Here is a 72,089-nt window from a genome sequence, read left to right as displayed (position 1 = left end):
TTGTAAAAGCATTTGAGTTCCATTAGGTTTTGAAGTGATTTAGAAATTCAAATTATTTTAAAAAATTAGATGTCAGGGTGGTGGATAATTAGTAAATACCAAGTTGAAGTTGCAAATTTATACTGAGTAGTGAAATTGAACAGAAACATTGGATGTTGTTGAACTACAAACATAGAGCTGAGAAAACACTATTAAAACAACTTGTTCTTTGGCATGTGCAATAGAAAATATTTAAGCATTTAAACACATTTTGTCCTTTTTAGTAAGACAATAATTAAATGAATACTGTTCTTTTAAAAAGGCAGAAAAGGTGATAGGTATTTTACTTGTATGTCTACATATGGAAGCTGCTAATTACTTTCAATAAATAATTTTGTCACTAAATTATTAAAACTATGTCTGACATAAAAAATAAATAAATGCATAAAATAAGATCTCAGGTTTTAAGACCTCAGTACGTTTTAAAAATTAATTAATGGTAATAGAATTTTGAATTAATATTAAGATGAAAACTCAGTGTTTCCTAAATCAACAGCAAAGAACATAATAAGACTGGAATTCATTTTATTGTTGTTTTTTTAAAATCTTTTATACAATCCATATATATTTCCTGGGCTGCTACTATGAAGCCAGCATTCTTTTAGACTCTAAAGATATAATGCAAGAAAAACAGGCATGATTTCTGTTGGAAAATGGAAATTAATATCAAGTAGTTACCTTTGGCAAATGCCATGAAAGAAACATTTAAGAAATAATTTAAAAAGCAATTCTAAACAAACTCTTGCAGAAATCACAGATAGAATACTTTCCAACACAATTCTATGAGGCCAGAATTTAACCTGATACCAAAACAAGACAAAGATATCATAAGAAAACTAGAGAATAAATGTCTCTCAACAACATAGATACAAAAATTTTAAAAACCTTAACAAATTGAATTCAATAATACACTAAATTGATACTATATCCCAAGTAAATGAGGATTATTCTAGGAATGCAAGGGTGGTTTGCCATTCAAAAAATAAAAATGGGAAACCACATAGTCATTTCACTAGAGACAGAAAAAACAATTGACAGAAAAGAAATCCATTTAAAAAAAATCTCAGCAATCTGGGAAAAAAAAAATCTGTCTCATAGAGTATCTATGAAAAACCCATACCTAATACCATATTTAACTGTGAAAGAATGAACGTTTTCCACTTGTGATTAAGAAAAAATACCCTAAGATAAGTAAGGTCTGAGGATCTAATGTAAAACATGATGACAATAGTTGATAACACTGTATCATATATGTGAAGTTTGCTAAGAGAGTAGAACTTAAATGTTTTCACCAAAAAAAAAAAAAAAAAGAAAAGAAAAAGAAAAAATAGGAAAAAGGAAATAAAAAGATAATTATGTGAGCTGATGGATATGTCAATTAACTATTAATTAGATGGGGGGAAATCCTTTCACAATGTACTCATATATTAAATAGCCATGATGTACACTTTAAATATCTTACAATTTTGTATGTCAATTTTACTTCAATAAAACTGAAATAAATTAAAGCCACTTAGATTGGGTAAAAAGAGTAAAGTTATCTTTATTCTCAGAAAGTCATCTATATGGAAATCCTATGGAATCAACAAAAAAGCTGCTAAAATAATAGGTATTTTAGTATCACCAGTAGTATAAACTAATACTTTTATAGGGTAAAAGATTCATATACTCCCAATAAATTGTTTTTATGTACTAACAGTGTACACTGGGAAATTGAAATAAAAATTCAATAAAATTTACATCAACATCAAAAATATGAAATACTTTAGGATAAACATGATTTAAAACCATGCAAAATTATACGTTGAAATGTGCAAAATACTTCTGTGATATATAAAAGAATAAATAAATGGAGATGTATAATGTATTCATGGATCAGAAGATTCAATGTTGCTAAACTGTTAATTTTCTCCAAGCTAATGTTTAGACTCATAGCTATCTAAATCAAAATCCTATCAGGCATTTTTGTAGAAACTGACAAACTGATTCTAATATTCATATAGAAATACAAGGATCTAGAACAGCTCAAACAACTTTGAAAAAAATAACAAAGTTGGAGGACTTAATTAACTGATTTCAAGATTCATCATAAGGCAATCACGCTTAAGACAAAGTTATGCAGAATTCTATTTAATCCACAGGTGGCTATAAAAATTGCTTTTGTAATCCATATCTCAATCAAAAGCCAAGGCTTTGCTAACTAACGTAACAAATGTTAGAAATAGACTTTCACTTATTAAATGAATGGTATCCTACATATCTGGGTGCCTGAAGTATCTTAGAGACAGCCCCCAACTATTACATGAAAGAGTCAGCTCTGCTAGGTAAATAGCATATATCTTTAAGGATGATATTCTAAACTACTTTCCCAAATAAATTTGTTTGGCTGAGAATATTGAAGACGCTGGATGCGTAATGTCAACTATAAATGTAACAGAGTCCTACTTCCAGAGCATGGGCTGGTAAGACTTAAATAAACCTTTTATGCAAGGTAGTGTCCAAAACAACTAAAATGACCAAAAGCTGACTTCATTTGTTTTAAAGAATAAGATACATTATGTTCTGTACTTTCTTGTTAATATTGTTTGACAAATGTTTGTATGGTAAAAATAGTTGTGGCAAAGTTTGGTCTAAAGTGTGTTCTAGTTATAATTTGGCAGCAAAGTGTTGGTGGGCGTAAGTCATCTTTACTTGCCTTAAATTTTTCATTGACAGCTACAGCCTACCCGAAAGCCTAAGAATTGTATTTAACCCAATTCATCCTCAAATGAGCGAATATCACCTTTTAAAACATTCTAATATATTGAAATCTTCAGCACTCTTCATTTAAAATTTTGCAGCTTTCATCACCTCTATTTAATACTTCCAGACAGCTTTTCATTTTGAAACTTCAAGTTTCTTAGATATCGGTATGGAAGAGTCCCAATATAGCAGGGTATCTTCATTGTTGTTGTGGTTGGTATTATTATTATCTTTAAACATGTTCAGGAATAGCAGTAAATATATGAAAGAAAATAAAGTTGCCACTTTGCTGTACACCTGAAACTAACACAACATTGTAAATCAACTATACTTCAATATAAATTTTAAAAAAATAAAGTTGCAAGCAGCTTCTGCTTTCTATGACTGGGTTTTTAAATTTAACTTTGGAGCTAATTGTCTCTCTGTTCTTTGAAAAACCTTTGAGTGATCATTTAAATTAAGTGCATCTAAAACTTAAGAACAAAGAATCTTCTTAAAAAATCCTGTTTAGTAATATAATTAGTTATATTTTTAAAGTAATTTGACCTCCATGAATTATGTTCCTGGTATATATTTTTGTTTTAAAATATGGAGTCACACCTCTCCTCTCCACAGTGCCATGATTATATGTGAACACATGTCTATTCAGTGTTCTGTGTGCTGTTACTTGAGCCATCAAAAGGAGAGGCTGGCAGAAGACATATAGAGCCATACTGTCCCTCCACCTAAAGCCTGGAGAAACCAAACAGAAGCAGAAAAAAGCTTTATGCTGTGCAATATGGATTATACTGTTAAGTCCTATATGTGGAGTTACTTCATACCCAATAACTTAGACCTTTGCAAATACCTTGAAATTAGACTGGGTTTTTTAAATTTTGCTTTCTAACTGTACTCTGTTTTCTAAAAAAAATTATTTTATTGAAGTATAGTTAATTAACAATGTTTTATTAATTTCTGCTGTACAGCATATTGATTCAGTTATGCATATATATATATATACTCTTTTTCATATTCTTTTCTATTATGGTTTATTACAGGATATTGAGTATATTTCCCTGTGCTATACAGTAAGACCTTTTTGTTTATCTATTCTATATATAATAGTTTGCATCTGCTAATCCCAAATTCCCAGTCCATCCGTTCCCACCCACAACTTGGCAACCACAACAAGTCTGTTCTCTATGTCTGTGAGAAAGTTCCTGTTTCATAGATAAGTTCATTTGTGTCATATATTAGATTCCACATATAAGTGATATCATATGGTATTTCTCTTTCTGACTTATTTTACTTAGTATGATAATCTCTAGGTCCATCCATGTTGCTGCAAATGGCTTTATTTCATTATTTTTTATGTCTGAGTAGTATTCCATTGTATGTATGTACCACATCTTTATCCAATCATCTGTTGATAGACATTTAGGTTGTTTCCATGTCTTGGCTATTGTGAATAGTGCTGCTATGAACACAGGGGTGTATGCATTGTTTGGAATTATAGTTTTGTCAGTGTATATGGCTAGGAGTCGGATTGCTGGATCATATAGCAACTCTATTTTTAGTTTTTTGAAGAACCTCTCTACAGTTTTCCATAGTGGCTGAATGAGTTTACATTCCCACCAACAGTGTAGGAGGGTTCCCTTTTCTCCATACCCTCTCCAACATTTGTTATTTGTAGATTTTTTTATTGATGGCCATTCTGACTGGCTGAGGTGGTGTTTTGGTTTGCATTTCTCTAATAATTCACAATGTTGAACATCTTTTCATGTGCCATCTCTATGTATTCTTTGGAGAACTGTCTATTTAGGTCTTCTGCCCATTTTTCAATTGGGTTGTCTGTTTTTTTGTTGCTGAATTGTATGAGCTATTTGTATACTTTGGAAGTTAAATCCTTGTCCTTTTGTAACCACACTCTTGAGGCTGGAGGTGGTGTTTACTGTCTCCTGATGATCATCCTGGTGTCCAAAGCTAATTCTTTAGCAGAAGATTAGTACTTGGAGGGTAGGACTACATTGGTGTGAAGGGTGAAGAGTTGTCTCCCTCTAAACCTTGGAGAGACAGGAGGAATTGATGTCCAGGGCCTTCCTCACTGTGAATGGGAATGCTGGCCAGACATGATTGTCTTTCCTCCACTGTGGTGAAACAAGACAGAAGCTTAGTAAGAAACTGCAAATCTGTGGAAAATTCTGTAGGAGGAATTGGGCCTTTGGACTCTTAAGGAAGTCATATTTAGTGTGACATTTAAAAATATCTTTATTGGGGATTCCCTGGTGGCTCTTCCCTGGTTGAGAATCTGCCTGCCAGTGCAGGGGACACGGGTTCAAGCCCTGGTCTGGGAGGATCCCGTATGCCACGGAGCAACTAGGCCCGTGAGCCACAACTACTGAGCCTGCGTGTCTGGAGCCTGTGCTCCGCAACAGGAGAGGCCGCGATAGTGAGAGACCCGCGCACCGCGATGAAGAGTGGCCCCCGCTCGCCGCAACTAGAGAAAGCCCTCGCACAGAAACTAAGACCCAACACAGCCAAAAATAAATTAAAAAAAAATCTTTACTGGAACTTAGTTGTGTTTTTTTTTAAGCTTTCAGTGAAGTGTGTAGCATTGAAGGAAGCTGAGGCTTGGCTCTTTGCCCAAGGAAACCAAGTGCCCCAGAGACGATCAGTATCAGATTGAGGGGAGGGTGTCCTAAGACTCTAAGAGATAAACTTCCAAAGAAAGGAGCTCAGTTTGCAGGCAGACGGATGGCAAGCAATGTCTGAGCACGTGGGGCAGTGTCTCTGACCACTGTGCTTTCACCTTAAAAAGAAATGTTACCCTGATGCTTGGAACATTTACACATATACATTTTTTTCTCATCCAGTTCACTGTCAAATTTTAAAAGGCTCTTAACTTTATTCAACAATATCTTTTTATTTTTATTTTATTTTATTTTTTTTTTTATTTTTATTTTTGGTGGTACGCAGGCCTCTCACTGTTGTGGCTTCTCCCGTTGCGGAGCACAGGCTCCGGACGCGCAGGCTCAGCGGCCATGGCTCACGGGCCCGGCCGCTCGGCAGCATGTGGGATCTTCCCGGACAGGGGCACGAACCCGCGTCCCCTGCATCGGCAGGCGGATTCTCAACCACTGCGCCACCAGGGAAGCCCAACAATATCTTCTTAGACCTTTATTCTAAGGAAATAATACAAAACATAGAAAAACTTGTGTGTGTAAAAAATTTTGCCTGGTAAGTATTAATTACAATTGTGAACATTGGAAAACATCAAACTGTCTAATAGTGGGAAATTAGGAAAATAATAAAAAAATTATTTGGAATAATTGCAACCATAAGAAATTAGTTATGAAACCTTGGTAAATACACAAGTAAATGAGTATTATAAGATGTTAAGTAGAAAACACAGGATACAAAACATCATTCAGTGACAACAAGAATATGCATTGGAGAAAACAATGACTAGGAAATAATATATTAAAATGATAGGAAGAGTTATAGTAGGATGGTTGTATTATAATTATTTTAATCATTTTCTTCTGGAGTCCTAATTATGTTTAATAGTTTTTATAATTAAATTAAAAAAGGAAAAAAAAAAACCAGACTTGTCTGTCTGGGTAGACAGAAAGTTGGGTCAAGAGGCAAACACAAAAACTAACTGAGGAGGGCTTCCCTGGTGGCGCAGTGGTTGAGAATCCGCCTGCCGATGCAGGAGACGCGGGTTCGTGCCCTGGTCCGGGAAGATCCCACATGCCGCGGAGCAACTAAGCCCGTGAGCCATGGCCGCTAGGCCTGCGCGTCCGGAGCCTGTGCTCCGCAACGGGAGAGGCCACAAAAAAAAAAAAACTAACTGAGGAGATTTGGGTGCTCAGACAAAAGTGTGAATGGAATAAGGACTTTTCTTTTTAACCTGAGGCTGCCCTATTCTGCCAGGCAAGCTAAATTACATGATTTACTGAGGTAGAAACCAAATTACCATAGTTCAAGATAAAAATATTTTGTAAGTTAGGATTTTTTATTTTTGAAAGGCAAATTCAAGTTCCTATGTCCAAAGATTATGTTTTCATCTTCCTCGGATCTGACAGCATCTGTAGGAATTGCATATCCTTCAGCAAGGGAGCAATCTCCTCTGGGTCCTTGAATTGATGAAAGTCAGTTCAGGGTTCTTGAGTTCTCTTGTAATATTTCCCTTCTCCTCCAGTGTCCTCACTTTGTGACTGTGAAGAGGAAAAAGGTATTAATATTTTTATGTATATTTTCTCCATTTTATTATTTCACTGTTTGTTTTCCAAATAGCCAACAGATAGATAAACATCTTCTGAATAGGTTAAGTGTTACTGTACTTTATAATAGTAATATCAATTTTGATGTCACCATCAAGGAAGAACATATTTTTGCACAAATATTTATATTTGACACTGTGATGTAACACTGGCCCAATTCTGTATTATAAAGTAGAGAACATGTATCTTTAGGAGTGTTAAGCTTCTTAGTTCTTTCTTCTTCCCCTTTTCTCCAGCCCTCCCCTACGGTACCCTTCATTTCTCTCTGTTTTATTCTCTTTGTCAGTGTCTACTCTCAGGAAAGGATCTGAGAAAAAGAAAAAAAGTTTCATTCATCTCTTAAAGTATGTAAAGAATTAGCCCTTCCTAGAAGATGAGCATTTCAAAGAGGACAAAAGCTTTAACTTTCAGTAAAAATTTGACCACTGTCAGTATTTCAGGTCGATTTTATCTGGAGTGTTGTTAAAAGTTACAGGGTAATAAGTAACATTACGTGACCCAGACCAGGCATAAAATCAAAGTACATCCCTCCTGAAGAGGCGGAAAAGAAAAGATTTATTCTGTCATTCAGTTCATGTCTGGCCTCTTTCTACCACATGGATAGTGCTAGTTTGTAGTTAGAACAAATGAGGAAAACACATGAAGCTGAGAAAGTATGGTTGCTCATTAAAAAAATAAAAAAAATTGGAGAGAGCAAGAAAGTGATAGAAGATAATGACATCATTTGGAATCCTGAATTCAACCATACCTGTACATCCCAGTTTCTCTTCCCCAATCATCATAATCATCATCATCATAAATAAAATGTATAGACTATTTACTATATATAAATCATCAGACTAAGTACCTTCTATGAATGTCCTCAATGAAGTTTCATAAAAATCCAGGGAGAAAGATTCTATTATTCTCTTTTTATAGATGCGAAAACAGAGGTCAGAGAGTATAGGTGTCACAGATGACATTTCCCAGGAAACAGCCCCTTGTATGGAGTTTAGCATTCAGGGTGTTTATTAAGGACTGCTCTTGAGACCAATACCTGTGAAAGGGAAGGGAAGCAAGTACAAGTGGGTTAGAGAGAGAAGTTGAGCTGTAGTGCAGACCTAAAGACAGTCTTGGAATTGTCTCTGGGAGTTCTGGGTCTGTAACTCTACTTCAATGATATGCTGTTGCGGCAAGAGATTGGTTCTTTATAGACCAATTCATCAGTTCTTAGATGTGCCTCATCTCGGGAAGAGAGTGGGACTTTAGAAAAGGTGGATCTCTTCACTTGAGGCAATTATTGAAGGGACTAACAATTGAAGGCTTCTTCCAGGGCACTTTCCACAGACATGGCATCAAGTCCCTCACTGAAGGGGGATCTGGGTGTATATCACTGTGTCTACCACAGTAACTAGTTCAGGATTTCACAAGAGGAACCAGGGCGTTAATCTCGACAGTTGGATTCAATAGCTGGATCTCAACTATGAACGTCCTGTTGCTTCTTTTAGCTTCATGAGAACTGTGTTTTCATACCTGCAGCTGAGAGAGTCCTGGGTAATATATTACCCTATTTTTTAAATCTTCCTTACTGGTATGGTGTTATAAATTCTTTAAAAATAGTTTTGTGTAAGGAAATGTAATTGGGATAACTTTGCTAAGATAATAAGTTCACTCCCCAAATCCAGCACAATTGTTGTTTTTTAGAGACAGCTTTCCTATTCTCCCCTCCTAAAATGAATCAAGATTTTAAAGTAGTGTTTTGTGAAACTATTATCACTTCCTTTTGAACACTTTTCTCAGCATGTGATTGTCCATTTATTTGTTAGAATATTTGGAAGTGCTTAACAACAATTTATTGAACGGGTGAATGAATCAATTTTTATGAACCGATGCTATTTTTATACATTATTTCCCCTCATCTAAGAGAGTAAAAGTTTTGGGCCTTTTGGTGTAAGGGTTGAATGTGACAATTGTCTTCTAGCTATTATTTCTCAAGTCCTTTTTTTAATGTTAAAGTCACAATTTCAATCCTGTTATGCAGAAAGATAATGTGTTAGTTTGAGAGCAGTTGAAAACTTCTTTTTTTTTGTTTAAATTAATTTGCTTATGAAGCAAAAGAAAAGACATCCTATAACAAGTAACTTTGAAAGTAGTAGAATGCTGAAGGGAAGATTGGTGAAATACGAATATTGGAAATTAGACTGAAAACAAAAATCAAATCATTTTCTGGTTACACAGACATTGGATTCTTTGTTAGCAAGTTTCAATAAAATTAGTTGTCTGTTATGCCACCTCAGGTTTAAATCTAGACTCACTCGAGATATATGGAATGCACCAGACACGTTTATATACTACTTTTTGAGAATAACTACAGAATCCTCCTAAAATCATTATACCTCAGTGGGGTTAAAAATGATTTCAAACTATTGATTTTTGAACATAGTTATCTTAATCATTTGGATTACAGTTAAGTAATTAGGGAAAATAATATGGAAAAAAAGTGAAGTAGAGTAATTACTGAAGTATAATTTACTGGTGCTAGCAGAAGTTTTTAAAAAGTAGATGCATTGTAAATTGCAACTATAATTGACAATCTGATCTCTAGAGGAATAGATGGATACAGAAGCTTTATAAGGTTAACATGTTAAGACAGGTATAAACTTGAAAAGTTTGAATCTCACTGAGGCAAAACCAAAGTGTTAGATAAAATTGAGCTAAAGTGAAAACGAAGGACCTCAAAAACTAATAACATAAAAAGAAAAAATTGAAAGATGACATTCTTCAGAAAAAGGATGAATAAACTGTGAGAATGTATTCATGTAACCATTTTTCCAATAAAACATCATTTAATCACAAAGGTTAACTTTCTCTAAGTGCAAATAACACACAGCACGTAAAGTAATATAATATTTTTTTAACACATAAGGGGTTATTGTAGAACATGTTTAAATTGCCTGACCCATAGTAGTGAAATTTTCACTTTCTACTTCCTGGTCCCTTTGTTTACCAAGGGCAGATATTTTTCGGTCAGCTGGTCTTCAACACTACCTGGATTAATCTTAAAATTGACTTAAGACCAGCTCAGCTAATCAAGCCTGAAGACAGACAAGAAAAATAAGAAAGTTAGTTTTCTGCAATAGATTTCTAGCTGTAGGCTCTCATGTTTACTTAGATTAGGAAAAGTATTCCTTATTTCTCACTCTTACCTGGCTTTATAATTTGCTTCACTGTGGTGAATGAAATCCAACAAATGTCATTTGCATTCCTTAACTGTTAGATACCACATGAGAGTGGCTCAGCTATGTTTATTTTCTATAAATCCATCTGATAACCTGAAGGAGTCACTGATTTTAAGTCAGAGACGTAATATTCTTAGATAAAAATTACTTTGTTGCTTAAATTGTTTCACATATTAGAATAAGTAAAAAGCTATATTTTAAATAGCATACAGTGTTTTATCAATTTCTAGTATTCATTAATCCATATGAAGTAAAAGTAGAAAAAGGGGGACAGACTCAGGTAATTGATGATCTTTGTCAATTATTATTTGATATAAAATGGGATACTGAATTATATTATGCTTACTTAAAGCAAAACAAGACAGTAATTCCTATATCTCTATTAATTCTTTCCCAGGATATATTCACTAACATAATTTTTTTTTTTTTTTGGCGGTACACAGGCCTCTCACTGCTGTGGCCTCTCCCCTTGCAGAGCACAGGCTCCAGTTGCGCAGGCTCAGCAGCCATGGCTCACGGGCCCAGCCGCCCCGCGGCATGTGGGATCTTCCCAGACCAGGGCACGAACCCGCGTCCCCTGCATCGGCAGGTGGACTCTCAACCACTGTGCCACCAGGGAAGCCCCACTAACATAATTTTGAGTCAAAGAAACAGTTGTTCATATTATTTTCTAAGCAGACTTATTTAGGAGTAATTTTACATCTTTCATTCTTTGATAGCTCATCTTAATTTAAAAAAACAAACAAAAAAAAATCAAATAAGCAAACAAAAACTTCCCTAAGTACATTCATAGAGTATGGTAATGCTATATTGTAATTTTTATTTTAGTCTTAGCAGACAGTTTATATCCTACAATCATTTCTCTCAAAAATAGGCAAAATTGTTAATATTTTAGAAAAAGTGAACAATTTTCTGACATCATTTTTTATATCTTTCAAAGGAAATTTTACCCACAGCACAAGAATAGTCTCACAGTATATATATCAGATAGCCCTGTATGTCATTGAACTTCTTGATCTCTTTGTGGCATCTGTTATTTTCTAATCTTGTTTATTACCTGACACAGAATTATTCAGTCTTCTTTTCCTCTTGCCATCTGTTATCTGGCTCATTCTTTTGTCTTATCCACTTAATAGAGTTGTTTCCCAGGAATCTTCCTTAAAACTTGTCTCTTCATCAGTAAAACTCTCACTCTGCGGTCTCATGTAATTTACGATGTAACAATACCTCCCTATTCTTACAAATCCAAATATTTCACCTCACTAACGTTTATACCCAACATTTGAAAGTATTCATTGGAAATAATCCATTTTGAATTTTACCAACAACTTGCATTAATGCCTCTGGCACTGAATGAATCTTCTCTCTCAACATTATTTTTTTTTCAGTGCTCTTTTTTTCTATTAGTATCATTTTCCCATTATATTTTCCATATTGTATCAATATTTTCTTTACTTTTACATGGGACAAAAAATAGATATGGATATTTATAGATTTGATAGATTTAAATAGGCAAGTACAGACAATCTCAGTCAGAAGATCAGTTAATAGATCTAAAGATGAGATGAACAGAGAAGAAAGAATCAGTATGTGCTTAGTTTGGGGAAAAGTTTTAGAGACTTTATAGAAAGAAAAACTTGAACATATGGTAGATAAGTTTTTATAACCTATAATAAATTGCATAATGGATTTTATAATAAGTTATATTTGCATTTTTTAAGGAACAGTAAATATAATGCCTTTCAAATCCTTATTAGATTTTGAACTGGTTGGCATTTCTTTGAATTTTACATGAAGCTCAGACTTGACTTCAGGTAGCAAGGCTTTATGGGGATTACATGCACTTGGCTCATATTTCTATCAAATTTTTTATGAAACTTCCTTAAAGTTAGAATTTTCATCATTATATTCTCCTTGGGATATTTAGTCTTTAATATTTGTTGAGTAAAAAAATAAGTGAGTGATTGTGGACTCACATAACCTCTTCAAGGCCAGAGCTTATTATATTTTCATCAAAGCTTCCCTCTATTTTTCATTTTGAAATGCATTTCAGTGTCTACATCTATTTAATCGCCTACATTGAGTTTATCCAAATTTATTATCTTCTGTTTTCATATAAACTCCTTTCCATACAATTCATGTAACATTTCTCATTACTGACTTTGTTCTTTGATTCTGTGCCCTTATCATAAAAGGCATGTTGAACCAGCTAAACTATTCTGGAAGACTTGACTAGGAGCTGGGATGACCTACTTCCCTCTTCTTCCCTCCTGGGCTCTGGGGATTTTTCTACTGGGTAACTTCAATCTTAATGGAGGTGAAAATATCTGAAGCATGATTATACTTCCAAGAGCTTCATAACTAGTCTAAAGATTATGGGATTGAAGTTGTGAGTCACTTAATTTCAAAGCAACACTGAAAATAGTCTCTTTAAATATCTGAAGTACAGAAATAGACTAAATCATGCTTAAGAATAAGTGGCAATAACTTTCCCCTCTAAGAACAAGAAACTTGGGAGAGAATATCAGCTGGCTTCTGTTCAGTGAACTCTTGGCTTTGGCACAAATTCTAACTCTAACAACAGGCAGAATATCCAATTCAACTTGCTATCACTCCTCATACAATGGCTTTCAAATTTTCTTCAGTATTACTTACTCAAGTATATTTATTTATAGTACACGTGAGATCAGCACATACAAACATACACAGTGAAACAAAAGTGTCATGAAGGCACACTTGCAGGTAATATGATTCTATTATTTATTCAATATTCAAAATATGATTATTATTATTATGAGACTAAAAAATATTATCATTGTTAGTAGTAGTATAAGTAACATTTGCTACTGTATTTGTTTCACAGGCCAAGAGAAGTTCATAAACTAGACTTTGAAACACTGCCATGTGCAGAGAACTTTGAATTAATTGGTTGTAGCAGCATGTGAAAAGAAGAAAGGCATAAGACGAGGCTAGAATAGGCATGAGTATTATCTACACTCTGTCTCTTTTGGAGATACTACATGTCTATGTTAAATTACTCTGTACTTTTTAGTTTTACAAAGCATTTTAAAATAAAAACCAAATTTTAAGTTGTGAAACCCTATTCTTTTTTTTCTTTTTTTTTTTTTTGTGGTACGTGGGCCTCTCACTGTTGTGGCCTCTCCCATTGCGGAGCGCAGGCTCAGCGGCCATGGTTCACGGGCCCAGCCGCTCTGCGGCATGTGGGATCTTCCCGGACCGGGGCACGAACCCGCGTCCCCTGCATCGGCAGGCGGATTCTCAACCACTGCGCCACCAGGGAAGCCCTGAAACCCTATTCTTAGTGCAGTAGTCATCATCCCCAGAAAGACGTTTATGTATTTGAATAATATTTCATTCTTTATGATATTAAACATTGGAAAATTATATATTTTGCTTCACATTTCCTAGTAGTATCTGACTTCATGAAGTGCCTCCATAGGTATGAATAAAGATAATATTTGATAGAATAAAACCTGGTTTTAACATTTTAAAGTTTTTTAAATGTACACTTGAAAAACAAATGTTTATATCAGACTGAAAAATTTGATGCCTAGGATCAAATATCAGTTGTAGAAGTCTAAACTTATATTAAAAAAGATCTAGGGCTTCCCTGACGGCACAGTGGTTGAGAGTCCGCCTGCCGATGCAGGGGACGTGGGTTCGTGCCCCGGTCCGGGAAGATCCCACATGCCGCGGAGCGGCTGGGCCCGTGAGCCATGGCTCCTGAGCCTGTGCTTCCAGAGCCTGTGCTCCACAACAGGAGAGGCCACAGAAGTGAGAGGCCTGCGTACCGCAAAACAAACAAACAAAAAAGATCTAATTTTCAGGAGAAAATATTTATTAAACCACTTTTTAAAGTAAACATTATAATTTGTGATATATTTTAATTTCTTTCTTCAACATCTAATAAAAAAGGGTGAGAAGTGTTAGAGCCACAACTTGATTCACATCCTCAAGATGCATGAAGTACATTAAAGATGGTTTTTCCTAAGAGTCATATTCTGGAATCTAGGTCAAGTTGGTTAATTAGTTTCCACCAGAGTGCCAATTCTGATTGACGAGTGGAGCCTATCACCAAATATAAATAAAAACAGTTTTCTCTGGAGGTTTTTACATTCTGTTTCTCAATGGCCACACCATCAAAATGGCCATATCATGGTGGATGTGCCAAAATAAACTGAAACTTATCCAATATGTGAGACTGCTTGAAGGTGAGAAACTCCGTCGGAGACTTGCGAGTGATAACATACTCCTAATTTTTAAAAACCTACTGGTCAGTGAAGTATGTTTTTGAGCATAGCTGCATTTGTTCATTCATTCATTCAACAAATATCCATTAAATATTTTCTATATATGTCAGTGTCCTCGGGGTTAAGAACTGAACAAAAATATGGCTTGTAAGATCTCTGCCTTCTACAGCATAAGTTGGAATGGCTCAGTTGGGCTGGAGGACCTATTCGCATGTGTGCTTAGTGATATGACTGCCAAGTTGATGTTAGCTGTCTGTTTTGAGCTCAGCTGGGGCTTTTGATTGGAGGTTTTGTTATCTCTATGAGAGCCTCTCCATGAGACTTCATGGTCGTTTCAACGTTACAGATGGATTCCAGTAGTGAGTGTGCTATGAGAGCCAGGTGGAACATGCAAATCTTCTTTTAACGTCGTATTAGCAAGCCCAGAACATCACTTCTGGCAAATTTTATTGGTAAACTGAGTCATCAAGGAGAGAGGAATTGGATCTCATCTACTGATGGGAGTAAAAGCAAAGAATCGTTTGCCATTTTAATTGAACACACATATCAAACACGTTCAAGACCCCATTCTTAGCCTGGTCCAAGATATGGTTGTAAATTTAGAGTTTGTCTTTCTCCTTTTCATATTCATTTTTCCCTTTTCTTCTTTGTCTACCTCTGCTACATGTTTAGGTATCTCATCAATGTCTGTCTCCTCTGAACCCTCTTTTTGTTTCTTCTCTAAATGTTGTCTAATTTAATTGGTCTAAATTAATTAATCTAAATTAGTTAGACTAAAACCTGAATCATGTCTTTCCCCTTCCCTACATTTCATCAAAATTTTGTTTTTCACTCTGGAGAAGAATCCAAGCTGTTTTGCCAACTTGCCCCATATCCAAAGTCGCTTGACATAGCCCAAACATTGTTTTCTGCATCTGAATCATCTTCCAATCATTTTGTCTTTGTGGGTGATACAATTTTATTTATTTTTTTCTATAATTTATGTCTTGAATGAATATGACTTTAAATTGGAGACCCCAGTCTAAAATTATAAATGGGATTCAACATTCCTTTCAAAACTTGGGGAAGCCAAGCTAATATCAGCAATCTTAGTGAAAATAAATGATCGGGAGAAAATGGGGCAAAGCAAAGCATTGTCAGGCAGGAATCAATAGTCAACCACACTTCCTCACTCAGATTTTCTTTTTCCTGAGCACTTTTCTATCAAATTATACAAGATGATTTTTAACAGGACACTCTATCTCCTTATAAATTTCTTACAGTTACTCTCTGTTGTCTGAAGCCATAGTCACCTACAGGTCTTATGTTGTTTCTTTCTAAAGTTTCATGTTAAATTTCTATGCATTAAATCCTGGTTACCCAGTCTACCTTCATTAATGTGTAAAGGAAACATGAGAATTTATCTTTACGTCAACATTTTGACTTAAAATCTATAATTATTCTTTATTAATAAGTTACATAAATATCAATGCTGTTGTATGTGTCACACAAGGTATCAAAGGCATACTGAGGAATGGTTGAGGTTTCACCACACAGAGGGGTTGACAGTGATACTTCCACTCTTTGGTTTGCTTTAAGTGCATTTCTATGTATTATAATTTAACTGTGTCCAGGGTTTTAAATATATATTACCAATGAAATTATCACCATAAAATGTTGATGTTGTCTCAAATGATTCCTCTGGGTAGCACATTGAATCAGCAGAGTTAAACAAGAAATGAGCAGACCTAATGTTATACTTAGCACTGTTTATGAATTCAGCAAGTATGTTGTTAAGTTAATATACATTTTAAAAAGACAGTGCTATCTGACAAGAATTCAGCCCCCAAATAGCAATTCTCAGGAGGGTGTTTCCCTAAATGTAAAAGTTTCCCGAAGTGTAAATGGAATTTTAGCTAATGGTAGCATTGTGTATAGCTTTACATTTTAAAATGTTACTTAGCTCCTCTGTATGTGATAATTTTAATTTCTAAATGTGTACATATATAATGCACATTAACAGTGTCTTATGAAAAATTATTTATATCAATTAATGTAATAATTTTATATAAATGAAAATATTTAGTGAATGTGTAAACATTTTATATTGAGATAGTCAGCAATTTAAAAAGTTTTGATAACTGGTCTCCAATTCTTTGAAGTATTTTTCATAGTCCTTAGTGTTCTGGTTCTATACTACTAATATAATCCTAGAAGTCCTTACATCACAGTGCAAAGTATTGGCTCCAGAAAAATAAAATGATTTTTCCTGTATGCACTGGTGTTTTCCATCCAACTGGATTTTTCAGTCTTCTATATATTTGTCTTCCTTACAACACTTCAGTGTTCAATATAATTGTATAAGGATAATTCAATCTTAAAATTATCCTTAATTATTTTGCTATATTTTGATCATTTCTTAATCCCTATAGCATAAAGTATGTTTCCAGATTCCTGTCTTGTATTGTTTCCAACTAGATTGGAAACTCCCTGAAGTTATAATTTTTTTTTTTTTTTTTTAATGTCAAAAATGGTCTGAGAAGATGCAGAACAGGGAAGAAGCTAAGGGAAAAGAAAAAACTGCTCAAATCTAAAGGGGAATATAAAACTGCTCTTATTTGATAATACGTTTCAAATTTAGGGTACAAACATGCAACAACTTGAAAATTAGCCTTGTTGGACTGCTCAAACATTTAAATCTCATTTCAGATACAGTGAAGGAATACATGCCTCTTATTCAGACTGTGCATCAAAAAACTATTTCTTATAATTAGTCATATTAAAATATCCTGGATATCCCCTTTTATGGCTATTAGCATTTGCCTTATGTATTGAGGTGGTCCTATGTTGCATGCATAAATATTTATAATTGTTATATTTTCTTCTTGGATTGATCCCATGATCATTATGTAGTGTCCTTCCTTGTCTCTTGTAATAGTCTTTATTTTAAAGTCTATTTTGTCTGATATGAGAATTGCTACTCCAGCTTTCTTTTGATTTCCATTTGCATGGAATATCTTTTTCCATCACCTCACTTTCAGACTGTATGTGTGCCTAGGTCAGAAGTGGGTCTCTTGCAGACAGTATATGTACAGGTCTTATTTTTGTATCCATTAAGCTAGTCTATGTCTTTTGGTTGGAGTATTTAATCCACTTACATTTAAGGTAATTATCGATATGTAAGTTCTTATTACCATTTTCTTAGTTGTTTTGGGTTTGTTTTTGTAGGTCTTTTTCTTCTCTTGTGTTTCCTGACTAGAGAAGGTCCTTTAGCATTTGTTGTAAAGCTGGTTTAGAGATGATGAATTCTCTTATCTTTTGCTTATCTGTAAAGGATTTAATTTGTCCATCGAATGTGCATGAGATCCTTGCCGGGTAGAGTAATCTTGGTTGTAGGTTCTTCCCTTTCATCACTTTAAATATGTCCTGCCACTCCCTTCTAGCTTGCAGTTTCTGCCAAAATATCAGCTGTTAACCTTATGGGGATTCCCTTGTATGTTATTTGTTGCTTTTCCCTTGTTGTTTTAATATTTGTTCTTTGTTTTTCATTTTTGATAGTTTGATTAATATGCATCTCGGTGTGTTTCCCTTTGGGTTTATCCTGTATGATACTCTCTGTGTTTTCTGGACTCGACTGATTATTTACTTTCCCATGTTAGGGAAGTTTTCAACTATAATCTCTTCAAATATTTTCTCAGACCCTTTCTTTTCCTCTTCTTCTTCTGGGACCCCTATAATTTGAATGTTGGTGCATTTAATGTTGTCCTAGAGGTCTCTGAGACTGTCCTCAATTCTTTTCATTCTTTTTTCTTTATTCTGCTCCCTGGCAGTTATTTCCACCATTTTATCTTCCAGCTCACTTATCCATTCTTCTGCCTCAGTTATTCTGTTATTGATTCCTTCTGGAGTATTTTTAATTTCAGTAATTGTGTTGTTCATCACTGTTTGTTTACTCTTTAGTTCTTCTAGATCCTTGTTAAATGTTTCTTGTATTTTCTCCATTCTGTTTCTGAGATTTAGGATCATCTTTACTATCATTACTCTGAATTCTTTTTCAGGTAGGTTGCCTATCTCACCTTCATTTATTTGGTCTTGTAGGTTTTTACCTTGCTCCTTCATCTGTAACATATTTTTTGTTGTTTCTTTTTTTTTTTTTTTTTTTAATGGGTGGTGCTATATTCCTGTCTTACTGGTTGTTTGGCCTGAGACGTCCAGCACTGGAGTTTGCAGTCAATTGGACAGAGCTGGGTCTTGGTGCTGAGACGGGGACTTCTAGGAGTTCTCACTCCGATTGATATTCTCTGGGGTCTGAGGTTCTCTGTTAGTTCAGTGGTTTGGACTTGGAGCTCCCACCACAGCAGCTTGGGCCTGACCTCTGGCCTGGGAACCAAGATCTTGCAAGCTTCGTGGTACAGTAAAAAAAAAAAAAAAAAAAGAAAGAAAGAAAGAAAAAAAAAGAGCAGTACAATATCAAAGAATAAAAAACAAAATAAAGTTAGAAAGACAAAAAATATATTAGGAAAAATAAAACTATAGTTGAAACAACCGCAACAAAGTAAAATAACACCACAACAGAAAAAAGAGAAAAAAAGGGTGGGGTGGGGTGGGGAAAACAAGCCAAAAGGAGAGAACAGTAACAAATTATAAAGAATAAAATAAACTTAGAAAATTAAAAGATTTATTAGGAAAACTAAAAAATAAAAGAATCAAGAACAATGAATCAACAAGGTAAAACAGAACCCCAATCTTAAAAGGGGAAAAAAATGAAAAGCCTTGGTTATGGGGTCGAGTTTAGGTGGGGGTGGAACTTAGGCAGGGGCAGGGTTTAAGGTGGGGCAGGACCTAGGCAAGTGCTGGGGGGGCGGGTGTGTGTGTGGTAATGTTTGAGCTTGGAGTGTGGCCTAGGCCCAGGAACCATGTAGTTGGAAAAGGCCCTGGGGGTGAGGCCCAGCTGGGGTGACATTCAAATCTGGGGCAAGTCCTCTGCTTAGGACCTGTGTGGAAGGGGAGAGGCAACACGTTAAAAGGAGGGACTCTGGAGTGTGGCATTCCACAGTTTGGAGGTAGGGCCCTGAGTGAGTGTGTGTGTGTGTGGGGGGGGGGAGGGGGGGTTAGGCCCAGCTTGTTGAAGGGATCTCCAAGTGTAGAGGTAGGGCTCTGTGTGGGGCTCTAGGGGTGGAGTTTGGGCTCCACCCAGCATGAACGAGGCTCCAAGGGCAGAGGATTAGGCCTGGGAGCCCAACAGGCTTCCCGGTACGTAAGTGACAGGGAAAGCAGTGTCCCCATTCCCTTCAGTTCCTTTGCGCCCTTCCCCCACAATCTCCCCCAGGGTCTCCCCTGCCCCACTGGACGCCTAACTGTGGGTGGGTGCCAGTGGGTGTAGGAACTCTTCCCCTCCCCCAGCCACCCCTCAGGGGGCCAGTCCCAGAGTTCCAGCCTTTACTTTTGCTCCCCCTTCCCTCCTTCTCACTCCCTCAAGACCTGTGCATTTTGAGTGTATCTTGGTGGGCAGAGGATCAAGCCTGGGATCTTAGCAGGCTTCTGGGAGCCCAAGTGGTCAGGAGAAACCTGGCCATGCTCACTTTTTGATCCTCTGCTCTCCCATTTGTTCCCCAGTCTCTCCCTTGGGCTTAGGATTCCTTCCTCTCCCCCAGCCACCATTCAGGGGCGCCAGTCTGGTCCTGCCTTCACTTCTCCTCCCCCTTCAGTCCCCCCATGCCCCATATCCTACTCGGTCACTGGGGGTTTCTCCCATCCCTTTAGGTGTCCGTGGTCCCCCACTGGTGCCTGGTAGGTGCACTAGTTGTGAGGACATGCGAATTCCACATCCTCCTAGTATGACATCTTGATTCAGGGACTTTATCACCCAACTTTCACCAATGGACAGATCATCCAAAGTGAAAATAAATAAGGAAACACAAGCTTTAAATGACACGTTAAATAAGATAGACTTAATTGATATTTATACGACATTCCATCCAAAAACAACAGAATACACTTTCTTCTCAAGTGCTCATGGAACATTCTCCAGGATACATCATATCTTGGGTCACAAATCAAGCCTTGGTAAATTTAAGAAAATTGAAATTGTATCAAGTATGATTTCTGACCACAAAGTTATAAGACTAGATATCAGTTACAGGGAAAAAAACTGTAAAAAATGCTAACACATGGAGGCTAAACAATACACTACTAAATAACCAAGAGATCACTGAAGAAATCAAAAAATACCTAGAAACAAATGACAATGAAAACACGACAACCCAAAGCCAATGGGATGAAGCAAAAGCAGTTCTAAGAGGGAAGTTTATAACAATACAATATTACCTCAAGAAACAAGAAAAGTCTCAAATAAACAACCTAACCTTACACCTAAAGCAATTAGAGAAAGAAGAACAAAACCTCCAGAGTTAGCAGAAGGAAAGAAATCATAAAGAGCAGATCAGAAATAAATGAAAAAAAATGAAGAAAACAATACCAAAGATCAATAAAACTAAAAGCTGGTTCTTCAAGAAGATAAACAAAATTGATAAACCCTTAGCCAGACTCATCATGAAAAAAGGGAAGAAGACTCAAATCAACAGAATTAGAAATGAAAAAGGAGAAGTAACAGCTGACACTGCAGAAGTACAAAGGATTATTATTGCAAGCAACTCTATGCCAATAAAATGGACAACCTGGAAGAAATGGACAAATTCTTAGAAAAGCACAACCTTCTGAGACTGAACCAGGAAGAAATAGAAAATATAAACAGACCAATCACAAGCACTGAAACTGAAATTGTGATTAAAAATCATCCAACAAACAAAAGCCCAGGATCAGATGGCTTCATAGGCGAATTCTATCAAACATTTAAAGAAGAGCTAATCCCTATCCTTCTCAAACTCTTCCAAAATATAGCAGAGGGAGGAACCCTCCCAAATTCATTCTACAAGGCCACCATCACCCTGATACCAAAACCAGACAAAGATGTCACAAAAAAAGAAAACTACAGGCCAATATGTCTGATGAACATAGATGCAAAAATCCTCAACAAAATACTAGCAAACAGAATCCAACAGCACATTAAAAGGATCATACACCATGATCAAGTGGGGTTTATTGCAGGAATGCAAGGATTCTTCAATATATGCAAATCAATCAACGTGATACACCATATTAACAAACTGACGGATAAAAGCCATACGATCATCTCAACAGATGCAGAAAAAGCTTTTGACAAAATTCAACACCCATTTATGATAAAAACTCTCCAGAAAGTAGGCATAGATGGAGCCTACCTCAATATAATAAAGGCCATATATGACAAACTCACAGCCAACATCATTCTCAATGGTGAAAAACTGAAATCATTTCCTCTGAGATCAGGAACAATAAAAGATTGCCCACTCTCACCACTGTTGTTCAACATAGTTTCAGAAGTTTTAGCCACAGCAATCAGAGATGAAAAAGAAATAAAAGGAATCCAAATCAGAAAAGAAGAAATAAAGCTGTCACTGTTTGCAGATGATATGATACTATACATAGAGAATCCTGAAGATGCTACCAGAAAACAACTAGAGCTAATCATTAAATTTGGTAAAGTAGCATGATATAAAATTAATGCACAGAAATCCCTTGCATTCCTATACAATAATGATGAAAAATCTGAAAGTGAAATTAAGGAAACACACCCATTTACCATTGCAACAAAAAGAATAAAATACCTATGAATAAACCTACTTAAGGAGACAAAAAACCTGTATGCATAAAACTGTAAGACAGAGATGAAAGAAATTAAAGACGATAGAAACAGATGGAGAGATATACTATGTTCTTGGATTGGAAGAATCAACATCGTGAAAATGACTATACTACCCAAAGCAATCTATAGATTCATTGCAATCCCTATCAAACTACTGATGGCATTTTTCACAGAACTAGAACAAAAAGTTTCACAATGTGTATGGAAACACAAAAAACCCTGAATAGCCAAAGCAATCTTGAGAAAGAAAAACGGAGCTAGAGGAATCAGGTACCCAGACTTCAGACTATACTACAAAGCTACAATAATCAAGACAGTTTGGTACTGGCACAAAAACAGATATATATATCAATCAATGGAACAGGATAGAAAGCCCAGAGATAAACCCATGCACATATGTCATCTTATCTTTGATAAAGGGGGCAAGAGTATACAATGGAGAAAAGACAGTTTTTTCAATAAGTGGTGCTAGGAAAACTCGACAGCTACATGTAAAAGAATGAAATAAGAACACTTCCTCACACCATACACAAAAATAAACTCAAAATGGGTTAAAGACCTAAATGTAGGCCAGACATTACAAAACTCTTAGAGTAGAACATAGGCAGAACACTCTATGTCATAAATCACAAGATCCTATTTGACCCTCTCCTAGAGAAATCGAAATAAAAAGATAAATAAACAAATGGGACCTAATGAGACTTAAAAGCTTTTGCACAGCAAAGGAAACCATAAACAAAATGAAAAGCCAACCCTCAGAATGGGAGAAAATATTTGCAAACAAAGCAACTGACAAAGGATTAATGTCCAAAATATACAAGCACCTCATGCCGCTCAATATCAAAAAAACAACCCAATCCAAAAATGGGCAGAAGACCTAAGTAGACATTTCTCCAAAGAAGATATACAGATTGCCAACAAACACATGAAAAGATGCTCAACATCACAATCATTAGCGAAATGAAAATCAAAACTACAATGAGGTATCACCTCACACCGGTCAGAATGGCCATCATAAAAAGTCTACAAACCATAATGCTGGAGAGGGTGTGGAAAAAATGGAACACTCTTGCACTGTTGGTAGGAATGTAAACTGATATAGCCACTATGGAGAACAGTATGGAGGTTCCCTAAAAAACTAAAAATAAAACTACCATATGCCCAGCAATCCCACTACTGGGTATATATCCTGAGAAAACCATAATTCAAAAAGAGTCATGTACCGCGATGTTCACTGCAGCTCTATTTACAGTAGCCAGGACATGGAAGCAATCTAAGTGTCCGTTGACAGATGAATGGCTAAAGAAGATGTGGCACATATATACAATGGAATATTTCTCAGCCATAAAAGGAAATGAAATTGAGTTATTTGTAGTGAGATGGATGGACCTGGAGTCTGTCATACAGAGTGAAGTAAGTCATAAAGAGAAAAGCAAATACTGTATGCTTACACATATCTATGGAATCTAAAAAAAAAAAAAAAATGGTTCTGATGAACCTAGGGGCAGGATAGGAATAAAGACACAGGCGTAGAAAATGGACTTGAGGACATGGGGAGGGGGAAGGGTAAGCTGGGACGAATTGGGAGAGTAGCGTTGACATATACACTACCAAATGTAAAATACATAGCTAGTGGGAAGCAGCTGCACAGGGAGATCAGCTCAGTGCTTTGCAACCACCTAGAGGGATGGGATAAGGAGTGAGATGCAAGAGGGAGGGGGGATATGGGGATATAGGTATGCATATAGCTGATTCACTTTTTTATACAGCAGACTAACACAACACTGTAAAGCTATTATACTCCAATAAAGATGTTAAAAAAATAAAGATACCCTGGATAATTTATCCTGATGTGAGTTGTATAAATAAATAAAATCTTTTATAGACTGAAATGGTCTTATAGAGCTTTTTAGCCACACAGACTCTAAGATATGGAGGTGCCAACCTAGAATGACATTGAACAAATTGTAGCAAATAACTGCTCTCCAGAGTACTTTAAAGGTGCCAAGAGAATCTGTAGAGTATAATGGTTAAGGGCACACACACTGGAGCCAGATTGGCTGCCTTCAAGTCCCATTTTATTTATTGGCTTGGCCAAAAAGTTCATTCGGTTAGTATATACTCTGTTCAATAAAGTTCTTCATGAAAATGAAAAATGTGGCTTTTAGGTTTACTCAAACCCGAATGAAGTTTTTGCCAACCCAATACTTTCCAGCTGAGTTTCTAATGACAGTTATTTATGTATGCCTCACTTTCCTCATTTGCAAAATAAGCTTAACAGTGGTCCCTAGCTAGTAGATAGATTTGTTGTGATAATTCAATGAGCATACTTAGGTAAAGCACTTTGATCTGAACCTGAGGCATAGGAAGTACTATAAAGTGCTTTTTAATGCTACTACTATTCTAGTCCTTTTCTAAATGTAGTGCTGATTTCAACTGACAAACCGGTATTCTCGAAACCTCAAAGCTAGATTGTGAGTTTCTGAGTTCAGGAGATTGTGTCGTGTTAATCCTTTTTTCCTTCTCATTGCCCAGCAGGTGGTTTATGTAACATGTGACATGACACACACAGAAATAAACAAACCAACAGCCCTTATCAAACTATTTCCTGAAGTGTCCTCTTAATTGTTGTCAGCATCCAACTGGTATAGAGATCTATAGTTTACCTGAAGGATTGAGTTGATTCAGAACTTTATGATGACAATCCAAGTCTTAAAAATAGTCATACTGTACTCTAAAATCAGCTTTATATAGTATACAATAAGCTTTGCTGCTCTGTTAATTTAATTATAAATACAACAAATTATGGATTCTATGCCATCGTATGCTAATAAAATTTCTCACACTCTCCTCACTAGTATTATTTCCCAATTTGTTCTTTGGAAATCCTTAAGCCAGTATGGCTGGAACAGTAATATTCTTGTACAATGTATATTGACCTTCTTTCTCTAGAATTCTTCAAATTCTGCTAATCTTTTTTTTAATGTGTTTTACACTGAGGTCACATTTTCCTACACCAGGATCCTTAATGTTATATGAGAGAACAACATTGCTAAAGAGGATTTTCCTTCTTACATCATACACTTCATGCTGCTAAATTCTTGCTTTGCTTCTATATCCTAGGAAGGATGATTGGGGCTGTAGCAGTATCCATCTCCTTTGAGTTGAATATCGTGTCCTGAGGCAGTGTGCTCTGTCATATTCTGGTGTATACATCAACATGTCACAGTACACTGAGGGATGGGGGATGTTGTTGTTGGTCTTTTAAAAAAAATTTCCGGTGGGGAATGGAAAATCCTAATTGGAGTGTGAAGTGAAAATGATTTTCCATTTGCCAAAGCCCTGGACAGCATATACTTCTTGGCTGTCCTGACTAAAATGTTTCATTGGAGGGATATCTCAGGACAGTTACTGTTTAACCTCTCCACCCCTGATACAGAGTAGGCTGCCTTTGCCTTCAGCCAGTACTCAATACGGATCTTTTAAATAAACTACTATGAATGTTAAGACATTTATTTCCATACCCAGTGTGAACTGACAACTGAAGCAGTATACAATATAATAAAGAGGAGTAGAATGCAGTGTAAAGTATAATAAAGAGTCAATGCCAAATATATATAGGACTAAGATATTTTAAATTGGTGTAAGGAAATAAATGTGAATTTTATTTTCACATTTAAAAAATTTCCTCAAGACAGTACTTTGCATATTGTATCATATAATATTCTGGCTTAATAGTGTGAATTAAAAGAATACAAAGTTAAATAGTTGCTACCTCAAAATGCAGCAGCTTAAAAAATTTATTAGTGTTCATGAGTCTATAGATCACCTGGTTTGTTCTTATCTTAGCTGAGCTCACTCAAGTCCACCTTGTTTTGAATGCTCAGCTCTGCCAGTTTTGGAAGGGCTGTATCATATTTTTGAGGGTCAAATATCTTTACATTAGTCTGTGATTTCCTCATCTGTGACGATTAGACTCTTCTCCACATTATCTCTTATATTCCAGCAGGTTTTTCTGGATTTAAGTTGGCAGTAGCCAGGTTCTGTGTAGAAGTATATTAGGACCTTTGAGATCCCTGCTTGGAATTTCACACAAACATTCTGTTGGACAAAGCAAGCCACAGGCTTAGCCTATATTCAATGTTTGGGGAAATATACCTTTTCTATGGATTATGTGGTTTGAAAGTTACATTGAAAATGGCTTTGATACCAGAAATGAGGCGAATTTTATAATGTCTATTCCATAACTTTAAGAAAATGTACTAAAATATCTATTTATCATTTATGGTTTATCTTTCTTCTGTGGAGAAAACTAGTAACATAAAATATTTTAATTGCCATCTTTAACCATACCTCTGATTTTTAAAAAGCCTATTACATAGTCATTTTAAAGTTGTTCTGCCATTACATTGTTATGTATTATCTCTGGAGAGAATACTATTGGCTTATTATTCAAACTGAGGTAAGGGTATCTTGAGACTACATGAAGTATTGCAAGGGATAACTGGACAGGGATAGGGGGTAGGTTTCTAGTTAATCAGCCACAGTGGGAAGTTCTGAATTCAGGCATATTTGGAGTAGCAAAATACAGTGTCTCCCCACAAAGAACTTCCAGATTATTTGAAAAAAATAACAACAACACAAAATAGTATTTTGTGTAGCTGCACAGCCTTACCCATTGTTGTAGCATCAGGTGCGTTCTGGAGGAAGCACAGGGAGAAATGATGTTGGGAATATTGATGTATCATGGAGAGTTTGTTTGCCTTAGTGATTTTGGAGTTTATCATGAAAGAGACAGGAAGACACCAGTGAGTGGACTTGAATAATTTTATGTCCTGGGAAGGAAAAGAAAGACAACTAGCATTAAGTTAGTACTTGCCATGTTCAACCTCTGATGCTTTTTGCCAAATTGTATGTTATTTTGTTTTCACAGAAATCCTAGATCTGGTATCATCTTCAATTTACAGATAAGGATACTGAATCAGATAGGTTAATTGATTTATCTAAAGTCATGCATCTACAAAAAGTTATAAATTTTATACAGTTTGTTTAATTCACTACTCTGTTTTCCACTATATTAGAGATTTATCTAGAAATGGTGTTGAGTAGCACTTGAATTGAGTTGAAATTATTGTCAGTAAGACAGGTTGGGAGTTGATTAAAATATCCAGATTAAATATACGGAAGATTTGAGCCAAGGAGTTTCCCGTGAAGGAAAGAGAAACAAATGTTTTGGCATAAAATTTGGTGAATGTCTTTTAATCACGTGACCTAGAATGTTGAGCTCTCACAAAATTAATTGAAGGCTTGCTTGATGAAAAATTATTACCTAGGTGCAAAAATAATCCAGTGAAAGTTTAAAATTAAGCTAATTAAAACTATTCAGTGTGTTTCCACAATCATGGAAGCACTGTGTTTTATTTTGGCTCATTCAGTTATTTTATGTATTCTGCAAAATGGCTGAGTTACTATTTCCATCCTCTATATGAAGCAGAGATATATTTCAGTATGATTTTGGAACTTTTTCATAGAAAAATGTGTATAGGTGCAAAAACGTTATTTGACTTTATTTGTCAGTAAGCTATAAAATATTCATGCACAATATTTCATTTATTCTGATAATGTGAGAACGGTTTTCATGCTTATTGCAAATGCTTATTCTGAAATAAAATATTTTCTTCCTTTTACATATGCATTATTCAACAAAAATATTTTAAGTGGTACAACAGTACTAGCTGAAAATGATTCAAATCAGACACATGCCGTGATACAAGCCAAACACTTTCTTTTTTTTTTAATTTAAAATTGTTTTCTCATAGAATAACTCATATTTTACCCTTGAAGGATTTTCTTTCTTTCATTTGTGGAAAGACCAGGTGGGTCACCCAGGTCATTCACAGTTATGAAAGAAACAAAAAAAATCTCTCTTCAGAGGTGAGATATCTTTTATTTTTCACTGGAAAACAAATTATTTGCTTGGATGGAAACCTTTTGTATAGCAGTGTAATTGCTGATATCTGTGGGGTGGCTTGGAAAATGAGATGCTCTGTCTCAAGGAGTTATAACTTATCCTTGTGCTTATAACTTATCCTTATAAAATCTGAATAAATAAATGGGAGACGACCTTGGAGTTTCTTGCAGTGAAACATGAAACACAGCTGAGAAATCAGGACTAAACCTCAAATGATAACAACTAAACATGGTAAAATTATTTAGCAGTGGGATTAGGCTTTTTTTTTTTATATTATGTACACTTTAAACATTTTTCTACATTTTTTCATAAAGATTTTGATTCTCCCTGATCTCCAAAAAGCAGATGATATGTATATAAAGCTAATAAATGTTTACGAAATTAAAATGTAATCATCTTTAGCTGTCTTATTTTTGTTTATTTAATTGGAATAATAACATTGTGCCAAGTGATCTATACAATAGGAGATAAATGACTTATTCATTAATTCACTCAACAACTATTTATTGAATGCCAGCTATGAGTAAAACTATCTTCTTGACACTATAAGTTGAGCAGTAACTGAAATAACCAAAATGTGTTTTATCTTGGATTTTGAAACTAGTAGAAGTAGAAAGAATATAAACAAACAAATATATAATAGGTCAGTTTGTGATAATGCTATGAAGAAGTAGAAGGCTGCCTGGGAAGGCCTCTCTGAAAAGGTAATCGAGCTAGAATAAATATTTTAGGGAAGGGATAGAGCAAGCCTTGCAGGTGTCCAAGGTAAAAGGAAACCAAGTGCAAAGGCCCTGAGGGCAAAAGTGTTTGGTGTGTTCCTGGAACATCAAGGAAGTGAGTGAGGCTATATTAAAACTGTATGCTAAGCTGATATTTATGTAGAAGATAAGGAATACTGGTTCTTATATAATTTAATATAAAATTTTATTAACTTTGAAATATCAAATTCTTATTCTCCCTGATATTTTGATTTAATTCTTAACTGATGTACCTATCAGTGTTCATGAATTTTGTTTGTCAAATGTGTGGTAATTTGAGGAATTTAAGGTAACATTAAAAACTTAAGATTTTTCTTCCTTCACCTCCTATTCCATCCATTACTCAATATTGGAGCAGGATTTAACACTGACATGTTCCAAAGAACTGAAAATGAGGGGAGAAGAGCATGATCAGTCACAGAAACTAAGTTCACAGGGCATGCCCGTGTCTGAAATATCAAGGTTTTGACCAAAAATAGTTCACATGGAACCAGATTAGAAAATATAGTTTTGATATTGTGATTTATAATAATTATATATCTAGTCTTCATCCATTTCCAGCACAGAGCTTGTAAAACCCTTGGAATTTCATAAGTGATGAGAGCATAAAGGTGTCTTTTGTTATGTTAATTGGGTAACTTTCTGCTGGTTGCCAGAAGAACCAACCATGTGATTGGAGGGTTGGAACTTTTGGTCTTACCCCCTGATCTCTGGCGGTTGAATTGATGGCCAAATAGCTAATGATTTAATCAATCATGCCTATAGAATAAGCCTCCATAAAACCCCAATAGGACATGGTTCAGAGAGCTTCTGGGTTGGTGAACTCCTGGAAATTTGGGATATTGTTGTGCCTGGAGAGGGCTTGGGAGCTCTGTGTCCTTTCCTCATATTACCCTATGCATTCTTCCACCTGGCTCTTCTGAGTTACATTCTTTTATAATAAACTGATAATCTAGTAAGCAAAATATTTCTCTAAATTCTGTGAGCTGCTCTAGCAAATTAATCAAACCCAAGGAGGGGAGTCATTGGAACACCCAATCTTCATCTAGTGGGTCAGAAATTCAGATGGCAACCTAGACTTGAGATTGGCAGGTGAAGTGGGGTAGGGGGCAATCTTGTAGGACTCTTCACCTGTGGGATCTGATGCTATTTCTAGGAAGGGTCAGAATTGAATTATAGGACACACAGCTGGTGTCCTAGAATTGCTTGGTGGTGTGGGAAAACCACCCCCTCCCACATTGTTACTTGGTGCAGCATCATAATACAGAAAGCTGAACAAAATATTGTTTTCCTGAGAAAGCAGCACAATATTGCAGGAAGTGTGTAGAGGAGAACTTAGCCATAGAGTTTGAAGGACAAAGGGGATTATTAGGACTGGCAGTGTGATAGAGAACATTCCTCCTGGATTGTCTTTACCCTTAAAGATAAGCAGGTTGGGCTTCCCTGGTGGTGCAGTGGTTGAGAATCTGCCTGCGAATGCAGGGGACACGGGTTCGTGCCCCGGTCCGGGAAGATCCCACATGCCGTGGAGCGGCTGGGCCCGTGAGCCATGGCCGCTGAGCTTGCGCGTCCGGAGCCTGTGCTCCGCAAAGGGAGAGGCCACAGCAGTGAGAGGCCCGCGTACCACCAAAAAAAAAATAAATAAATAAAGAGTGCCCAGTCATTCTATTTTTAGAAAATACCAGATTTTCATAGACTCCCATTATTCAATGGAACATTTGGAAAGATTACTATACAGTTTTTAGAAACTTAAATATCAACCACTTACTTCCTGAAGCATTGTGTCCCCCTTCTTGATTTCCATGGCCTACACCAAGGGCAGGAACCGTAGACTGTTATATTTCCCTAACACCTAAAAATGGTTCCTGCCTCTCAGATATCCAATAAATATATAGAAAATAAGTGGATGGATCTCTCTGACTTTTCCTTTTAACATTACCATCGTAATTTCTTCTTAAAATGCCCAGCCCTAGATATGACTTATGTTCTGAGCCTTCTTACATCACACTCCCCACTCATCCTAATAACAAATCTGGTAATGATGTCACTGATGCCTGGATCTGTAACTATTCATATCTTCAATTGTCTGCTTGACATGTCTACCTGAGTATCAAAACCTCAAATTCAGCATCTCTAAAATTGAATTATTTTTTTTCTTATTAAATATGATTATCGGGCTTCCCTGGTGGCGCAGTGGTTGGGAATCCGCCTGCCGATGCAGGAGACACGGGTTCGTGCCCTGGTCCGGGAGGATCCCACATGCCGTGGAGCGGCTGAGCCCGTGAGCCATGGCCGCTGGGCCTGCGCGTCCGGAGCCTGTGCTCCGCAATGGGAGAGGCCACAACAGTGAGAGGCCCGCATACCCCCCCCCAAAAAAAAAAAAAAAAAAAAATATGATTATCCTCCTAGATGACCTATCTCAGCCAATAGTGACTTTATTTACCCAGCTTCCAAATCAAAAACTTTGTCTTCACTTTTGATTTATTTCTCTCTCTCCCCTACATCTCAACAACAATAAATTTTCTCTAAACCAAAAAGTGAGCTCTCTAATCCATCCACCTCTTTCTGTCCCCACTATCATCAACCTAGTTCAAGACATCATGGTCTCTTACTGGAATAACTGCTTCAGCTTTCTAATTGGCCTGACTGCCCACTGTTTAGCATCCTCCAACACAATCTCTCCCAGATGTGAATCTGCTCACAGTTACTTGCCTATTTAAAAGTCTTTTGTGGTCCCATTGCTTTTAGGATGAAATTCAAAGTTCTTACCATGACTTAAAAAACCCTATGTGATCTTTCTCGTATTTATTTCTCATTTCTCTCCACTTCACTTCCAGAAAATTTTGTTACCGAAACTAAATTTTTTTTTTTAACTTTCTTGAATGCAATGTTATTCTCTCTCATTTCTAGATCTCTGCACATGCTATTATCTGTCTGAGAAACATTTCTCCTCTTTATCTTCTCTCCCCTTTCCTAACCCTTCCCCTGAGCTAAATTCCCCAAGTCTTAGTTTTGGCATCACTTGATTTGGAAATCTTTTTATGATCAGTAAATCTGGATTAGGGTCTCATCCCCAACCTTGCTGCAATTCTATCAACAGACTCACCAAACTCTCTGTTGATGTGCCTAGGTTTCCCACCAGAATGTAATATCTGTGAGGGCAGGAATATGTTCCTGTTGACTGGTAAGAAGCATGTACATTGTAAGTGATCTATAAATAGTTTTAAATGAATGATCAAAGATATGACACAAAATGTTAACTGTGATTACCCTTGTGCAGTCTGATTAAAGATTTTATAATAGTCTGCCTTATATTTTTCTGTTTCAACTAAATGTTTTCAATTAACATGTGATGGTTAGTATTTTTAATGTGTCAATTTGACTGGGCTAATGGATGCCCAGATAGCTGGCAAAACATTATTTCTGGCTTTGTCTGTGAGGGTGTTCTGGAAGAGATTAGCATTTGAATTGGTAGACTAAGAAGATCTCCCTTATCAATGTGGATGGCATCATCCAATATGTTGAGGGCTTGAATAGAACAAAAAGGTGGAAGAAGAGTAAATTTTTTCTCTATTGAACTGGAACATACACTTTATCTTGCCCTTGAATATTGGTACTCCTGGTTCTTGAGCCTTCAGACTCAGACTGAACTACATCGTTGGCTTTCCTGGTTCTCCAATTTGCAAAGGGCAGATAATGGGACTTCTTGATAACAGTCCATAATCTCATGGGTCAATCCCTATAACAAATCTCTTTCTTTCTCTGTGTCTCTCTTTCTGACTCTCACTGTGTCTTTCTGTGGCCCCATAGATACACATATATGTGTGTATATATATATATATCAGATAATATAATTATATATGTATATGATCTCTCTGCAAAAAATCTTATTTATATATCCTACTGGTTCTTTTTCTTTGGTGCAACCTAATCTAATACACATGTTATTATACCACTTAACTATTGATTAACCCAAATATAGCATTTCTGCATGTTTTAGGTTTTAAGGTATAACTGAGATGAAGCAGACTACAATATTTGTTGTTATACTTATGTGAGCTAATTCTTTTTTTTTTTTTTTTTTTTTTTTTGTGGTACGCGGGCCTCTCCTTGCTGTGGCCTCTCCCGTTGCGGAGCACAGGCTCCGGACGTGCAGGCCCAGCAGCCATGGCTCACGGGCCCAGCTGCTCCGCGGCACGTGGGATCTTCCCGGACCGGGGCACGAACCCGTGTGCCCTGCATCCGCAGGCGGATTCTCAACCACTGCACCACCAGGGAAGCCCTATTTTTAAAACATTATTTGCTAGTCTTACTTTCAGCCGAATTTAAAAATATTTATGCCTATTCTTTCAGCTGCGAAGGAGAAATTTTGCATGTGTGAAAAAAAAAAAGCACACTATAGTGTTCTTCTCTTAATTTTTGAATGTAATATAAAATAAACTAAAATTTACTTTAAATATACTCATTCTTTGAATGCTATCATGGAAATATGCATTACCAATTTACTGGCCTCAAATATATCTTAATATTCCATTTCCTTCTTTTCCAAGCCCCTTCTAATAATAAAGGTACACTCATTGAAAACTTAGCTATCTTAAAATTTTACTCTTCTTGGGCTATTCACTTTTTTTTTTCTTTTTTTAGAATTATATGACTATAAAATTTACCTTAATTTTGGGCTTCCTTGGGTTGTCTATCAAGAAGTTTAGTGTTGTTCAATCAATGCTTGGTAACTGAATAAACTATCAATAAAATATTACTAGCTGACAAGTATGTTCTTAATCAAATAGCAAAATGAATTTATATAGTATCAACGATCCTAGGCTCAGCATTTTTTTATCGTTAAAAACATTGGCAGTAGTTGTAATCAATCTTAGATTACTTAACCTCTCTGAAAAATAATTATTTATCTATAAAATAAAGATAATTAATTTCCTACCTTATATTTCTTGTAGAATTAAATGAGATGATACATTTGAAATATATACATTTTACATAATAAGCACTCAATAAATGTTATTTCAAAGTGATTAGAAACAACTTGCCCATTATTCACAATAAGAGCATATGTATTCATTGTTTTTTTTTTTTTCTATTTTGTAGAATAATCTGCATTGTGTAGTATCATGGCAGTCCCTTCTTGCCAAGTCTATGTAATTTAATATTCCTCTAATGTTTTTCTTGAGCTTTATGAGCTCTTAGAAGGAGTTATCACCCATCATTCCTGACTTATAAAGAAGCCTAATACAGGAAAAAACCAAGTTTTTCAGTTTTCAATTATTACTGCTTTAAATCATTTTGTTTAGAAAATATCCAGAAACTTCCTATTAGAATGTTGATTATAAAGGTGATTAGGCACGACATTAACTCTTTCAGTGGACTAGGGTACCACTTGGAAAAGTATCTCTGTAGTGAGTTAATTGGTACTCTAGACCAAGAGCATTACTGTATCTTAAAAAATGCCTTACTTTACCTGGGAAAAATTCATGAGAAAAAATTTTCCAACCAGTGAAGACGGGGGATTAATACTTATACATTTAAAGTAACTCACTTTCTCAAAATAAGTGAAATTACTCTAATTCTAGTCAGATTTGAAAGCCCATTGTTATGATTTATTTCAACATTTACCGTATGGCAATAGTGCACTAGGCAAGCCAGAGTGACACAATTCTACAAGGATACCAGTAATTATTCAGTTTAAACTAATTTTATTACATATAATAATATGAAGTTAAAATTTGAAGTTAAAATAAAATTGCTGTAGATTTTAACCTAGTGTTTTTAATAATGTGGGATTTATCACTTTTGTGTTACTGTATAACTCTAATATCTCAAACTCTTTCTCTACAAATGGCAAACTTTTCATTTTATTTTATTTTATTTATTTTTTGGAGGGGGCATCTTCCAACCTCAAAATGACTACTCTCATCAATTTATCATACTAATAGTCCTCACCATTCAACATAGCAAGAAAAAAATAAAATGCATCTCGATTGGCAGAAAGTACTAAAACTCGCTTCATTCTCAGACAACGATTGTCTATTTAGAAATCCAGTGATAGCTATAAAAAAACTGTTAGACATAACAAGTGAGGTGAGCAAATTGACAAAATATTGCACTGTATATGAAAGTATTAAAAATATAAAATAGTTATATATCTGAAAAATATGTATAGGGCCTTTATACTGAAAACTGCAAAACATTTCTGAGAAAGTAAAGAAGACTTAAATCACAGAGATAACCATGTTCACAGGGAGAACACTCAACATTGTTAAAATGCCTATTATCAGTGCAATCTCAGTCAAAATACCAGTAAGCTCTCTATTATAAATTGACAATATATGTAAAATATATATACAGTTATAATTCAACATCATATAATTTAATCTCTCCTCTTTCTCTCTCTTTCTATATATACATATATATCTTTTTTTCCTAAATGAGCTTTCCTAATTTACCTTACCTCTACTGATTTTTGAAAGTAACTTGTTTATCTCATATTTGTCATATTTAGGTTTTAAGATTTTTCAAGTTTTTTTAATATGCTATATGAGAAAAATTGTTTATATTTCAATTTTTCATTTCTATGGTTATTAACTATGATTAAATTTTTCATATATTCATTTACCATTTGTATTTGTTATTATAAGGGGGATCTCTTTCTGGCTAAGCTCTCAAACTACTAAAATATTTCTCAGGCATCAATATTAGTGACATTCATACTACACTTTAAGCCTTTCTCTGTAATTTTTGTAGCACATATGAGCTATTTGATTTCGTACTTTAACAAAGAAAATTAAATTTTTTTATAGTCAAGTAATATTTCTTTATTATTTTGCCAATAATATCTGAGCTTACAAATTCCTTACCTAGAGTATAATAGATTCACTTTCATCTAGTTTTCCTTTCATTTCATTTCTTATAATTAACCTTTTAACTTTACTTGATATTTCCTTTGGTGTACGTTGTGAAGTGAAGATATAATCTGTATATTTGCTTTGCTTTTTTCCCAGTTGGTTGTGAACTAACTGCTTCATAATATTTCGTGTATACCCGTCTTCTTCACAAAGGGTCTGGAGTACTTATTTGGAGCTTGGCTATTTCTGATTAGTATCTTGCTACCTATTGATGTTGGCCTTCTAGGTCAAAGCTTTTCAGGTCAATTTTTATCTTCAGATATTTTTCTCTTCTTTTCATGACATTATTCTTCTATGTGAACAATGAATCATTTATCTATGTTCCAAAATATCATCCAAATTGAAGTTTAAATGACATTATGTTGTTGCTAATAATTAAATTGGTGAATGGATCTACTTACAGTTTATTTTCTAAATAAAAGCAAGTGTTTATCTTTTTCACTTATATGTATCATTTTTATAGAAGTTATAAAATAAGTTCTGAATATAAATTTTTAAAAACATAAGTACTTAGGGCTTCCCTGGTGGCGCAGTGGTTGAGAGTCTGCCTGCCGATGCAGGGGACGCGGGTTCGTGCCCCGGTCCGGGAAGATCCCACATGCCGCGGAGCGGCTGGGCCCGTGAGCTGTGGCCACTGAGCCTGCGTGTCTGGAGCCTGTGCTCCGCAATGGGAGAGGCCACAACAGTGAGAGGCCCGCGTACCGCAAAAAAAAAAACAAAACATAAGTACTTAGTCATGTACAGATGTTTTTCATGGGGTCATTTTAGGAAGCACAGTATCAGTAAACACATTTTCTCATTCATAAATTCTCACTGAGCAATCATGATGTGCTTGGTTAAATGCTATGTACAGGCATGGGTAATTATAAATCAAATGCATGGTCACTTATCCCATAGCAATCAAGGATTATGGACAATAGAGGGTTTTGAAATTCAAGATATATTAAGGAGCTTAGAATTAGTCTTGAAAGAAATATAGTTCCTGAGCTGATTTATGACATTAGAAAAGTGGGTTTATAGAAAAATTTGTCAGATTATCATCTGATTAACTGTGTGCAGAATAAATTAGAAGGTAAGAAAGCACAGAAAGGAAAAGCAATTAAAAATATACAACAATAATACAAATGGGTCATTAAAAACTAGATAAGGATGGTAATGATAACATGGAAGGAAAATAAATAATATGAAAAATATTACAAAGTAAAATTGATAGTAATTTAATCATTCAATAGATAATTATTAAACCTAGTGTGTGTCAGACACTGGGCAAGGTGAGAAGAGTACAAATATGGAAAAGCAAACTATTTGTTCTTTGAAAGTCTCCATATAGAAGAAGACCAAGAAAGAGACAAGTAACTCATTATAGCACTAGATATACACATTGTATAATCATGAACTGAAGTGTTACAAGTGACTGATATTATAAATAAATGCAGAGAAGTGATAGATCTACCTGGCCTTCAATCGAGCATGGAATATTTATTCTGACTCTATTCATACAACAGATACTTGTAGATGGCATTTGGAAATTTTTAGACACTGAGGATACACAAGTAAACAGCATAGCTATGATCCCAACATATGTAAAACTCAAAATTTGGTGAAGGGAATGAATGCATAACAAGGTAATTGTCATACAATGTGATAAGCAGTGGAATGGAAGAGATGATATATTGGTATGTGAGAAAACAAAAGAGGGAACTAATCCATATATTGCACGTCAAGATGAATATTTACTTTTAAGCACAAATGAAATAATATTACAGAAAATTTTTGTATCCTGGGCCAAAAAGCAAGAATCAATTTCATATTATCTAAGTTCCCTATGAATAAAAATTCAAAATTAATAGATAAATTAATAATCATACATATATTTGGAAAGTAATAAAATTCAATATGTAAGTTAAAGAAGAAATTATAGTAGAATTACACACTGTTCAGACCCAAGAAAGATGAAACCCTATATGGCAAAATTTCTAGGATATAGATAAACCAAAGTAGTTTGTACAATCATTAATACATTACAAAGAAGAAAGACTAAAGTGAGTTAGTAAAGTGTTTGACTCATTATATTAAAAAATGATAGAGTAAACTTGATGAAAGTAAAATAATGAAAATCAGAGCAGAAATTGAGATAAAATGAAAAACAGGAGAAAATTAACAAAACAAAATAATACATCATGGAAATGTTTTTTAAAGATGAAACTATGACCTTATTGGTGCAGTAATATGCAACAGAAGGCATAAATATGTAAAGTATGAAATAAGCAAGATAACATCAATAAATATTATGTATTCCTAACAAATATTCTAAAATGTCAATACATTTGAAAATATTAAAAAAATTGAACAACTTTAAGCCAAAAATGTAGATTCCAAAAGTGACAGAAGAGAATATCTGAGTCGATCTATAATTATTATAAAAACTCATTAAAATGTAAAAAAAAAAAAATCACCATACTTCTGCCTTTGGTAAATCTACTAATCAATTAGTCAGTCAGTCCTACACTGCTAGGAGTCAATTCTATCAAATGTTCCAGGAAGAAATGTTTCCTATATTATATAATATTTTCTAAAGAATAGAAAAATGTGGTAAATCTACCTAGTTTATTTTAGGAAGCTAGTATTATATATAATTGATATTAAAAACTTTTAAATACATTATAAGAACAAATTTAGAGGAAAGTTTCACTGATATAAATACATGCAAAAACCTTAAATAAAATATTAAAAAAACAAATGTAGCAATAGAAAAAAATACATGAGAAATTCTAGAAAGTCTTATAAAGAGTAACAAAATCCTACAGCAAACTTTATACATAAGGGTGAAAATACAAGAATTTCTTTTTAAAATCAGGAATAACAAGGGATTTTTTGAATTATTACACCTTCTATTCACTATTGTACTTTATGTCTGTCCAGCAGATTGTACAGAAACATGATAGCAAAGTTATAAATGTTGAAATGAAATAAACACAAAATAGTTATGTTTTAAGAAAATATACAGAAGAAAATCTGAATGAATAAATGCAAGGCTGCTGGACAAAAGTTAGTATATAAAAGGCAGTTGTGTTCCCATAAGCAACATATAACTAGAAAATATAATTTTTAAAAGATGCCATTTACATTAGTAACAAAAATGTAAGGTATATAAGATCAAATATAACAAAACAAAAAATGTTATGAATTAATGATGAAACTTCCTTAAAGGAACTGAAAAATGTGATATATGCAAATATGTGATGCACATATGAATAGAAAGCTTCAATATTTTCAAAATATCAGTTCTCCCTGAATTAATAAACTGAAAGCAAGTCCAATCACAATCTTATTATTTAAAAATGTATTTGCAATTTGAATGAAGATTCTAAAACAAATATGAAGTAGTTGTGGGTCAAAATATCTAAGAAAGTATTGAGAATAATGTGGTTTATGAGCAAAGCTAAATAGCAAGGCTAAGTATAAAGTTATATTAATTAGGACTGTGTATCTCAGATAGACAAATACACCAAAAGATTAAAACAGAAGACCCAAAAACTGACACAAAAGAACATGGATTTATTTGGCATATGACAGAAGCAGCATTATACACTAGTGGGGAAAAGATAATCTTTTTGATTAGTATTGGGGCATGTGGCTATTTCTTTGGAAAAATAAAACTGCATCCTTACCTCACAACTCACTGAGATGTATTCCAGATGAATTAAAGGGCTAAATATAAAAAAACATTTAAAACAAACATTTTATACTTGAAGGAAAACATGTAAAGCAAATTTTAATTCATTGGGATTGGGACATAAGTAAAACACATGCATTCACAAATATCACGAACCATAAAAGACAAACTGCTAAATTTAATTATATTTAAATTAAAATGATAGCACAGAGGAAATAAAGCACAAAATATCAGGAGATCTGACAGCTTGCAAGGGTTATTATTCAGATTCACTACAAGATAAACTAGGTAATAAAAAATCAAACCAATTAGAAATGAATAAAGATTATGAACAGGACATTATTCACGGAAAAGAAAAAAAATTCAGTAGTAAATATAGGTATACAGGTATAAAAAATATAGGTATAAAAAATGCTTAACCTCAATAGTCATCAGAAAATGCAGATTACAACTGTGAGATACTATGGTTAGGCTAAAATTATAAATCTGACATTTATAGGTTTGGATGAGGATATGGGTGATAGTGCATATATGGTGATACCAAATAATGTTGGTGGGAGTAATACTTGGTATAAGCATATTGGGGTACTTTTGACAATATCTAACATAGGTAAAAATATGCATACCCAATGATGAAATAATTCTTCTTGTCCTAGAGGAACTCTTGCATATGTTCACAAGGAGGACTTTGCATAAAACTATTCAACTAAGCATTTTTTCCCAATAGGAAAAAAGTGAAAACGTCCTCAATATCAAACAATAGGGTGGAATAAAGAACATGTAGGGTATTCATACAATAGAAGACTATATATTAGTTAAAACGAATTAGAGTTACATGTATAGACCTGAAAATATAATAAAAAGTAAAAATGGATAAGAAATCTTAAACTGCCAAAAGATATATAAAGTATATTCCTACTTACATAAAAAGTAAAAAGATAGAGAATAGTACTATATATTTTCACAGGCTACATAGAAATTTCAGATCAAGTCTGGTGAAATTAATGAATGAATGGATAAATATACATTTACCTTAGGAGGAAAAAATTTTAAATATAGACAATTGGAAAATATATTGACTCTGCACTTGAGAAGACAAATTAGATTTTAGAAATCTTTTATTCAGTAACAACAGCCTCAAATTTTTCCTGATTAAAAATAATATGAACTCATGTAAAATGTTCAAATGTGAAGAAAGATATAAAAACAGCAGATAATTTATTGCCTAAAAGATGCCAGAATTTCTTATGTCTGTTTTTACAAAATATACATATAGTATTATACCTACTTAACATTCTATATTAGACACATTTTCAAGTAAACAGATAAAGGTCTATATCATAATTTTTAATGAATGCATGGTAGTCCATTTTATGGTTATGTCGACATTTATTTATGTAATTACCGCTGCTAAATTATTAGATCATTTCCAATTATTTGTTGTTATAGAACATGGTAGGGAGGAAATTTTGTACATTTGTCTTATAACATGCTTGTTTTGTTACTTCAGAGGAGTGACAGTTCGATGTATACACATTACCAAATGCCTGCCCAGAAGGGTTATATACTCATGTCTAATCCAGTGTTGTATCAGTCTTTTCAATCTTTTACAACGAACTATATGAAATAAATCTTATTTTTAGAATTTGAATCTCATACGTTGCTGGTAAGACTTATTTTAAATTTTTACTATTTTTCCTAAATTGACTCTCTAGGTTCATTTTCTCTCATGTGGAACCTTCAACTTTTTATCTATTTTAAAATTTTCCTACATACATTTTAGTGCTAAATCATTTAAAATATTTTATTATATAATAAAACAGAGATTAGGAAACTGTATAAAATAAACATGTGCTCAATGAATTACCATAAGTTAAGTACCCTCATAATATTGACCCAAATACCAAGGTCATGAAATAGAATTTTGCTAGACACTACATGTGACCCATCCCAAGAATGACCTCTTTCCTCCCTTCAAATGAAAACACTTCTGAATCTTACAGTTGTTTTATAGCTATATCACCCATGATGCCATTTTTATTTTTACATTGACAGCCTGTATCTAGGTGCATTACTTCATAGAGTATTACAGAATTCTGATGTTCTAATTATATAAGTACTTTTTCACTAATTGACAGAATGTTCTATAAAGAGAAGTTTCCCCTCAACTGCTGATTTCTACCCTATGGTCGTATTAATATAAGAAAAAAGGATAAATGTTAAATTCTTTATGTTTATTTGCCAGTTTTCTAGACAATGATTTGCTGCTATCCTTGTAAGGGGATCAGTTAGTTAACCCTGTATCTTTCTTATGCAATTATATTTCTTGTTTCCCATTCTTTTTTTTTTAGTTTTTTCTGTTGTCTTAATCTTTATGAAATTAGGACTTTTCTTCTTTTCTCTTGTCATTCTTGGATTGGGTATAAATCTTGGAATGTTCTTTTAAAAGCCAATATTAAAGATATTCACATATATTTTCTTCAAACACTTTTATTATCATCATAAATTTATGGCCATTTAAAATTTTAAATCTTTAATCAATTTAGAAATTTTCCTCCAAATGGCTTGCAGTTGTACAAATACATAAAATTCCTTTTTATTAAAGTATAGCATACGAACAAAACAGTACAGTTCAATGAAGTTCCAGAGTATACACACCTGTGTAACCGAATTAAGGCTCATTCTCAGCATCCAGGAACCTCCCTCTTTCCACCATCAATTCAATATTCCCACTGTCTTCCTCACCCAAAGAAACAACTATTCTGATTTCTAACACCAAAGATTATTTTTCTTTGTTTTCAAAATTTATATAATTGAAGTCATAACAAATGTATTCTTATATATCTGGCTTTCTTTATTCAATATTGACATTTATATAATTTCATCCTTGTCATTGTATGTAATATAATTATTTTTCATTGCTTATAAAACATCCTTCAGTTAATACAATGTATTTTCATTATTCATTCTACATTTTCTTAGTTCTAGTCTTTGGCTATTATAGTTAATTCCATTTTGGTCATATGTTAATAAGGCTGTTTGTGCACATATGTATGAATTTATGATTTGTACATATCTAGTAGAATTACTGGGTTGTCAGGTATGCTTTAATCAATGCTACCAAATAGATGTCCAGAGTGTTTTTAGCGCTTTCACTAACATGTGAGAGTTCTTACTGCTCCATATCCTCATCAAACCTTTCTTTTATTATGTTATTGTTCTGCTTTGTTATTGCCCATGATCAGTACAATGTTTTAGTTATAACTATATGAAACATTTATTACATGATAGAACAAAATAATGAGCATTCTTAAAAACAGGCCAATGTGTGGTCAGCTGGAATTTGAATAATGGCTTAGAGCTAAACATGAATAGAATTGTAAATCCTCATGGATCAACTCATATCCAATATACTGACATGAAAATAGAAGATAAAACCATAAAAACTTAGGAAAATATAATTTTCATGAAAATTAAGTGCAAGGTATTTTACTGTCTGAGAAGCTGCAGTAAGTAAGAAATATAAAATATTTGATTTCTTCATGCATTAAGTAGATTACACACCACCACCATCATCACCTACAGGCACCAAATTGTCATGTCTGGCTGTATGTAATCAGTTCAATAATAATGAGTCATTTGTAGTCAATAAAAATTTCATACTAGGTATAGTATTGCTTTGATATTAAATTTCTTTTCAAATTATGGGATATTGTCATAATCTTAACAGTACCACATTCTAGTTCCCATTTAGTATAGTATACAGCAAGTCATCTTGAAGTGGGTGGTACTGTGAAATATTTAGTATAAGACCTCAGAAATCTATTTTTTCTCTTCCTTACTTGCATTTTTATCATGTTGCCTTAGGTATGGAACGCTTCATTTATGTGGCAGTAAACACATATTTTGGCATACTAAAATTATTTCCTTTCATTGAGGATATGTTGAAGATAAACAAAATTCATTTTGTCTTACTAATTGTGTCACCATCCCTTTTCCAAGTTACAAAGCATTTTCTTACTGAATAAGATTTTTATCCTCCATTCTCACTAAAATTTGAAAACTTTTTGATCCAAACAATTTATTATTTAGAAATGCATGTAGTATATGGGCTCAATCATTGTACCAATAAAATAATATAGTAAACCTAGTAAACCTGTTTGGTTAAGTACACAATAATAGAAGTTTAACACATGGACACTACTACTAAAAGGAAGATGTTAATTATCAAAAAAAAAAAAAAAAGAATTAGTGAATATTTGGAGAGAAAAAAAGAAAACAAAATTAGATGTTATTACACTGGACATAAAGGGAATTGTAAAACATTATTTTCAAAGAGCAGACCTGAAAGAGATAGGACAAAAAAAAAAAAAAAAAAAAAAAACCTAGGTAAAGCTATTAACAGATGACACTTTAAAAAGGCAGAAATTTCTAATGTTGCTTATTTTAATTTGTACCATTAAAAGCATTTGAAATGGGGACCTGTAGAATAAGAGGGCAAAGAACAAAGATGCAATGGGGACCTGTAGAATAAGAGGGCAAAGAACAAAGATGCAATGGGGAAAGGAATGGTTAGAAAAAGCACATTGCAAATGTGCATATCCTGGGTATGTTAAAAGTATTAGGCACTGATGATTTGAATCATGAAAAAAAGCTGTTAGACTGTTTCTTATAATTCATTGAGAATCAGCAGGATATCTGAAGTCTTTAGCTACAGCTAAAATTAAAAAAACAAGAATGTTCTGCTGAAAAGTGTATATTTATCTTTTGTGCTTGTAACTTAACTAACAAAAGAAAATTTTTTCTAGTAGTTAGAGAAAGATGCACCATAGAATTTTTTAAGATTAAAAACTCTTGTCGTACCAAATGATGGCTTCAGAAGATCCAAGAAAAATAATAAATGTAATCAGTCTTCATATTAGCAAGAGTTTTGACTTTGTTCCACATGACATATTCATCAGGTGGGAAAATGCAGACTGTTCAACTGAACTATTAGATTCAAATGCAATTGTAGAATGACTGTGTACGTGACTTATCTCAAACATCATTATCAATAGTTCAGGCTGAGATGGGAAGACATAATAAGAAATGCTCTATAGAGACTTGGCCCAGTTCTATTTAAAATTTTCATTCATGACCTAGATAACAACATGGAAAAGGTACTCTTTAAGGATAGGGTTAGCATACTAAACCACTGTAAAATATTAGGAAAAAATCATCAGAAAAAATTTAAAAATTGTATGTCAATATTTAACAAATACAAATTGGAAAATAATTGGTGCTGATAATGTCAGTGAAGTATTTACTTCCTCAGTGCAACATAAGTTGAAAATATATTAACCCTATGATACTGTTTATAAAAACCAGAAAGTGTGTTTGTTGGAATACAAACATATTTTAAGCTCTCTTAGACTCACCTCATATTCAGCTGAGGGTTTCAACTTATTTAAAACACATTTTGAAAAACTGGATGCAGCAATATAAAAAAATGGACAATTGTATTTACACGAAAAATGTGATCCATTGGTAATACAATAGTATTTGAAGCTGGAAATAAACAAGGGAGTGTTTTAAGAAAATGCTAATGAGTTCCTGCTACCATGAAAGTGAGACTATAATAACATAGACTTAATTGGGAGTATTGATAAGATTTCTGTGATTTAGGTATTAAAGATAGGAAGCTTTGTACTCTCTAGTCTATAAATTTTCAAGACTAGCATTAGTTCAATTTATATCTGGGCTAGACTAGGTCTTAAATTTGCTTCCAACCCAGGAAAGTCTTAACCCTTGTAATAAAGCACCTGGAGATGAAAATTCTTTGTACTGATTGGTTAGTCCACTTCTCATGGTAAATGTAGGCAGGAAGAATTCTCAGATGACCACCCCCCCATGACCTATCCCTTAGTATAATCCATTTCCCTTGAGTTTGTTCCTTCTAACTGAACAAAATGACAAAGGTGAAGGGATTATGCAAATGTACTAAGGTTCCAAATCAATTGACTTTAAGTTAATCAAAAAAGAAATTAATCAAGGGAAATTATTTATATTAAACAAAAGATGAACCCACCATATATAATTTTATTATAATACAGTGTATGTAGCAGACCAGATCTCTGAAATCATCTGCATGTATCATTTCCACAGAATGTTGATTTGTTTTCACTGTTCTTGGTGGCCATTCTTCCTCTGCAATGAAAATTTTCAAACACTTATTATTTTTCAGTAATTTTAATTAATTCAAGCTTATGCAAAGAACTTTTAAAAGTAGAAGTTTTAAATCAGAAAAAGACTGCAGATTAAAAAAATTTATTATTTTTTAATTAAAAAAAAATTATTGAAGTTTAGTTGATTTACAGTGTTAGTTTCAGGTGTACAGCAAAGTGAATCAGATATATATAGATAGATATCTAGATTATATCTAGGTATATTTATATATATCTATAACTCCTTTCTTTTTTAGATTCTTTTTCCATATAGGTCATCACAGAGTACTGAGTAGAGTTCCTTGTGTTATATAGTAGGTCCTTACTAGTTATCTATTTTACATAAGACTGCAGAATTTAGTTTAGCAGTTTAACATAAGAAAACCTTTGCATAATGATAAATATATTTTTCTTTAGTGATTGAGTTTTAAAAATGCAGTCATGTATTGATTCAGTCAATTGTTAAACTTAACTTTCCATTAGTTACCAGGAACTGGAATAGTTACTGGAACTTTCACCAAATCACTTGAACTTAAAGTCTCTAACCCTCAATATCTAAATTTGTAGAATTGGGATGACATGAAAAATAAAAGGGAAATATAATCAAAACACTTGACTATATATTATATGTTATATAGATGTTAGTTATTAATGTAGGCTTTTTAGAGTAATATTTAAGAGTAGAGCTTTTACAGCCAGACTACCTGGATGTAGTTATATTCGCTGGCTGTATGAACTTATACAACATACTCTATAAAATGAAAATATGCTATTATTTTTTCCATTGGGTTGTTATGAGGTTTCAAAGTGTCACTATGTATAGAATATGTAGTACATGGTATGTGTATAGCTCATGTGTAGCAAGTAATCACTAAAGTAGCTAGTAAGGGTGTCTCTAACATTTTACCTAGTTTTAGAGGTGTAACAAAATATGTATGGAAAATTTAGGAGCACTAATGGACAGTCTTGGCCTTTATTAAGTTACTCTTTGTGGCTGTGTTAATATTAGCACCATAAAATACAAATACAAAGTACAAAGAAGAACAAAGAACACATTTCCATATATACAAAGAATTAAAGAAACATTTTGAAGTGGTTGTGAAAATATACAGCCATAATAAGGACTTTCTACCATCATGTCTTATGTTCTGCTCTTGCATAACCTCACTGTATGATTTAACAACTTTAGTTTAAACATATTTTCTTTTGTTTGTGATCAGAGTCATTAGAAGCATAAAGCACATCAATTTTAGGGACATTATTGTGTATTTGAGAGACATTTGTAACATAGTGTCTTTGCAAAATTTTCATACCTAACAGACGTGATATATGTATGGGAAATTTAACTATTATGTATTTCTTTGTTCATAAATTGTAGTTAATTAGTTTTAAGAAATTCATGGTGTGATGTAATCTCTGGAGTTTTCCAGGCTCTAGGATTGTTTTATTTCGACTATTTCTCCCAATACTCCAATTGTTAAAATCAAGTTACTGAGAACTAAAAAGAAAAGAAAAAAAGAAACAACTCAGTTAAGTGTAACTTTCTGCAAATCCTAATGTTTCTGCTGAATCCTAATTACTTTCCTATTCTAATATCATGCGCTTGATATCATGAAAGCCTTCTAATATCCTCCTTCACCTTTGTCTCTCCAAGTCTGTACCTGAGATGCCTTTATTGCAACTTATGTCATACCCCAATCTTCCTTCACCTTCCAAAGCAAAGGCTCTACTAAGAGGAATTCTCAGTCAGTCCAAACTTCACCACTTCAGCCAATATCTCTTGAGGAAGTAGTGCTCAAAGAAAGGAAGATACTTTGGTTAACATGTTCTTTGTGCCAGATTGATTTCTTTATATTGACATTGTCATATTTGTTTGTAGTCTTGACCTAGTGCAGGTATTTAGAAAAAGGAGCCAGTAATGTTACACTATTAAGTTTCTGGTGCAAACCAGAATTCTCTTCCTGTAGGAGGTTGAACTAGAGAGAAAAATAACAAATATGTGTATAATTCCTTAGAAAATATTGTGATGTTATTGTATTGTAAGCTAAGATTTACTAAGAGTGGTTTTGGAATAAACTGATTATTTTACTATTCTGGTTTAGTTAGAGTTACCATATAGCACTGATTTATAAATACTATAAATAAGATGAAATAACTCACTGCATAGAAAGATGTCACATATATATATGTAAGTATATATATATATTTATACACACACATATATATATATTCTCTTTGATGATTTAGAAAGCACTTTTCATGAATTTTGAATATAAAAAAAACAAGAAACAGCATTGAAAAATATCAATTTTTTAGAATTGTCATACTAATTTTTGGTGTTCTCTTATAGTAGTTATCATAGATAATATCCCAGTACCCTAGTATCAGTGAAATATCTTTTATAAAGAGTTGATAGATTGAGCAGGTTATGGACATTAAATTTCTGATTAATAGTTGTTCCATTGTTTTAGAATTCCTCCTCCCTCCCTTAATGAAACACCCAATAAAGGCTGACCTACCCCAGTGGTCTGCTGTATGTGTGTGTATGTATGTAATCCAACTAATGCAAGAAATAAAGACATTTTGAAAATCTCTATATATGTGCTATTTATTTTATCTTTCTTTTCAAACTTCCACAGTAGTCCCATTCAACCCAATATGTTACCTTTGAAAATAAACCTGGGGTCAGCTTGTGTGGAACTTTGGAAAGTACCAGTAACGCTGTTGACCTGGAGCTTGCTAATCTCTTCATAAAATCAGATTATGGATTTATTGATAAGTATATAAAATAAGGGTGTCAATAATCAGACTCTTTCTATTTAGAAAGCATTTTGTAATTTACTTGAGTAAATTAGCTCTCAAATGATTAAAATTACTTCAGATTATTTCAATACACACAAAATAATTAGGGAACAAGACAGCCTAGGAAAGTACTAGGTCGTAGTGCAAAAGGGAAACTAAGAATATACAATGTTGATCTTTCACAAAGCACAGAATCTGTTTATTGGTTGCAAAGATTTGACTGTGTAAACATGTGTGTGTGTGTGTATGTGTGTGTGTGCACTCATGCACATGTGAGTGTAAGTAATTCTGGTGATTATATGTCCTTTAATTCTTTAATTCTGATCCTGAAATACCATGTGTTACTATTTTTTTTTACTATGTGCTTCACAATGTAGTAACATAAAAAGTGATTCAGGGAATACCATAGCTCTTTAGCATCCTTTGTATTATGTACGTAAGTTGTATTTTAATATATAATACATGATTAGGTATAATGAATAGTAGATTTTTCATGAAGATAATAATTCACTACTCTCTGAATTGATTCTTTCTTATGGTTGAGCTCATGGTAATATGATTCTTATTCCAATCTCATGGAGGGAAATTCTTTCCTGTGCCTACTGTTATTTCTCAAGAAATGATTCTAATATTCTTTAATATTAAAAATTCCTTCAGCAGCCAATGCAAATGACTAATGTGATATAATAGACATAAAATCCAGTGACATTCACAAAGCACTGTTAAAACTTAAGCCCTAAGTTTCTTGTCTAGATTTATATGTTGTCAAAAGTAGTCATCTCTTATGTTATTTCAATGACGGCACATTGTTGAGTTACAAATGAAATCAAACTATTACTTTCCTTTCTCCAGATTATAAAATTGTTGAAATAAAACATTTTACTAACACATTCCTTGTATCTGGAAGGTCTATAATTTTAAGAAAACCAAAGATCTATATAGCTTTTCTTATTAAAATATTCTAGTTTTCATGTGATCAATTTTCTTGAGTAAATGATTCATTGCTGTCTTTTCATTGTTTTGCCTAAAATAGCTGAAGATGATTCAGACTCACTGCTTGGTGGTTAACCTACAAATGAGTAACCTTGATAAAATAATTCCCACTTATTTTATCTTACTACAGTGTAATGTACTATAATGTAATATAACACAGTAATGTAATAATAATATAATATAATATAATAATTATATTCTGTTCCATAAGATTTATATAGTGGTTGCCTGGTGCCAGACACTACCATGGGCAGCAAAAATAGGAATTAAAAATAAGCGTTCTGAGACTTGTTATGTTGCTTACTATCTTTGTAGATTTGGATAATTTTCCTAAATTCTCTGAACCTCAGTTTTTTCTTTCATAAAATGGAATTAATAATATTTACATCATAGTGTGTGTGTGTGTGTGTGTGTGTGTGTATGTAAAATTTAAAGAAAAAAATGCAAGCAAACTCTTAGCCTGCAAGGCCTCCATGGAGACTGGCTAATAACAATCCCAGAAGTTTGGGAAATGGTAAGGTGCAGACTCTACCACATTCAGTTATCTCCACAGAAGAGACAGGTATGTAAGCCACAATAAGTGTAACACTAAAAATGCAAAATATTAAAGTAGCATAAGGGAGGGTGGAGATTGAGGATCCCTTCACTGAGGAGATGCTGCTTAGCCAGAATTTGAGGAAGGAAAAGAAGTTTCATAGAGAGATAAGAAAAGTAAAATAGGTTATTTTATGTCAATGAAATGTGGTTAAAAGACAGGATTGTAGGAGCCATCAAGAAGTTCAGAATAACTGGAAGGTAGCGTGAAGGAGTCAGACATATTCCACAAAGTGGGATGTAAAGACAGGTTCTTTTATTTTTCTTCAGGGTCAGACAATCTGCTTCTCTTATAGCTCTCAGAAACTTTCATGTACTCTTAAAAGCTCATTATTTATCCATGTATCATTTATTGATGCTAGATACTAAGTGCTGGGACTTTAAAAGAAGATATAATAAAATAATTAACAATTTCCTGTTCTTAAGTCTAATAAGAGAAAGGGGTATATGTATAATAAAAGCACACTGCAGCTACATACAAGAAGCTACAGGGGAGAATTCCATATTTGCATGTGATAGAATCCTTGTTACCAGATTCATCATCCCACCTGTAAAACTATAGAATCTGGATATAATATTTTGAAAAAAAACAACAAAACTATTTGAAGTCATCAGAAAAGAAAAGAAAAAGCCAAGAATTTAGTAGTCAATATTCCAGAGAGAAGGAAAATGTGTTGTGGTGAGCTGAATTTTTCTGTAGACTATCCCTGTCAAGGAATTTGGTTTATTCACAGCAAGAAACAGACCCGTAGAGGGAGTAACAGCCTTAAGCTTGTTGTGTCTCACTGAGCTGAGTAGAAAAAATATTGGATTTAGGGCTATCAAAGCAGTCAAGATTTAAAGGGTCAATAACCTGAATATAATGCTACATATCTGGGGCAAGATTCCAAGAAACTAGACCAAAAGCAGCCGTTAGGAGGCTCAAAAGCTAAGGAGAGATTGCAGCTGTCCACAGAGTTGGGAGAAAGATGGAGATACCTGCTGTGCAAGGGAAGAGAGCTCCTGGTAAAGCTCTCAAGCTTTAAGCTGAGACCTTTTGTTTATTCCTTATCCTAAGTATTGATTGTTAATTTTAGCCCTTTTCAATTGCTGACAATATGCAAATTATTCCCAAAGCACTAGCTACAGGATCAAACAATTTTTTCAATTCCAGATGTATATTTTCAACTGCAGCTGGCTCTCTCCACCTGGGTATGTATAGCGTTGTCAAGCGTACCAAGTTCAACTATAAGTATAGTCTCTTGTCCTCACCCTCACACATTCCTTTTTCTGGATTTCTTATATCAGAAAGAAATGTAAGTAATATATTCTCATGTACCCAGGGACCCAACAGACACTCCTATGATTTTTATTCTTTTGCTTCACACTCTAGAAGAAATTTTACCCTAGACCCTGTAAATTAATGTCTAAAATACCTCTAAGGACCTGTTTTCACTCTCATTCTACTTGTCTCTATCCAGTTGATATCCTCGCTTGCTCACATTATTTCAGTGCTCTCCTAATGGCACCCTTGCTTCCAGCCCCTCCCTCTCCAATATTCAAAGTAATTATCATCACTTATTGTAGCATGTCATTTCTTTTTTGTGGCTAATCATAGTCCAAATGAATATATTGCCATCCACAGTTTGGTCTCCTTTCCTACAACTTCTCCCCATGGGACCTGTAACCCCCAAATGCCCTATGCACCTAGATGCCTTTACTTATGTTCCTCCCTCTACCGGAACACCTTCCTACCCTTTATTCACCTGAAAAATGCTGGTCATCCTTTAAGGCCCAGCGTAAATACTGTCTCTTCTATGAAATCTTTCTACTCAGAATTAATTTGTTTCTTTCTCTATAATTCTATAACTACTTCTGTCATAGTGCTAGATTAACACTTATATTGTTAACTGCTTATAAACCCATCTCCTCTTTTATATGGTGTGCCCCATTAGACTGGGTGCATACTAATTGCCTTGTTTCCTTACAACTTAGCCTAGGACTCCTGGGACATAATAAGTGGTTGACTGGGTGATATTTTCTGCCCTAAGGACCATTCTTGGTCTGTGCACACCCCAAATATTCAAGGACTGGTCTTCTAAAATGAACATTTATATCCTTATATTACATCATATAGTTAAAAGTTTTGGGGAAAAAAGCAGCATTCAAAAAAGCATACCAAAAATTATAGTTCTTATAGGAAATGTCTTTTAAGTATTATACAAATAAGTGTAGAAAACAGTCTGACTGAAATGAAATCATGATGAGGCCATTTTAAAATTGACTTTGTCTTCTGCTTGTACAATTTAGTATGCTTCTAGACTTATCTAGATTAATTTTTATCACCTTTCTGAAGTCAAACAAAAGACATTATATAAGAATCATATAATTAACACCAATCTCTGTAATTTCAGCAAGAATATAAATCAAATAAATAATCTATTATTCATTAATATTTTCTATTTCTAGTTTATCACTTCCTAGGTCCTGCATAAGAACAAGGAAAAAAAACATAGGTTGCTGCCACCAATGCTGTAATTAAAACTCCAACATGGAAAACATCTGAAAAATAGTATGTTATTTTTATTTCAGAATAACACAAATGATTTTGGCAAACATGTTAGTTTCCAGCATGGACCTTTTCCCCAGGTTCTCTCTGCCTCCTGCAGAAATAAATAAAATCAAAAATAAATAAAGCTTAATTTTTTTTAAAAAAATAGGAAAAAACCTGAGAGAAAACATAACCATCCTCATTATGGGATAGTATTTTGAGCTTAAAAAGAATAATTTATATAGGGAGTAATGACAATATATTCTTTTCAAGAATGTCATACCTGAGAACTAAATTTATAGAAAGAACAATTTACACATAACATTAGAGAATATCACTTCCCTTGTCTGAAATGTAAGCAAGCCATTCATTGGCCAGGTATTCTAATGTGATAATACATGATCTTCTAAAACCTACTACCAGTAATGCCTGTCTCAGGAATTCACAACTATCATTCCTTTATCTGAAGCATCTTTTCCATATGTCTCATTAAGGGACAATCACTAGTGCTAATTTAATATAATGTTTTATATAAATGTTTTTTTAGGCCATTTATGGATGCCTACTGGTAGCAAAGAATAAAGACATCATTGTTGTTTTATAATTTTCCTCTAATAATTTGATATTAATTTATATTACAAGTGAGGATTTAGTTTTCCCAGTGGTATTAACTTTCTATTTAATTAAGTCAAACTAAAGGGTAATCAATTAATTCGTAACTATATTTCCCATGTCCAACTCAAGATCTATTTGTGTGACTTCCCTAGCTGTTCTGTAAGTTCTTGGCATAGTCAAAGATATTCAGCCAAATGTATTATTGGAAGTTAGACAAAATACATGGAGTGGGAGGCATAACTTAAATTGCTTTCACAACTCTCCCAATCATCTTCCTAAAAATCTATGGTATATTGAACCAGAGAGTAGAACTTTTATTCACGTTCTTTAAAACAGCTCTAAAACAGTGAATTTCCTTGGAAATCACACTGAACAGTCAAAGATACTCATCATAAAAAATGGTGGCATGATTGATAAATCAATGCTCTTCAAACTATGATATTACCATTCATTTTAATAATCAGAATTCTTACAGAATGGAGAGCATAAAAATACTACAACAGAGGTAGGGGAAATAAAAGTTAAAACTTGCAACAAACTACCTCTTTCAAAAAGAAAACAGCACACTTCCTATCATAGTACCTAGTTAGATAATGTAAACCTATAGATAGAAAGACAATGACTTCAGGAGACCATAAAAGCAATGGTTGAAACTGGATGTTTTTGTGTTGGATAATAAAATAATTGGACTTTTTCTGGTAAGAAAAAGGCATTGTTCATAAAAGGAAGAGGAAACACTAGAGACACATGAAACCTGTTGAAGATTTTCTAATTAAGCCCTAAATTTGAATTCCTATTATGTAAATCTATGACATTTCAGTAACTGTAGTATCTCTTTTGTGAAATATTCTAAGAAAATTCAAAGACAATATGTCTTAAGGAAGTACTAGGACAAAATGTGTTAGAATGTACCTGACAGCCATGTTTAAAAAAATCTAAAACTTTTAAAAAGACAAAATTATTATCCAGAATCTTTAGAGAAGACAATGAAAGTTAAAGAAGAATATTTCCTTCCTCCACCCCCAAGGTATAATTCCTTGTAATTTTTTTAACCCTTTTTAATATAATGAAGGGAGTTTTTGCTCCTGTCTTGCTCTCAAACTATTTCTGCATTGCTTGATTTGTCTGCATCCTTCGTACAGTAATTTAAAACAACAACATGAGCTAAATATTTTGCCACTTTGCAAAAAAGAACAATAAAAACCAGAGAGGTTAAGCTATTTGATTAAGGTGTAGATAAAAATTAGAATTAAGTAAGACTCCAAATACTTAAACACTTCATTTTGAAGTATTTTGTGACAAATATTTTGGTATTTCTGCACCATGGATGAAATGAAATTCATTGAATATTTTTTTCTTTATGGATGCATTATAAGAAATTTGTGGTCTTTACTTTTTCTGAAAAATAAACCTTTCATACCTGTGATTTGGTATTTGGCATTTAGGAACAAATTACTACTGTTTTTTATGCCTTTGAATATAAAGTACAAAAACAAATTAAAAGAACAAAATATTGGTGGTTTCCTCCCATAATTCCTCTTCAGGGAAACTGAACACTTTTTTTTTTTTACTATAGATATATGAATTTATGTAAATACTTTAAAATTAAATTTTAGCAGTAATTCACAATAATTTTTTGTTGTGTACCATTAAAATATTAGATTGTTTTGATATGTTATACCACTGAGGAATTAAAAGTGTCAAAACATCAAGCTAGTTGGAAATCATTATTAATTACTAGTCCTGTGTAGCAATGATAGATATCTATGAAAGCATTTCTAGGCCAGAAATATGAACAGGAAATTTATAGAGGAGGAAATTCTAATCATAATAAACTTACAAAACAGTTTTTAACCTTTCAAGAAATCAGAGAATTGCTAACTAAAGCATGAATGGGATACTGATTTCTTCTGTGAGATTAGCAAACAATTAAAATATGATAATATCAAGTGTTGAAAGGGACATCAGTATATGGAAAAAGGTTCTCTCATCTGATAAAACACTTAAAGGACAATGAGCAACATCCATTAAAATTTTACACATACATTTTCTATGACTCAGTAATTCCACTTCAAATTATTAGAATTTAGATTAGGAGAAATACTGCTATATTAACATAAGAAATCCTCCTATATTAACCCAAGAAAAAATCATAATATATACCGCAGCATTGTTTGTATTAGAAAAAAAAGAAAAAGAAACATCAATTAATATGATTAGGTTAAAAACAAATTGGAATTTTGTACATTACTTTGTTGAGACAATGCTAAATGAAAAAAGAATATACTACTTCTATAACTTTTCTTCTTCCCTCCTAAATAATGTGTCTATTTCCCATGACTGTGTGCATATGTGTGTGTGTGTGTGTGTGTGTGTATGTGTGTGTGTTTGTAAATACATAGAAAACAAGTATAGGATATGCACAGCAATTAGTAACCAATAAGAAGACTGAGATTGGTGTATTAAAATCAATATTTATGACTTCATTCTTATGTACAATAGTTTAGTATTTTTCCATAAACAAATATTTGTTATTTACATAATTAAAGTTTTTGTTTAAAATCAGCTTAAGATAATACAATAATAGCTTAGATTAAAAATATATACAATATCAGGCCTAATGTTCTTCATTTATTGATAGTTACCATTTAGCTTTATGTCAGCATTGGAGTATAACTATTTTCTGCTCTAGTTCGTCTTTGACAAGATTATAATTCTTACCTATGTCTTGAAACAGGTTGTGTCTCACTCTAAACCATGCATGCATCACAATGTTATATGAGAGACACTACTTTAACAATAGGTATTATAAAATGCTCTAGGCTATTTTGGCCCTGCACAGTGAGTGTTTAGGTTCTTTTTGTTGGATAATGATAATCTCTGGAGAACTTTGAGGTAGGTGAAGATTAGCTCTACCCCTAGAGTCTTGCTATATTCTTAAATGAAAAGAAACCCTTAGGCCAATTCCAGCCACATATACAGAAATATATTAAGCAAACATTAGCAAGTAGATATAAAATAGTCCATGCCACTTATTTTGTAAGTTCAGTGAAACCCCAGCTCTCTGACCTTTTGATGATTCAACCACATTTTGAATGAAAGGTTCATATAAGACAGACATGTTAATATTCCAGAGACAAAATTCTATTTTCCTTTTAGTTGATACAAAAATTAGAAATTTTTGAACTCAGTGGTTGGACACAAGACTATTTGATGATCAATTTTGTGAGAATTTTATGCTCTGATAATGCAAAGATGAGGCGTGGTTCTTAATTATTTTAGTCAATTTACATATCTTGAATACTATTAATTTTGCTAAGAATCCCTTGCTAATATTCATCATGGTGATTAACAAGCTACTAGTTATATTTCAGCAATAGAGACATATTTCTAAGATTTATTATGCTATTTGGAAAGGCCTAGTATTGTTTGAGATATGGATATTAGAAGTGCTTTTAGTCGTTGCTCCCAAATTTAGATTTTATAAATTTAATTATAACGGAACACCCTTGGAGTTCAAATTCCTGATTAGGGCAACTGACAAAACCTAGGTATAGTACAATAATTGTTTTATGTTTCATCAAAACAATGAATATACTCAGTTTTACCAAAAATAAATGTTATATATTAACTAAAATTTATTGATATGACTGTGGAGACCTTGGGATTTATCACTGTACCATGGTGCCCTGACTGAGAAGCAGAGTATCAAGAATATTTGTTAAACTCCATTTCTTTTGGCTTAAAAATGTTTTGTTAATTTCACAGGTAAATTATTTCTTTATTATCTTCTCATTATTATAACAGTCAAGACTCTTGGTTACAAGAACATAATCCAAATCAAACTGATTTAAGAGTTCACAAAAAAACCTAAAGTAAAACAAAAGTTCACAAAAAAGGTGGGATCCAGGATTGGCCTAATTGTGGCTCCATCTTGATCATTCATTGTTTTCCAAGACTCTGCCCTTTCCATATATAAGTTCATCCTAAGGCTGCATCCGTTTTATAACAAAATGTGTATCTTTCTAGTATATCATCCTGATTGGAGAGAGTATATATGTCAGAATTGTGAGCAGAGCTTTTATGCTCCACTGTGATTGGGCCAACTTAAACACATTCTCATAGCTAAAGCAAATACTGTGACCAGGGGATGGATTGTAATGATTGGTATAGTCAAGGATTCATGCTTACTTCCCTAGATGGGAGTTTGGTCAACCTCCCTGGAGTAGCACTTAGAAACTAGGGACAATGATAAAGGGTATGCAGTAACAATGAGTGCTTAGGAGAAAACAAACATGTGTCCACTGCAGTAATTAATATTCTGTCTCCCTCAGAGAATATCATGATCAACCCTCTAATTTTAAATAGTTTAAAGACAAGAGGGGATAAATAATAAATAATCATTAAAATATTAAATAAATTGCTCATGCTTCTCCACACTGGACTGACTTATCGATGTCATAGGAAGAAACAACTACTTTCTAGATATTAATTTAATACACAACTATCATAAAATGGCCATATAAAGAGGTCTTCTGAATCTTGTTTTTGGTCATTCTTCTTATGCTAAACTGGTAATAGCTGGATGATGTTCTTAAGTACACAGGCATTAGTCAACATGCCATAAACATCATATGGAGAAAGCAAAGGGAGCACACACTTTTTTTCTCCAGAATGCCATTTTCCAAATTAAGGTATAGGCAGTTTAGGAAAGAGAATCCACTTCTACTGGTCTTTGAATTCCTGCTATCCTCCATACTAGTTTTTCTTTGAAAAACACTTGAATGAGGAAATGGATTTTGGTCATTTTAGTGTTTTTGACCTGGTCACATTTTACTTTTATTATGAAATTAATGCCTCTTTCCACTCAAAGCAAAAATTCTCAATTTTCCAAGTTATACAAACAGAATACATTTGTAATATGTCCATTTATTTGATTTAAATAATTCATGTCCAGCTAGGGATAAACTTTTATGTCAAGCTCCCTTTGCCTCCCTTAGTAATGCAGAAAAGAGCAGAAGCTAATAATAGGTGTAGTCACATTTAATTACTAGAATTAATGGAAAGACTTTGTAATTACTTTCTATAAAGCTTGTTTTTTTTTTTTTTTTTTTAATTCAATGAAAACAGGCCAGAAAAGCAGCTAATTTCAGAAATCCTACGGCTGCTTTGCCAAGGGTTTAAGCAACCAACGATAGCCAGGGTCATTGGCTCTTTGAAAAACCAGGGGTGCCTGCTAGTTGTAGGTTTCAGTAGCACCACTGGGAACTTTCAATTTAACTTGATACTTAAAGCGGCCAGTGGGAGTTTTCAATAAACTCAGTCAATGTTGAAAGCAAAGTGCTATTAAAAACATGGGTAAACATTGATTTTAGGCTTTAGGGCCATTCAGGAACTCTTCTTGGGAAGGTCTCTACCACCTTATTCCTACAGTAAGAAGTGACTGCTATGGTAACACATAAAATGCACACAATAGTTGTCACATCACTTTCTTGTCTGTGTTCATGAATGATCGCATTTTTAAAGCATGTAGCATTTTCTTAGAAACCATCTTAGGATGAGAAACTTCTTCAGACTTTGAGGACTCGTGCCACATGCATATCTAATTTTCAATATGGCTGTAATTTTTGGCAGTGTGACAGGCAACAAATCTTGTATTTTGAGCGTTTCCATTAGTGTCACTTCTGAATCTATCACCATTCAACTTATGTCTCCTGAAATGTGTTTGGCTGATCTGGACATAAATGGGCTGTGAATCGTAGCTGCAGATGGCTCAAAAACATACTTTACAGTGAGCAAACTCTGGATGACTGCAAGAACATTGACAGAAATACTACAAGGAAAACGTGTATGTCATTTCAATGACTGAGGGAATCAACTAGAATCAAAGCAACAAGAAGAATACGAAACTGCTCCCCAACAAAAATTGTCACAGCCCCCTGATGGCTTAAAATGAATTTGGCCATTTCAAGCAAAAACCATAAGACTTTTCCATTCTCCTCAACATAGAGGATTTTCTGGTTGGTTATTGGGCTGGCAGGATATGAGAGGCCTTGAGCTCTCGGAAGTGACTCACTGTGGGGAAGGTCAGTGTGAAACTGAGCCAGAGTCCGTGAGGGTAACCAGGAACCTGCTGAGTATACCTAGGTGAATGCCAAGTCCAGAGGGACAGAGCCTGATGGTAAACAAGAGGCAACATCCTGGTTGGGAACCAGATTGCAGCTGAGGCAGATTGTGGAGAAATGAAGAGAAACAGGGCCAAGTGTTAGGAAGAGGTATTTGGCTGCATTATATTAATAACAATTGCTTAGAAAACTATTGAACTTATTTAAATATTACTAAAAGCTATTTCCAACAGTAAGTTTATAATTTATCATTTTAAAGTTTCCTGTAAGTGAACTACAGAAATATTTGATACCAGTTGGAATCTTCTCTTTATTTTGTTTGCTGTCGATCTTTGTTCTCCTTTGATTTTCTGATATTTGACTCTCCAGGAACTTAGTGGTCCTGTTCAATGTGGAGAATTATTTCAATATTTGGGGACATAATTTGCTCATTTTAATTTTTTGTTTTCATTTATTTTGTTAGTTGAATGTTATCTTCCCAGTCAATCCTCTGGTTGTTTTTCACACTCTTTTCCTCTTTGCCATTACTCCAACAAGACTGTATTTACTTATTCAAATTACATTTTTTTTTAATTTGCAAATTTCTTTTGCATTCTCTGCAACTTTTACAGCAAACTTTTCTTGTTTGTATTTTACGGCCTCAATAACTTATCAAACAACTCCTAGGATACAAACTTAAAATGTGTAAACATTTCTCCAGGTTTATCCTTATTATCTAAAGTGCTATTTTCTCAAAGATCTGGTGACTTAGGCTTTCTGTTAATATTCAAGAATAAAGTGTTAGTTTGGATAACAGCTTCTTCTACTCGGATACATTTCTCAATATGTGTGCCTTGTTATTCAATCTGTCAGAAATACTTTAATAGCATTTGCATGTTGATCACTGTATGTAGGTGTCTTGGGTTTCCTCTGTCGTTATGCATTGAAACTTAGTTTCTCCAAAGCCCTGTTTCCTTGATTATAAGTCTGACTGGAAGTTAAAGATACTGGGGAGAGCTGTGGGACTTGCAGGCAAGCTTTGGTAACCGTATGTGGAAAACAGAAGCAGACCCACTGTTGTTCCTATCCCTTCTCTGCAAATATCAAATGAGATGAAATAACTCTGAAGTCCTAACTTCATCTTAGAAAACTTCATTTTTCCCCAGCCATGCAATTTCTATAAACAGAGCGCCAATATTTTCCTTGGGAAAAATGCCAGGTGCTAAAGCCCTGTATAAGCTGAATTGGGTGGGGGACGGAGGATGAGTCGGGCCAAATGACCCAGCACATTTTACCACAGAAAGCCTTTCAATTAATCAACCATTTTCTGCTCCACTATTTATTCCCACTGTCAAAACTTAACCTGTCCCAAAGTCGTGGGCTTTAAAAAAATAGTACCTCCCATCTCTACTCTTTCTACCTTGTTTTTTTGTGCAAGATTGCAGCTGCTTCTATTCTGATTAATTTCTCATTTTGTGCGTCTTGATTTTCAACCTGTCAAATATTTTAAATTGTGTTTGCATGTTAATGACCCATCTCTGCTATGAACACTGTACTCTTTGCTATTACAGATTTTAACATTTTGTACTTCATGGCAATAAGATTTAGGGGGAACTAGAGGGCAGATAAGGTTGCTCCCTCTGCTAACTTGAACTAAAATTTCTAATATGATTTTTTTAACTCAAAGAATATATTAATTTTCTGTTGTTGCTGTAACAAATTACCACAAACTTAGTGGCTTACAGCAACACAAATATCTTATAACTTGGAGTTCAGAAGTCTAAAAATGGGTCTTACGGGACTAAAATCATAGTCTTAGCACCACTGAGTTCCTTCTGGAGATTCTAGGGAAGAATCTATTCTTTCCTTTTCCAGCTTCTGGAGGCTGCTCAGGTTCCTTGGCTAATGGCTGAATCACTGTAAGATCTGCTTAATTGTCACATCCTCTCTGACTCTCCTGTATCCCTCTTGCTCTAATAAAAGCCCTAGTGATTACATTGGGCCCACATGAATAATTCAGGATTATCTTCCTATCTCAAGATCCTTAACTTTTTTTTCTTTTTGTGGTAAGCGGGCCTCTCACTGTTGTGGCCTCTCCTGTTGCGGAGCACAGGCTCCGGACGCGCAGGCTCAGCGGCCATGGCTCACGGGCCCAGCCGCTCCGCGGCATGTGGGATCTTCCCGGACCGGGGCACGAACCCGTGTCCCCTGCATCGGCAGGCGGACTCTCAACCACTGCGCCACCAGGGAAGCCCTAGATCCTTAACTTTTTATCACATATTCAAAGTCCCCTTTGCCATGTAAAGTAATGTATTCACAGGTTCCAGGGATTAGGATATAGACAAGTTTGAGGGGTCATTATTCTGGCTACCATAAACATGTACATGATATTATGTCATCAGTCAACATCCTGGCACATTCTAACTAATTGCTACAGAGATATTCCATCAACTATGTGTCATAATTTATTTAACCAATATATCTGCTGGCATGTCTTCCACCTAACTGAGGGTATGGATATAAATGGGAAATTCCAGAACTCCTTACAATCTGTCAAAGTAGAGATAAAAATCTAAATTCTCTGAATGATGTACATTTTATAACAAAATGTGTCAATTACTTTTAATGTTTGTTCTTATGATGAATAGAGATTCCACCAATTTATATACCCAAATTCTACTTTAAGCAACTGGAAATCACAGTCTTTTATGATTCTCAGATATTGGGATGAGATTCATTACTTTAAATTGTTAGGTTACATTGTGTAGTAACAAAGTGGTTAAAGGCAAGCATCTGTGACAAGAAAGTTGACAGTATTTAGACATATTCTGCAAACCACTCATCAACTCCAAAAATTAAGAACTCATGTAAATTTAGTTATCAGTACCTGCCTGAAAGTGAAACTTCAGAATTTCCAGAATTAGGTGAGAAACGTTGATACCTCCAAATATGTAGTCTTCGCCATCTGTGAAACAATTTTGTCTAAAGAAATGATAAAAGAGTGAGGAAGTCAGTTAAGAGAACTCTCATAGACTACTTAAGAGCTAGAATCGAAGCTGACATTTCCTTTATATTCTCTACATTATTGAGCCTAGTTTTGTGTTTGTTGGAGCTCAATGGGTACTTGCTGATAGATTAGTTGAATTCTAATAAGCAGCCAAAAAAAAAACTCATTGAGAAGATGAGCATAGGAATGCCCATCTCAGGTTCTAGGGTTAGTTTCTTACAGGATTCAATGACTTCAGAACGGTTTACCTTTGTGATGCCTCCTGAAAATGGCCTCTCTGAAACATAATAAAAACCTTTCATTATTGGGACTTCAGTTTGAACACAGTTTTCTTCTAGAGAATAAAGACAAGACAGAATGACTACTACCTGAAGTTCTTAAGGGTAAAATACATCTTATAGCCACTGACTGTTGACACAGAAAAATATCTCATATATGTATTGATTTATAAAGAAAAGAATATTGTCTTCACAACCAGATTGTTTATAGAAACTATGTTTGAAAAATAAAACTTCAGATTTTATTGAAGACAGCCATATCATCAGCAATTTTCAGAGACCTGAAGTTGAGATCATTTTAATATTGAACAGACATTCTCCATCCTATGCCGATCATTATTTATGAGTGACTTCAATTGCCGAATTAAAGAACTGTGATACAGAACTGCAAAAATGTATCATTAAACCACTGAATATGAAAGAAGAAGGCTGTGAAACCCTGGGGTGCTACAAGCAGCAACACAATGTGCTGTGAAAACACATTAATTTTGGAAGGATCTGTCGCACCACCATCATTTGACCCTGAAACAAAACCAAAACAAAACAACACAAAACAAGAAACCAAACAAAGCCCTGCACAGGTACAGAACGTTTCATCTTTGAGCAGCACAACAGAAAATAACTAACACAGTTTGGCACTGAAAAGTACAAAATGCTTTCAAAGCTGGAGCAATTGACCATCCATTTTAGCCACTATCCCTAAAATAAAGGACAGGAGAGGGAGAGTGAAAAGTAATTGCTCACCACAGTGTTATTTTATCATCCTTTATAGCTGGCTTTTCTTGTTTCAGAGAGGAAATATTATTTGGAATGTGAATTAGAAAATTTCAGAAGTGTTTTCCTGATAGTATAAGAGGTATTTATTCCTATTTGATTCTCTTTTTAAACTTTTAATTACTGAATTTTATCTTATGTCTCCTTGATTTTTTCTTATATTTACAGAGAAAAAGCCATATTTTTCTACTATTAGAAATAGACTGGAAGACACACCCATAAATTGTGTGTAGTTTTGCAAATATTTCTGTCTCAGGAAATGAATGAAGAAAAAATATTCTGTTGTTTTATTTTGGCATAATAAGGGTTCCAGTAGCCAGAGAAGAACTCCCTCCAGAACTAACCATGGCAGGGAGATTTACCCCTGCAACAAACACTTTCTTTTCAATTTATACAGCATCCTAACACTAGCCAGTGTATTGCCATTTTTCTCTAACTGGCCTAACACTTTGTTTGGAGTAAACGTTGGCAGTGTACTACTCTAAATGTAGGATGTCCATCTACACCATAGCAGATGCATCAATCATTAGTGGTCTAACCCATTAAAGCCAACCAAGGAATCTTCCCCTATGAACTTCAGTGCTTCACCATTTTAACTGCCTATGAGATACAGACATGAGTGCCTTTGATGAGAGTCACCAATCAACCTTTTGTATCCCAAGACCCAAACACCCTTAGGTAGAAAGAATAGTGCTACTGGTGTCTTTCTTAAAAGGGGACCAATATTCATTCACCTTATGCCCCATCTGTAAAAGAAATGGTAGTAAAATACAGAGCCAACTGACAGAAAACATCAGCTCTGAGGTGAAATTCTCCCACCAGTTTTCAACCGTCATTAGTGCAAGTGAAGAGGAGATTGTTAAAGCTGCCTTGTCATGTGTATGTGGAGGCTGCATATTCTGGGCAGCTGGGGCTGGTTACAAGAGCCTTTTGTGTTGTCCTGGGTCTTGTTTACATTTACATTTTCCCAGAGGATACCACCTTCCAGTAGGACTCTTGTACTGCTCATGCCATACTCAGGGCCATGGGTGGGGAAATGGTAGAATTAAAAGAAAGCTTGTAAAGAAATCCAGAAACAGGACTTGATTTGCCACAGTTGGTGTACCACATGGAAAATGAAGGCACTGCTGAAGTAGATAAATATTACTGGTGTAGGTAAATAAGGCAATTGTCACAAATATTTATAGTAGGATTTATTCAGGGCATTGGTTATTTGTATAATCAATAGCTGGTGTCTGAAACACTTTGAGGTCCTCCAGAGATTTGCATCTCAGGTTATTGTTTAGCAAGACACTATTACCCTTAAGCTAGAGAGAAGCTGAGTGGAGACTGTCACTAGAGCCCTGGGGACAGTGGAACAAGCACACAGTGGATTTACTCAGTGGGAGCTGAAACCACAGAGAAGCAACAGCCTTGGCCAGAAAGCCTTCTAAGGCTGAAACTGTGACAGCAATATCCTGAATTCTGTCATCAGTCCTCCAATTTCCCACCAGTGTCTCCCAATGATAAATCCTAGTTTGCAACCAACAAATTACACTGGAGTTAGAAATACTAAGGTGGCACATGTCAGATGCCTTGCAGTTCAGTGAAGATCAGGGGAAGGGTAATTAATGGATATGAGGGCAGCCAAGGAGATCTGGGAATAATTTTCAAAGGATCACTGGTTCTTGTGATCTATCTTGGTCTTGTAACATAAAACCCTGGTCCTCTTTCTGGAGAAACGCTCTCCCCACCCATTGCCTACTACCAACCCTCACTTCTAACCCCTTTTGCTATATAAACAGGCTGGTTAAAAAACATGATGCAAAATCTGTGAGCCCTTGTAAAAAGTAGTGATTTATCAATGAAGATTTAGAATAATGGATATAAAAGAGGTACTCACACATTCATTCTCCAATCTGTGGACATGAATATTCTTATTAGTGTCTAGTACCATCTCTTCTTATTCAGTTCCAGGAATCATCCCTCTGCATTCTTTACTTGTAAATGTGTCATATCTGGTTGTTTTAGTCCATTTGGGCTGCTGTAACAAAAGTACGATATACTGGGTAGCTTAAACAATGAACATTTATTTCTTATAGTTCTGGAGGCTAGAAAATCCAAGATCAAGGTACCAGTAGACTCAGTGTCTGGTAAGAGCTCACTTCCTGGTTTATAGATGGCTGTATTCTCCCTGTGTCCTCAAGTGAATGAAGGGTGGAGGGAGAGCTCTGGGATTCCTAGTAAGGGCACTAATTCCATTCACATGGACTCTACCCGCATGACCTAATCACATCCCAAAAGTCCACTGCCAAACATCATCACATTGGTGATTAGGTTTCAACCTATGAATTAGGCGGGAACACAAATATTCTTCTATAGCACTGGTTAATTTTATACCTCTCATCACAAGAAAAAGAGACTCTGCTATTACTCACTGTTCCATGGCCCTATATTCAATACAGAATTTGTCTGTACTGAAACTATACATACGTTTTTGCCTCTACATTTCCCTAATATTTACATAATCCTAGGGTTTCATCATTACTCATTATGTTGATCATCTATCATGCTGCCCATGAAAGCTGGCCCCTGATGACTCTCTTAAAGATTGTTACTGTGCTTTGTTGATGGTAATCACAAATCAGTCTTACCCAGAATACACAGAAAAATTGCGAACAATAATTCAGTTTTTGGTCATGTTAAACTGACTGTTTAGAATTTTATAGCATGAACATAGAATAACATGTCTTCCAAAAACAGTGCTCTGAAAGTTTTTAGACCATAATCACTGCATTTCCAGGTTGGGACCTGTTCCAGTTTTGATGCACCCATGTCCTTTGCAGCTACCATCAGAAGGGACAATAAGAATGTTTGTCCCTTATCTGGCAGAGCATCCTAGAAGACCATCCTAGAAGACATAGGAAGTGGCCACATTGATTGGAAGGGCTGGCTTGTACTGTGGAGTAACAGTCTTATATTCTCTCAGGGGAGATAGTCATGGAGTAAGTCTTATATTCTCTCAGAGGAGATAGTTGTGGTCACTTGTATTTGTTTCATAGGGCTGCCATTAAAAAATACTACAAACTATATGGATTAAGCAATGGAAATTTATTGTCTCACCTCTCTGCAGGCTAGGATTGCTTCCTTCCAATGACTATGAGGGAGAAACTGTTCCATGCCTGTCTCCTAGTTCCTGGTGGTTTGCTGGCAACCTTTGGTGTTCTTTGGCTTGTGGCATTGTAATTCAAATCCCCCCCATGGCATTTTCTCTGTTTCTCAGTCTCTATTTCCAAATTTATCCTTTTTGGAAGGATACAGACATATTGGATTAGTGTTCATCCTAATGACTTCATCTTAACTTGATCATCTGCAAAGCCTCTATTTCCAAATAAGGTCACAGTCACAGGTACCGTGCATTAGGACTTCAACACGTTTTAGGGAGTCACAATTCAATCCAGAATACTGTTCTTGTCTGACTGCCTGATCTTTGACATAGAGCTTGCAGAAGGGGTGGGGTAACTGCCCTTGGTGCCAATGATAGGCTACACATAGGGTAAAAGATACCTAATACCACCCCCACTGTTCCTGAGTGTTGTGGAGGTGAGGTGGGCTGCATGGTTGAAATCAAATGGGAGAGAGCTATTTAAGCCCACATCTGTGGCTCAAGCCCAAGGGTTAGCAATGTGTTGTTGGAGAACATGAGTTCTAAACTAATCCTACCTCTGACATGAATGAGAGTTAATCAAAATCATAGCATTAACACCATTCTGGCAGCTTAATATTACATGATCCTGTGAGAGAACCTATTTCTCCTATTTCTTTGGTGGTATGGAAGTACTTTTTAATTTTCTATTTTTATTTCTTATTACTTATTTCCATGGGAATCTCTATAGTGTTAGACACCACTTATCTATAAGAAAAGAACAATACACCAATATCCTTTCAATAGGAAATTAAAAATTAAAAAGTGTTTCAGGACAAATATACTGTTGATGATATAATGTATAGCCAAGTGACACATAAGTATGAAATGATTTTCTCAGTTTTACTTTGTATCAAAATCTGTGATATTAAGCAGAAATTTGTTTTAGTTATTGAATCAAGTAATTAAAAGAACAGAAGACAAATTTCATTTACACTGAAGTTAATAAATTAGTTATCTTTCTTTTTTCAGGGTTTATGATGATCTTCTAAATAATGGACTCTAGGAGCACATAACTTGACATTTTGATCTCTAATTCAGGGATACATTGAAAAGAAAAGCAGCTAGGTAGAAATTATTAATGTCAATGATGCTAAAAATTCCTCACTGAAGAAAACTTAAATGGAAAAGTACTTTAAAACTATAATCTGTGATTTGAAGTACAAATTAAAATATATTTTTAAAAGTTATTCTCAAAAGATGTGTTTTTCATTAAAAAGAAGATAGCTGAAACAATGTTCTAATCTCAAAGTACGTGAAATTTCAAATTCTAAGGAGGATACATGTACAACAATGTAATTATCTAAGTAGTTTTGAGGAAGAAAAAAGTTTTCTTCTTTTAATAAAGACTTACTATTTCACTAAATGAATCATAGTTTGACTAAATTCAGTTTTTAATTCAGTGATAATTCAGCTTTTAAAATTTGGACTTTATCATAGTCTAGAGGAAAGAGGGTGAGAAAAACATCTACAGCAGTGTTTTGTTATCTTATGACTTCATGAGACATTTATATCATGGGACCAGAGTCTGGTTCTCAGTACTTTATAATCTGGATATTGATTCTTATCAGTCTACCTAGGGATGTTCATATGCTAGTATATTCATCCAAATAACAACAGATTAATTTAAAAGTCAGAAAGCAGTTTTATAACTGTGCATGGAGACATTCAAATGTTTTTTTTTTTTTTTTTTTTTTTTTTTTGGTGGTATGCGGGCCTCACTGTTGTGGTCTCTCCCGTTGTGGAGCACAGGCTCCGGACGCGCAGGCTCAGCGGCCATGGCTCACGGGCCCAGCCGCTCCGCGGCACGTGGGATCCTCCCAGACCGGGGCACGAACCCGCGTCCCCTGCATCGGCAGGCGGACTCTCAACCACTGCGCCACCAGGGAAGCCCCATTCAAATGTTTAATCATGATCACCATTTACATGCTAACTCAATATTTTAGTAGCTTCCTGCATTCTAAAGAATTAAGTTTAATATATTTATCTCGACATGTGATATACAGTGACCTTATTCTGAACATATTTCTACACTTATCAGCGATTACTCCTCTCCATACCCACTATATTCCAGAAAATTTTCCAGTTTCACCTTTTTCCTTTTATGAGATAACTACATTATACCCTCCACTTGGCTTGCCATCCCTCCTTTCAAGAGACGTTTACATCTTTACAGATTCAGCTCATGTTATCCCCTTCATGAAAACTTCTATTCTACCCTCTGCTTCCAAATGCCAGATGAAGAATTATTAATTCTTTTCTATATCCTTTTACTTAATATTGTAGCTATGTTTTCATGGATTTATTTCCCCTATGATTACATAATATTAAGACAGGAAATAAGATATTGACATATTAATTATTGCATTCTCCATAGCTTTTTGCAAAATTTCTTCTACTTAGTATCTTCTCAATAAAATGATAATTTAATTAAGCATGCTGAGATTTTAAAAAACAGTTAAACGAAATATTTATACTGGTTAAGCAATTTATTAAAAGATCTGATTGGAGGAAATTTGAGGATCTTAATTAGTAGCATTAATGAAATCTGGTAGTTTAATCCAACCCTTTATACAAAAGGACATATTTGCCAAGCAAAAATAAACATTTATCTTCAGTGTTGTGATTCCTATTCTCTAAGTAAGAGCCAACATATTGCTAAATGCTTGGCCCATAGTAGACACTCAAGAAATGTTGCCTGAATGGATGCCAGTGTCAGATTCTGGCCTTTTGACTCTCCATTTTCTCCCCCAGATATCAGTCATGCCTTAGCCTTCTGCTGACGTTATATAGAAGAAGTTACAATTAATTAGGTCACAGTTTATCTTATATTGGCTTTATCTGAGTCTCTTTAATGAGATTTGAGAAGCCCCCCTGTGTAATCATTCTCAAATTTAGGAACCATCTGTTAGAATAGGTCACTTCTGAAGATGGCTATTCTCATTAATATATGTTGAATATTTCCAGCTTCAAGATCGGAGTGAAATTTTCCTACTAGTTCCCAATCTTTGGAGGAACACCTCATTTGAAGTCTTTAGCCATCTATGATCTGGAGGAAGAACTAAACGTACCTTAATTTATACGCAAATTCCTTTTACAGTGAGAATGATTCACGTGATATGTAGTACAAGTTTAATTGACTCCACATTTATGCAGCCTATTGTTGCTCTCCATGGAGAGCCAACATGCCATTTAGAAAGGTGGTAATTTGAGCCTTAATTACTATTGACTCAAATGGTGACTCATGACAACTGTGTTCCTTCAGAAATGACACACAATGAATCCTACTGAATTCTTACATCTTCATTTAATCTTAACATTGGAGATATCAGAGCTTGAATTCTGCATAAAAATATGTCCAAAATTGTCTGTAAAGAATAATATTTGGTCTGCACCTTTTCAGCTACTCTGTATTTCTACACTGGTTGAACAGCAGTGTTATTTAAAACAGTCCTAAATTATATATTTTACATTAATGACACTGACTACTTGTACCAATAGATAAAGTAAACATGAACACTCAATGATTTTAGAGAAAGGCAGAATAACCCCAATATCAGAACATGGCATTATAAAAGTATGTATTCTGCCCATGAAAGCAGAAAATTACTATCATAAAATTTAATGCTTTTATTGAAGTGAAGTAGAGAGAGATTACTAAATGTTAGAATTGAAGGAACCTTAGCGACCTTCTTAATCATTTCACTTTTCAATAAGAAAATAACTACAGAAATCTGTTGTGACCAACATATAATCAAACAGCTAATTATGGAAAACAAGAATTAGAATCAGGTATCCAGGCTGTCAACACTGTGTATGTGTGTGTTTAATAGAATATACATTTTTTCTTTTGAGAAGATTTATGTTCATAGCAAAGTTGAGTAAAAGGTACAGAGAATTCCCATATGCCTCCTGCCCCCACATATGTATAGCTTCCCCTTTTATCAACATCTCCCACCAGAGTGGTACATTTGTTACAATTGATGAACCTACACTGACAAATCATAATCACCTAAGGTCCATAGTTCATATTGGGTTTCACTCTTGATGTTGTACATTCTATGTGATTGAACAAATGTATAATGACATATACCTACCTTTACAGTTCCACTGAATAGTTCCACTACACTACACTGAGTAGTTCCACTGATCTAAAATCCTCTGTACTCCATCTAATCATCCCTCCCTCTTCTGTAACCCTGGAAACCACTATCTTTTTTTTTTTTTTTTTTTTGAACTGTCTCCATAGTTAGGCTTTTGCCAGAATAACATATAGTTGGATTCACAGTATGGAGCCAATTTTTCAGATTGGCTTCTTTCACTTAGTAATATGCATTTAAGATTTATCCATGTCTTTTCTGTACTAAGTTCTTTTTAGCATTGAATAACATTCTGTTGTCCTGATGTACCACAGTGTATTCATCCATTCACTTATTGAAAGGCATCTTGGTTCCTTCCAGTTTGGGCAGTTATAAATAATGCTGTTACAGACAAACTGCATGCAGGTTTTTATGTAGACAAAAGTTGTCAACTCATTTGTGTAAACACCAAAAAGAATAATTGCTGGATTGTATGGTAAGAATATGGTTGGTTTTATAAGAAATCACCAAACAGTTCTCAAGGTGTCTGTATCATTTTACATTGCCACCAGCAATGAATGCATCCTCAGTAGGATCTGGTGGTGTCAGTGTTCTGGATTTTGACTATTCTAATATGGGTGTAGTATATCTTTTGTTGTTTTTTTAGTTTGTATTTCCCTGATGACATGTGATGTGGAACAACTTTTCATATGCTTATTTGTCAACTGCATATTTTATTTAGCAAGGTGTCTGTTAAGATTTTGGCCCATTTTTTAATCAGTTGTTGTTTGTTTTCTTACTGTTTTAAGAGCTTTTTAAAAAATATTTGGGATAATGGTCCTTTATCAAATATGTGTTTGCAAATATTTTCTCCCAGTTCAGCTTGTGTTTTCATTCTCTTGCCAGTGTCTTTCACAAAGCAGAAATGATTACTTTTAATGAAGTCCAGCTTATCAATTATCTCTTTCATGGATCATGATTCTGGCGTTGTATATAAAGACATTGCCATATCCAAGGTTGTTCAGGTTTCTCCTATGTTATCTTCCAGGAGTTTTAGTTTGGCATTTTACATTTAGGTGTATAAGACATTTTGAGTTAATTTTTAGAAAGGGTGTAAAGTCTATGTCTAGATTGAATTTTTGCATGTGGATGTCCAGTTGCTCCAGCACCATTTGTTAGAAAAACTATCTTTGCTCCATTGTATTTCTTTTGTACCTTTGTCAAAGATCTGTTGACGGTATTTATTTGGGTATATTTCTATGTTGTCTGTTCTGTTCCCTTGATCTATTTGTCTGTTTTTTTTTTTTAAATAAATTTTTTAATTTTAATTTTTATTTATTTTTGGC

Source organism: Kogia breviceps, chromosome 5 (genome assembly GCF_026419965.1).
Source record: "Kogia breviceps isolate mKogBre1 chromosome 5, mKogBre1 haplotype 1, whole genome shotgun sequence".
NCBI classification, from domain to species: Eukaryota; Metazoa; Chordata; class Mammalia; order Artiodactyla; family Physeteridae; genus Kogia; species Kogia breviceps.
This window is presented reverse-complemented; position numbering follows the sequence as displayed.